The sequence below is a fragment of the Bos taurus genome, chromosome 7 (assembly GCF_002263795.3).
Source record: "Bos taurus isolate L1 Dominette 01449 registration number 42190680 breed Hereford chromosome 7, ARS-UCD2.0, whole genome shotgun sequence".
NCBI classification, from domain to species: Eukaryota; Metazoa; Chordata; class Mammalia; order Artiodactyla; family Bovidae; genus Bos; species Bos taurus.
In genome coordinates this window covers 43,783,592-43,844,417 of record NC_037334.1, presented here as the reverse complement: position 1 = coordinate 43,844,417, position 60,826 = coordinate 43,783,592, and the positions used below count along the sequence as shown (strand labels likewise).

The 60,826-nt window shown below is 55.9% G+C and overlaps 4 protein-coding genes and 2 non-coding genes across 16 annotated transcripts; 2 read left to right on the top strand and 4 right to left on the bottom strand.

Moving 5' to 3' along the window:
* Window positions 1-469: 469 nt before the first annotated feature.
* DAZAP1 (DAZ associated protein 1) lies at window positions 470-19,507 on the bottom strand. 7 transcript variants are annotated; one of them, XM_024994589.2, is made up of 13 exons: window positions 19,324-19,507; window positions 13,090-13,130; window positions 12,464-12,630; window positions 12,119-12,184; window positions 10,687-10,797; window positions 9,849-9,897; window positions 6,811-6,893; window positions 4,512-4,665; window positions 3,667-3,696; window positions 3,428-3,568; window positions 2,643-2,819; window positions 1,969-2,057; window positions 1,297-1,384 (listed from the first exon to the last, which is right to left on the bottom strand). In XM_024994589.2, the coding sequence occupies exons 1-12, from the start codon at window positions 19,350-19,352 to the stop codon at window positions 1,969-1,971; spliced, it is 1,137 nt and encodes a 378-aa protein (XP_024850357.1). In that variant the 5' UTR covers window positions 19,353-19,507; the 3' UTR covers window positions 1,297-1,384. The 7 variants fall into 7 exon arrangements, with proteins under 7 accessions (XP_024850355.1, XP_059744359.1, NP_001179960.1 ...); XM_024994587.2 differs by lacking the exon at window positions 1,969-2,057 and having other exon boundaries at window positions 470-1,384; window positions 10,687-10,794; XM_059888376.1 differs by lacking the exon at window positions 1,969-2,057 and having other exon boundaries at window positions 470-1,384; window positions 19,257-19,415.
* Window positions 19,508-26,722: 7,215 nt separating this feature from the next.
* Window positions 26,723-29,732, top strand: GAMT (guanidinoacetate N-methyltransferase). Its single transcript, NM_001038544.2, has 6 exons — window positions 26,723-26,941; window positions 27,922-28,067; window positions 28,185-28,248; window positions 28,531-28,598; window positions 28,802-28,912; window positions 29,389-29,732. The coding sequence occupies exons 1-6, from the start codon at window positions 26,761-26,763 to the stop codon at window positions 29,527-29,529; spliced, it is 711 nt and encodes a 236-aa protein (NP_001033633.1). The 5' UTR covers window positions 26,723-26,760; the 3' UTR covers window positions 29,530-29,732.
* A 417-nt stretch (window positions 29,733-30,149) lies between these two features.
* Window positions 30,150-36,282, bottom strand: NDUFS7 (NADH:ubiquinone oxidoreductase core subunit S7). The gene is made up of 8 exons (NM_001038022.1): window positions 36,251-36,282; window positions 34,578-34,611; window positions 33,625-33,693; window positions 33,131-33,248; window positions 31,491-31,670; window positions 31,360-31,406; window positions 30,812-30,900; window positions 30,150-30,313 (listed from the first exon to the last, which is right to left on the bottom strand). Exons 1-8 carry the CDS (start codon window positions 36,264-36,266, stop codon window positions 30,216-30,218), a joined length of 651 nt encoding a protein of 216 aa, NP_001033111.1. The 5' UTR covers window positions 36,267-36,282; the 3' UTR covers window positions 30,150-30,215.
* Window positions 36,283-36,528: 246 nt separating this feature from the next.
* Window positions 36,529-36,602, bottom strand: TRNAN-GUU (transfer RNA asparagine (anticodon GUU)). The gene has a single exon. It is a non-coding gene; the product is annotated as a tRNA-Asn (tRNA).
* A 132-nt stretch (window positions 36,603-36,734) lies between these two features.
* On the top strand, window positions 36,735-36,807 carry TRNAF-GAA (transfer RNA phenylalanine (anticodon GAA)). The gene has a single exon. It is a non-coding gene; the product is annotated as a tRNA-Phe (tRNA).
* A 2,878-nt stretch (window positions 36,808-39,685) lies between these two features.
* Window positions 39,686-57,087, bottom strand: PWWP3A (PWWP domain containing 3A, DNA repair factor). Of its 5 annotated transcripts, XM_059888121.1 has the most exons (15): window positions 56,904-57,087; window positions 55,854-55,982; window positions 55,194-55,279; window positions 54,047-54,117; window positions 52,063-52,479; window positions 51,787-51,897; window positions 50,810-50,911; window positions 49,053-49,123; window positions 47,669-47,745; window positions 47,154-47,214; window positions 45,808-45,883; window positions 45,493-45,543; window positions 44,600-45,036; window positions 43,511-43,599; window positions 39,686-41,047 (listed from the first exon to the last, which is right to left on the bottom strand). In XM_059888121.1, the coding sequence occupies exons 2-15, from the start codon at window positions 55,908-55,910 to the stop codon at window positions 40,993-40,995; spliced, it is 1,761 nt and encodes a 586-aa protein (XP_059744104.1). In that variant the 5' UTR covers window positions 55,911-55,982; window positions 56,904-57,087; the 3' UTR covers window positions 39,686-40,992. The 5 variants fall into 5 exon arrangements, with proteins under 5 accessions (XP_059744104.1, XP_005209345.1, XP_005209346.1 ...); XM_005209288.3 differs by having other exon boundaries at window positions 51,787-52,479; XM_005209289.5 differs by having other exon boundaries at window positions 51,787-52,479; window positions 57,033-57,087.
* Window positions 57,088-60,826: the final 3,739 nt, after the last annotated feature.

The following is a 60,826-nucleotide window of genomic DNA, read 5'->3' as shown; positions in this document are numbered from 1 at the left end:
CAGTGAAGTGACAGCCCCATCCTTTCACATGGCAGGGGGAACTCTGCAGGTGGGAGCTCGTCCCACCCCACCTCCCTGCCCCCAGGTTCCTGGCCCATCACCACGACCTTCAGCTCCATAAGGCTGTACCCAACCAGCCCTGAACTGGGAGTCCCACCAGCCCTGCCCACAGCCAATGCCTGGAAAGGTGAGCAGCCTGCCCGAAGCCACAGTCCAGGTGTCACCTCTGCAGGGGTGGAAGGGGCCTGGCAAGCCCCACCCAGATCTGTCTAAACTCCTCTTCCTCGGCACCCAGCAAGTGGCCAATGGACCCCAGTGCCCAAGGCCCCTCACAGGGGGTCTGCAGTTCTGAGCAGGCCCCCAACCCCAGGCTCCAGACCCCAAGACCCCCATACCTGCTGAGGAGGGCCCAGCTTCCTGCACGGGAAGGGGCTACTCCCAGCAGAGGGAAAGACGGACACAACGTGGGTTTCTAGTCCAAACGCACTTTCTTTATTCAAACTGGTCAGCGCGGATGCCCTGAAGCCCCGAGCACGGGAGATGGGCCAGCCTGGCCCCCTGGTTCTGGATGGCGGGTGGACACAGGCAGGCGCGGCCCCACAACGCTCCTGCAGATATGGCCAGGCACGCCAGTCGACAAAAGCAGAGAAGAAAACAAAAAACAAAACACACTCAGTAGATTTCTTCTTTATGCTCCCAGAGTTTCTGGACCAACAAGTCCCAACCCTCAAAGCCAGGAGCAAGGGACTAAAAACGCCCCTCACCTCCACCAGTGCCGACGGAAACCCTGTTTTAAATTAAAAAATAAGCAAGTATACATCGTAGAAAATTTCTCTTAAAAATCTCACAATTTGTAAATGTATATTTTTTTCTTTAACATAAAAGTTTACAATATACGGTAAAATAAAGGCTCAAGAAAATAATTTCAAAAAAAAAAAAGGAAGAAAAAGAAACCTGAAGTTTTGAATTAAAGCTGAAGAATTTTTTTTAAACCCTGTTGTTGAACCAGTGACTTTTTTTTTATTGTGCTGATGGGTTAGAGAAAGAAATATATTTAAAAACCTCAGTCCAGGTACCCACAGCCACCGCCAAAAGCCTCCCCCCCTCCCCCCACGGTCGAGTCGGTATTTCCACCAAGTTTGTGATTGTCACGAGTTCACAAGTTTGAATCCTGGTCTCAGCCGCCTGCCATCCGCAAGGAGGGGCTGCAGCTAGCGTCGATAGGGATGGAATCCTTGTACGTTGTGGTTCTGACCGCGTCCAAAGCCACTTCCGCCAGCGGGGGGACCCCCCGAGCCAGGCACTGAGGGGCCCCCGTAGGAGGGAGGCTGCTGGCTGGGGTCTGAGAAGCCCTGTCCGAAGCTGGCCAAGTCCTGTCCGTAACCTGCAGGGAAGAGCCCAGTGAGCTGGGGTGGGGCCTGGACCCAGTGGATGGAGGGACCCCCCCGGAGCCCTGCTGGGACCCAGGCAGCCATCTTCACAGAAAGGAGAGCAGCTCCGAGACCGCTTCCCCCACTTACTGCCCTGCCTCGGGCTGGGGGCCTGCGGCGCACCCTCGCGGCTGGCGAGGCCTTCGAGCTTGGAAACACAAGACACCTGGCCAGACCTGGGGGACCACAGGCTCCTACAAGGTTTGTTCTCCAGTGGAACTCAGGGTGGACGTGGCAGATTCCAGGATTTGAAGAAACATTACAGATCAGGCTGAGCTGCAAAGCTTGGACCCCAACAGTGCTGCCCCTCCTTAGAGCAGGGCCAACCCGCCCCATGAGGCCCCCTGGGTCAGTGGTGCCGACCGTGGGGGCAGAGCTCCAGGGCCAGTGGGGTGGTGGCCAGTTGAGATCCTCACCCTGGCAAGGGCCCGTCCCCGAGGGCACCGCCGAGTCCACCCCCGCCCAGAACAGCAGAGGAGGTGCCGTCCGTGGCCCGGGCGCAGACAGGGGGGACCATGGAGGAGGAGGCACCACCTACCTAGGCCACATCACTGCTCAGCCTGACCAAAAGAGTGTAAACAAAGTGTGGGCCGAAGCCTGGTGGCTCTGGAGAAGAGGTGCCCAGGCCTGGCGAGAGATGAGACCAGGGTAACTGCCCCGGGCGGCCTTGGCAGAGGAGGGGGGGTGGGGGGCACATGCTTGCTCAGTCGCTCGTACATCCCCTCTAGGGGTCAGCAACACTGCACCCACCACCGTGGTGTCCTGCTCTGGGCGAGGCGAGAACCCACATGACCACAGCCGGGCAAGGCCCCGAGGGCACAAGAACCTGAGATATGGGGGTGCTGGGGGGGCATCTGTTCAGCACAAGAGAGCCCCATGCCACCCTGACCCCACTCGAGCTGCTCTCACGGGCGCAGACCCTGGTCTCCAGCACCTACTTGGTGAGCACCCCTTGGTGAAGCTGGATGCCGACTGATGCCGCATGGCCCCCAAGCCCACCCTATGTATGGCAGATTCAGACACACACGGCGCAGGCCCGCTGGGGCCCCCACACCCACAGGCTCCAGACACAGGTGCCGAGCTGTGAATGCTCCTCCACACCAGCACCCTGGCCAAGATCCCACCTCAGGCCTGCTCTAGTCTGGGCCCTGCAAGCAATCCCACAGTCCTGTGGCACCCAACCCCCAGGCGGACGGGGAGCAAGGCACTCACCATACTGGCTGTACGGGAAGTCGGGCTGGGCGGTCGGTGGTTTGCTCATGTCTGGGGCAGCCTGAGATGGAGGTGGTGGGAAGGCCAGAGGTGCGGCCCCGGGAGTGGCCGGTGGTGGGGGAACCCCTGGAGGGGCAAACTGATCTGGTGGGGGAGGTGGAGGTCCGTAGCCAAAACCTGTGGACAGACAGGAGACAGACAGACGTGGTGCTCATGCTCTTCTGCCACCAGGACCACATGCATCCACCCCAGCTGACCAGCCTGCAGCCCAGGGAACAACCCTGCTGGGCAGACAGCGACCAGCCAGTGGCCTGGCAGAGTGAGGTGGGGCTGCGTTCCAAGCCCAGGGTCCCAGGAGGATAGGAAGTGCAGGCATCTATGAAGAAAGACCTGCTCTTTCCTATTAGAAATGAAAGTGATCTAGGCCTGGGCCGGGAGTGGCAGCCTGACTTGGTTGTCAGGTGGCCTGCATGCCATGGCAGGGCTACAAAACTGCAGTGTCCTGGGACCCTGGTCACAGATGGCCACTCAGCACGCAGCGCAGGGTCGGAGAGGGATGGAAGGGGGAGGAGGACTCCTGCCGGCTGAATGACATGCCCCAGCACCCCCACCTGCCGGCCCAATGGGGTCAATGGGGGCACTCCTCTTTTGGTGGACACAGGCTGCTGGGGACAGAGAATCCAGCCGAGTGGACAAGGTGAGTCCAGCCCTCACCTGAGGTGTGGGGAGTCGGCTCTCTGTGCTGACATGCCCCAGGCCCACCCCCAGGGGCCCAAGGCACTTACTGAACTGTGGGGGCGCGCCGTAGCCCTGGGGGAAGCCCTGGGGAGGCGGGAAGCCTCCAGGAGGGGTAGACACAATGTAGGAGGTGAAGGGTGGGGGCGGCGGGGGGGCTCCTCTTCCTGCGGGGGGCGGTCCATAGCCACCTGGAACATAGCATACAGGTGAGGTGAAGAAGCCCCCTTTCCCTGCCCCACCCCGCTCAGATCCTGCTTTTCTATGTTTTTTTCCAACAGGGACTTACCGATCGCCTGTCCTGCCGGCACCCACATTCCTGCAGGGAGACAGGGAGGAGTGGGGCGTGCCACATCAGCACCAGGTATGGATTGGGGGACCCTGCCCCCCCAGGGGACCCAATTTCCTGACACATCTCAGGTGCAGGGCAAAGACGTCAGAGCAGCTCCAGGGACACCCAACAGGGAGGCTGTCAGCCAGGAGAGCGGGGACCCAGGGTGTCCTCCGGCCAAGTGCTGGTTCTTTCCCTGCGATGGGCGTGAGAGCATCCGGTCTCACTGGCCAGTTTCCTATAGCTGTGGCTCATTTTGCAATAAAAAACACTTTTAAAGCCAGCTCTGAAGAGACCAGGTGAAACTTGGAGCCAGGTAGAAACAGCTCTACAGCTCAGGGTACTGGTATCCTTCCTTAGACACCCTTCTCTAGGTCTCTAAAGGGCATGGAGGCTCCTGGCCATCCCAAGTGGTCTGTAAAAGGTCCACCCATGCTACATGGCAAGCGCAAAGCCAGGGGAGCTGGAACAGACCCAAAGGGCCCACAAGGCAGGGCTCATATTTCCTCCTTGCTCCTCTGAGGAGCATCCAAGTGAAGCTCTGAAGACAGCCTGACCTGCCCACATCCACTCCAGCCTCAGTGCTCGCCCTGGGGGCAAAGCTGGCTGCTGGGCATGACCCCTGACCTCCCCTGAAGGTACCGCCCCAGCACCCCTGGTGCCTGGGGGTAGCTGAGGGGACAAACCCACTTGGCCCCGGGTGACGACGCTCCACAGTTCTGGCTCCCGTATCCCACCTGGCCCACCCTGGTGCCAGAGCTGCAGGAAGCTCCTGGGGCTGGTGGGCAGGCAAACACCCTTACCTTGTGGGCCATATCCCTGCTGCCACGTAGGCGGGGGCTGGCCTGCCCAGCCATTGGCGGCGTTGGGCACAACCCGACTGCCCCACTGGCTGGCACCTGGCTGTCCCGGCGCTTGGCTCTTGCTGTCCCGAGGTTCGGCCCGTTTAACTTCCACCTGGACAAACCAAACTCTGATTTAGGGAGACGCCAAGGGTCTCAAGCCCCCTTCCCTTCAGACACACCCTCAGGTAACTTACGACTACACTTAGCATCTTATTATGACTTAAAACTAAATACTTAACTATAAACCTTATTTAGACTAGTAACTCTTTTCTTAAAAATTTTAATTTTTTTGTCTAAAAAAATGTTTCTCAGGTACAACAGATCCAACTATAAAACATGTGAGGTCCCACCCACTGCAGACTGGGCTGAGGACCAAGAGTCTGCAGAGTTCTGTGTATGACAAGGGGTCTTTGGGTCAAGTTAAGGGACAGTGTAGACCCAGGGACACAGAGGCCAGGCTCCTCCCCACAAGCGCAGCCCTCCTCCTGGCCGCTCCGGCGGTCAGGCCCTCTCCAGAGCCCCCACCTGCCTGCGCTTCCAGCTCATACCTGAGAAACACAGTTGGTTTACTTAGGTTTTGTATTTAAAATGTCTAATGGAAGATAAAAGACTTACCTTCCCCAGGCTAACGCTTAAAGAATCTCAATTAACTCAAAATAATGTCAGAGGGGATGGATGTGATAAGAGAATCTTACATTACATCTAACAAAAAAGTAAACAAACATGCAATAAAATGGACATTTGAATCAGTAAGCAATCTTCATACTGTGTTAGGTCAGCAGCCCAGGAGCCTTCCCTTTTGGAGGTGCCAGGAGCCACTGCATGCGGAGGGCGGGCGGAGGACCAGGTGCCCGCCCCACCAGGCTGCATGCCCCCCTCACACAGCCTTTTCAGTCTGGGCCGACTGAAAGCAGACCCCCAACTCCAGGGCTGCATCAGCACTCAAGAATCCCAAGTTGCTCTTGTTTGTAGGATAAATTTTAATGAGAAAGAGACAATGAATTCACCGGAGTCGTCCTTGGGGTCTCGGAGCCTGGCAAACATTGTGTACTCAGAACCCCGTCAACTTGGCCTAAACCCCTTTCTGTGAGAGGACAAGGAGGGCACAAAGGCACAAAGACCCCACCTTCCGATGCCCCAAGGACGCTCCACAGAGGGGAACAAAACCCCTGCTAGCTCCGGGCAGTGTGGCAGCAGGATGTTTCAAAGAACTCAAATTAATGAGTCTTCACACACTTTCCTTAAGGGAATATGGTTCCTGCTTACAAAGCAAAGCAGCCCTTGTGATTTAAAAAAAAAAAAAAATCTGCTCTTCCTGGCCTGTACTCAGGTTTTAATTACAAAGTGGGCTCCTGCCCTTTGAGACAGGACTGAGGCTGGACTCTGCCCCTGGGAGCAGACCCCGCCCTGAGAAGGCCCTCACTGCTCCCCAGCTGTAGCCATCACAGGACCTTGAGCAGGGTACACAGGCACCTCGGAACCTGTGTTCATGATGGCACGCACCCCGGAGACCTGCATGCCAACCCTAAACTAGCCATTGATGAGCACCTAGAACAGCCTGTGTCTCCTGCACAGCAGGCTCAGGTGGAGCTGACCCAGCTGCCCATCTGTGATGTGAGGGACAGAGGGGCCACCCTGGGCCACGTTCCCTCTGTGTCTCAGCTGATGGGGTGGCCGGGGCTCTGGCAGGGGGGACTGGGCTTGCCTCTGGGACGAGGAGCCGGGGGCCTGGGAGACGGGGCGAGGAGGGGTCAGGCCACTTTCTGAGTTTCCCTCCGAGGCAGCAACACAGTATGAAGATGAAACAACCAGAGGTCACTTGACTGCATGGAGTTAAGAACTACCAGGAGCATGTGGTCGGACCGAGTTCACAGTAAGTGACCCAATTTGGAAACCAATCCTTCAGGATGTTTACGTTGCCGTCAGTTTTACACGGAACCAGTTCTCAAAGGTTCACGGCCTGGCACGTTCCAGGCCGGCATGGGACAGTCAGGGAGGGGACACACATCTGAAGGAGAGGTCACTGAAACCAAGCCTGAGGCAACCCACGACTTCACTGGACGCAGCCCGCCCACCCCCCGGCCATCCCCAGGGGCTCTAGAGCCAGGGGCTCCTGAATCAGGTCCGACCCACAGGAGGGATCCTAGGACCACTTGCCCGGCCCTTTTCCTGCCAAGGGATCTCCTCTCCAGTGAAATCCCTAGGTTGCCTAAGACTTGGTTTGGTCTTAAGGTAAAATAAAACTACAACTACACACTTTTTTGCCCATGATGTCGTGAAAATGCATGTTGACAGCCTGGTCCACTGATTGTTCGTCCTCGAAAGTAATAAATCCAAAACCTAGCCAACGACGAAGAGTGAATCAAGGTAGCAGGGTGTTGTGACACAAAACAGGATGATGAACAGTATTAGGGACGGGCCGAGGGATCGACCAAGGGTTTCAGCGAAGCCGGTGTGTGAGGCTGCGGGGCAGGAGCTGATCTCAGCCCAGACGCTGTGGCCAGTTATAAATCAAAGACGACCTTGGGACCCCTGGGTGCGTCTTAGCCGCCGTCTGGACAGTGGGGTGGTGAGGGCCCAGCGGGCAGGCAGCCCCAAATGTGTCATGGGTGCACTTGTGCTTTTCTGAAACCCAGGGTCCTCCCCCTCGGCTGGCAATCGCTCGGCCGCTAGTGCTGACAGCAGCCGTACACTGCTCTAGCGTTAACGGAGGCACGTCTCTACCACAGTGAGAGCCTCGCCAAGCTTGCCCAACACTGTTGGGTAAGCCCGAGGAGTCCTGCCCAAGTACCATACGTATGCACACAGTGTCTATATCTGTACGTATCTATGGACTAAATACACAGAGATACAGGCCACAAGGGGTTCCAGCAGCTCAAACACTGCTGTCAGCAGCAAGAGCAAGAGGCACCATGTCACCAAAAGGACAATTTTAACGGGAAAGACAATTTAGTGTTTCCCAAACACAAGAGAGTGCAGTATAAACGAAGTTTGCTGGTCTGGTGGGCGGGCCACCCGGCTAGCCTGCGTGTCCAGCCCTCGGGCTGCTGTTCGTCCCCGGGGGCCCATCTGCACTGAGCACTAAGACCACTCATGGCAGCAACTGCCGGAAAACCCCGCGGAACAAAGGACAGGCCAGGGAAGGGCCGAGGAGGGTCAGAAGAGGGGTGCAGAGGAGGGACAAGGGTGCAGGGGAGGGGCAGGGCACAGAGCTTCCAGGGATGTGGATACAGGGTGGGGCAGCCCTGGGATCCCGGCCTCTCAGGCTGAACAAAGAGGGATGTGGGGCCATGGTCGCAGGGACCGTGGGGAAAGACTCCTGGCAGAACCGAGGTGGGAAGAGGACAAAGACGGGAAAAGAAAGCAGCTTAGCTCAGAAGTGTGGGCGCCAGCCTCGTGGGGTGGGCCAGCTCTCTAGCACATACGTGTGTCCAAGCATGACACACGCACATAGCCTGAGCCCACACACCACATGAGAAGAAACAAGAAACAGACCAGAGAAGACAGGCCAGGCAATGGGGATGTGGGGGGTGGAGGGGCAGTGTGAGGGAGCAGAGGCAGAGCCAGGTGCATGGGGACCAAGCCCTGGGAAGGGCACGGATGCTCAGATGGACTGTGGGACAGGCAGGGAGAAGAAACAGGGGCTGCATGGAAGGCTCAGGAAGAGAAATTGGGGACAAGCTATCTGGGGCACCTGCTGACCAACTGCTGCTCCTGCTGTGGTGCCCACCCTCCGCCCACCTAGCACTGGGGGACCCACGGGGACTCGCCAAGGCCCACGGCTGAGGATGGCAGGACCCACACAGAACGCGGATCCGCAGGTCAAGCCTGGAGTGCCCTCCTGCCAACCCCTCCTGCCCAGACCCGGCCCAGGCAGCCCGGCACGCCCCAGGGCCCAGGCCAAGGACGGCAGGCAGCCCTGCAGGGACAGCAGGCAGCCCTGCAGGGGATCTAAGAGCAGCCTCAGGACCCCATGTCCCAAGATGCCCCAAGATCGGAGGCAAGTGGTGGAGCACAACATGGGTGATGAGCGGCATGTGAGAAAGTGAACGTTTTCTCCAAGTGCAGGAGGGTCTGAAGCCACAGGGCTCGCGGTCCTTAGAGTGCAAGAGGCGGTGAGTCGTGGGGAGGGAGCCCCGGGGCGGGCCCTCTAGGGATGCGTCTGTCTGTCAAGAGGCGACATCACCGCTGAGGAAGCGGAACAGAAACACACTGAAACTTCGTTTACACCCCACTGGAGCAAAGCCCGCTCCCTCCTCTGACTGCGGGACTGGCCTGTACCTGTGTGATATAATTTAGCACCTGGAGAAGAGAAATCTAAAGAGATATCGTTAATCACAAATAATTCACAGAGAGAAAAGGAGAAACAACTTACTTAACATTACTGTACTTTTCTATGAAAACACTTAAGTGCATCACTAAGCAAGTACGTCTATGTAAAGTTAAGACTAAGACTTAACAGCTTAATTAACATGAGGTGAAAATACGTTACTTAACCATGGAGGGAGAGGAGGGTGAGGTTCAAATGGCAAACTATTCTCCAGCATGGCGGGCGCATGCTGCGGGCGCGCGGCTGGTGCAGTGCCTCCAGGGGCTGGGCAGGGGCCGCGGGCTGGACGCACTCGGCTCACGAGGCCGGTCCAAAAGCGGTTAGGAACCAAAACACAGAGGCAGGGACAAATAGCAGCAGCCAAAAAAAAAAAAAAAAAAAAGGAAAAAAAAAAAAACGGCTCGCAAATTGGGTGCCCAGTGTCCCAGCCTTGCAAACCAATGTGGCCGTGCAGGTGTGGGCAGCTGGGGCAGCTTCGCGCCTCACAGACTTCAGTCCCACAGACTTCAGGAAAAAGAACAGGAAAACAAGAAAAAAGCATGGGACACACCAAAGAAACTCCATGTTCAAGCCGAGCTGGGGGAGACCTAGCCTGACAACATGAAATGAAACCCCCGCCTTCACTGAGTGAACTTCAAACAGAAGATGGTCATAATTGAGGAAGTTCACCATTTAACAAAACCACTCATCTTTCAGGACACGCTTAAAAACAGAAACCATGCTGAAATTCATGTCAAGTTGGAAAAACTTCCAAAGAATGAGCTTAAAAAACAAAACAAAAATGAAAGAACCCCAAGACTGTACCGCCTGACCTTTGGAAGCAGACAGGCCGGGGCTGCGTGGGAAGGACTACGCTAGTCTCGAGTCACCCTGTGCTGAGGCCAGGCTCGCTACAACCACCACCTAAGTGTGAAATAGTTTGCCATCTGAGGGGGAAGGACAAGGACAAACTCGATCTCTTTTACCTCGAGGCCTCTGCTTTTCCGCATCGTAGATCATGACCACTTCTGTGACCTGTAACAGAGACAGGGGTCTCAGGGCCCAGGTCGGCAGGCAGCACGTCTGCCCACAGCCAGGAGGTCCCGAGGCAAAAGGCCCGCTTCCTGGGGTGTGAGACCCTCAGGGCTGTGAGCAGGCTGAGGGGTGCTCATAGGCGGGGCAGGACCAGTGGTGGGTCACCAGGGGCCCAGGGCTCCATGTGCCAGGACCTCCCACTCAGGGTCGGTGCCCCTGGCCTGGCTGGGCCCGCATCCTCCCCATGCTCCCGCATTGTGCACTGCAGCACAAGTTCCTTGCCAGGCCCTGGGTACGCATAGGCACCCCCTAGACAAGCACACTGCAGCCAGAGAACACGTGCTCAGTGGAAGCTGGAGATGACCTCGTGCTTTTGCTTAGGACAAGGGATAGCCTCCTTCCCCGACCCCCAATACCAAGGCCCTGCCTGCCTCCTGTCTGCCTTATTAGAATTCAGTTCCTGTATAAGCCCCCATGAAGTTCTGAAAGATTTTAGGCTCTTCTGGAAAACAATCCCTTCACACCCTGTCCTAGGGTGTGGGGGGGGGGGGTGGGCAGGGAATGGGACCCAGCCATGTCCAGCACTTCTCCAGACGTGATCAAGTGCTCTTGACTGCAGGGTTACAACCAGCCGAGGGCCTCCCAGGAGGGAAGCTGGCCCCGTCTGCAGCAAGCACTCCCCTGCGGGTGACTGGCCATGTGGGGTGCTTTGCGCTGTCTTGCCTCCCCAGGACACAGGGCTCTGCCACTCCCGCCCCAATCGCGGCTGTGGGCAGGGCAAGGACTCACCACTCCAAATTTCTTGAAGTATTCCCTGAGCTCTGTCTCACCACAATTGTGAGGAATTCCTCCGACAAATATCTTATTTGATTTACTGTTATCGCTCCTGGGTCCTTTCTGCTATTTCAACAAAGAGAAAATGGTTAGTCCATGTAGGGAACCCTCCAAACACACCCTGCTATTCAGGGCACAGTCCATGAAGGCAGACCAGACACTGTAGGGGACCAGGCTGTCCAGGAGTGCCTCACAGGCCAACAGGGGCCAGGGGCCCAAGTGCCCCAAACAGCGTGTCTCCGGCTCAGAGAAGGAGCAGCAGGGCCTGCACCAACCCCACTGGTGACCAAAGGGTGGTGGGAAGTTCCTAAGACCGAGGACAGTCGCCACCTTCTTCACCTTCAGGGCCAGATCCTGCCCTCTGCAGACAATCCCTGAAGCTGCCTCCCCTAGGCACCGCAGCCAGGAACTCAGACTACGTCGTTGGGGGTGCTGGTGGCAGAGACACGAGCAGAGGTGGGCACGTGCACACACACATGCATGCACGCGCACACACACATGCATGCACGCGCACACACCGACCTCCACAGCCACAGGCTCTGCATCTGGGATTCGACCAACCATGGATCAAAAACACTTGGAGAAAAAGAAGTCCAAAGTTTCAAAAGCAAACCTTGAATTTGCCACATGCCAGCCAGCTATTTACACTGTATCAGGCAACCGCAGTCAATTAGAATTGATTTAAGATGCACAGAGGATGTGCGCCGTCACAGCCATTTTATAGAAGGGACTTGAGCGCCCACGGATTTTGGTCCCCTCGGGCATCCTGGACGCAGTGCCCACAAAACACACAGAGGCACGGCTGTGCAGACTACGGAAGGACCTGGGCAGTGTTTCTACCCACGTGTTTGCTGCACCACTGTTTCTGTGTTTGATGTTTCCTAGCAGACTCAGAAACATACACACCTGGTCTGAGGCCCTGTCTACCATCACAGCTGGGAATTCTGCCAGAAATGAAGGTTCCCAGGTCCCAGCCCTCAACAGCACCAGTCCACCATGTCTGGTAGGGCTCTCCTTGAGAACGGAACACTCTGGTGATAGCTGGCCAGGCCCTGGGGGCACAGGAGGCTCACAGGGTCCCCGAGGTGCGAAAATAGACAGGCCTCAGCCCTGGAGGGGAACAGCCAGCAGAGTGCTGAGTGGGGCAGTGGGAGCGGTCAGTGTGGATGAACACGAGGTTCCTGACAACAAACAGCCAAGAACCATCGTTTCTAAGGTAGACTAATAAGATACTTCTTGGCTACAAGATGAAAAGCTCCCAGCACTGAATCAATCCAAGTGCTCAGGAGCTTGGCTGCTCAGCGCCACACGGGAAGGCCTACTGTCACTCAGTCTGATTGAGCAAGGGCCCCAGGGAAGCAAGCAGGAGGAAACCCCCGCCCCTTACCCAGCCTTCCTTCGGCCGTGTCCTCTCCGGCTGCATCCCCCGAGGCGTGCATGGCTTTGGGTCAATCTGTCGGAAGTTTCAAAGGACCAGCTGTGAACAGGAGGCTTGTCTCCCAACAAGAGAAGGTGTCGGCAGTAGGGTCAGGGGTACAGGCCCATCAGGTCGCCGGGGCCACATCCTGGCCCAGCGTCCGGTCTAAGCTCAGAGCTGTAACTTTTTTTTTCCGGAGTTATAACTCTTGTAACCCAACCCAGGGGAAAGCCATCCTCGGCACCCACACAGCGCTGGGGCGCAGGGGCACCAAGCAGGAAGGCGGCAGGTGCCTCCTCAGAGTCGGGCACTCACGTTTCGGCCATCGAGGGTATGTGGTCTGCTGGCCAGCACCGTGCCCACGCAGTTTGGATCTTTGAATTTGACAAAGCCAAAGCCTCGAGACTGGTTGGTCGTCTTGTCTTTCATGATCACGCAGTCCACGACCTCTCCATACTGGGAAAAGTAGCTGCGCAGCGTCTCTGCTCAGAGATCAGGACACACACAGCCAGGCGTCAGGCAGGTCACAGGCTACTAGCCTGGCAGCCTGACCTGGAGAGTGTGCAGCCAGTAACCTTTACGCCAGCTGACCTGCTGATATGGGGGCAGCGGATAGGGAGAGGGGGAAGGACAGGTGCCAGGGAAGGGAATATGCACCACGTCTCCCTGGGAAGGAGAATGAGCTGCCAAAGGAGGGACACCTGCAAGGCCTGAGGCTGAACACAGCAACCACCACAAACGCCTAACTCTGCTGGCTCCGTCTCCACCCTCCCTGACCAGAAGCATCAGCACAAGATCAAGTTCCAAAGCGCTGCCCCAGTCTACTCCCAATCAAGTGCCCCCTGCCCCCCGCCGCAATCCAGACAGTAAGTCAAGAATTGAAAAGCTAATTCTCACAACTTGAAGACAAGATCACATGCCCACAGCCCATCTGCCCTTACCTTGGGTGGTGCTCCAGTCAAGACCGCCCACGAAGAGCTTCCTGCAATTCAACAAGAAAACATTCAGGGTCAGGAGGGTTCTGCCCAGGATGTTCCTAGCAGCCCAGTGGTTAGGACTCCACACTCTCACTGCCAAGGCCTGGGTTCAACCCCTGATCAGGGCACCAAGATCCCACAAGCTGCATGGCACGGCCAATGACCACAGAGGGATCTGCCTGCGGTGCTGCCCATCAGGCTTACCCTGGGGTGGTCACCTGGGGGCACGGCCATGGTACGGCATGAAAAATGCCACCGGGATCTGCCCAAATGGCAGGAGTATGAGTCACAATGTCCAGAGCCGCACACAATGTTGACCTCAACCACAGTAAGACAGACTGCCACCCCCAAACCTGCCAGTGCAGGAGTGGGATCACGGAGCCCTTCCCAACTGCTCTGCAAACACCAAAGACTTCAACATCTGAGACCAGACATGGCAAACTCAAGGGGCAGCAGTGGTGGGGCTTTAGGACAAAGCAGGGGTACCCAGCACATGGGCATGAGTAAGCACCACCAATCGCTGGGGAGGCCCCTGGAGCTTGGACTCAGTTGAATGGCTTAGGTTATACTTTTGAGCTAGAGCCCTACTATGTGAGAGGAAAAGTACTGGTGGCCTCCCTGGGGCCACCGTTTCCAGAGCCTCCGTGCCTGCCATGCTTGGGCTGGCTGAAAGGAGAGATGCCCCGTGCTGTGGACTTCAACTGGGGCAGGTGTGACCAGAAGGCAAGGCAGGGCACTCTCCACCCCGCGTGCTGCCCCAGAAAAAGGAGTGAAACTGGCACTCTCAGAGTGGCACCTGGGCGCTATCCGGTCCACAGCCAATCCCCCCTTGCACAGCCTGGACACAAAACAGCCCCCTGAAGCTGGCTGCACTGAGGCCCCAGAACCGACAGCCGGGGCACGGGGACAGACCCATCAAGGCAGTGGCCTCAGCTGTACTCAGGGGTCCCTCCCACTGCGGCTTTCTCCCTGGGGTCGAGAGGCTCAGGGTAGAAGAAACAATTTTCCCACCCCACTCGGGGTGGTAGCCCCTCACCCCCATACACATTCAGGGCACGTTCCTGGATGGAGGCCAGGAGGCTCACACCCAGCCTCCTGACCATTCCGTCCGTCCCCTACACACCCCTGGGAGGGCAGGCAGGCTCCTCCTGCTCCCTAAGACCCTGGGGAGCATAATCCCATCTGTGCCCCGCTCCCCCAGCGCCTGACACCAAGGCGGGCAAATGACAGAAGGACTTGATCTGCCCCAGGCCAGTGTGGACCGCCTCTTTGCTCAGGCCTTTGGCATAGGCACAAATGGGTTTGCTATGGAAAAGCAGCTTGGAGAGGAAAAAAATCTTGAGCATTCTCAGAACACCCAGGACAAACCCCAACTGAGAGGAATACCTGCCTGCTTAGCCTGCATCTGACCAAGATGGGAAGGCCTAAGTGGTGTCCCTTCGAGCCACCCAACCCCCCGCTGCTGCAGAGGGTGGAACTGGTCTGACCAGTCCACGCTCCAGCCCATGTTTAAATTTCAAAATCAGACATTAGTGGAAAAAGACGAGAAAGGCCGTCCTCTGTGCAGCTGACAACATCCACCAGAACTCTCACTCCGAGTTGGCCAGGGAGCCAACATGGACATGGGGCTTTCTGATGCTATCACCTCGCTGTGTTTGGAAAACAGGACACGGTGGCGCGTCCGCAAAGGCACGCTGGCCCGTGCGAGGAGGGCAGGGAACTGCACTCCTGCTCCTGTCACTGCTCTACGGGCCCCAAGTTACAGATCTAGGAGGTAAAAACTGAGGAAGCGCCAGGGCCTGGTTGGCACAGGGCACAATGTTGGGGATGAACTGCAGAGCCCCAGGCCCAGCATTGTGTTGGGGCTTCATCTATATTGTCTCCTCTTGCTCCCCATCTGCAGACAGGAGGTCCTGGGAGATCTCACTGACCCGTGGTGGTCTCAGGGGCCCTGGACAGGATGAGCCGGACACACCTGCATGGGAACTGGCCTGTGCCCACCCTCCAGCCCAGACTTGCTTAGCACCAGGTGACCTGAGGCCTTGTTGAGCATTTATACGCAACTCAGCAGGTGAAAGGATCAGCTAACCCTGAGTGGCTCCCTCTCCAACCCTGCCCTACTCTGAACAGTGTCATTCATCCCTCAGCTGCAGCTGAAGTTGGGGGCCCCCATAGACCCTGCACCCCACTCCTCTACCCCTGGGACCAGAGTCAGGTGGTCTGTGATAAGCGCAGGCTCCTGGGCCTGTACCCCAACAGTAGAGGGGTGACTGGGTGGCAGGCTCTGGGCAGCATGCCCCGTCTTCCGCCTGCTGACCTGAAATCTAGTCCTGGATGGCTCCTGAGGGCAACCATGTGCCACTTATGCCAGAAAGTCAGCCTTCGGGGGCTTCCTCAACCGGGTTGCCTACAGCAGGCGCCACCCAGTGGACAGCAGGCACCCCCAGACGGAGGGCAGGGGGCTGAGGCCGGGTCCATCAGGTGAACTGGCAGGCCCTCTCTTCCTCTACAGCCTGTGTTCACGCCTTCCTGCAGCCAGGGAGCCATCCCACTTTGAGCCCTCTGTGACAGATTGAATGCCCGAAAACAACAGGTGAGGCGGGGGTCTCTTCCCAGTCTGGGCTTTCCTTCACCTGCGGATGAGATCACCTCTCATGGACTATGGGGGCTGCACACACGAGACCCTAGCCTGGCCTTCACTGAGTGCCCCGAGACAGGACCAGTGTGTTCTCGCCGGCCAGAGTGCTGGCCCCCGCCAACAGTGACCTCTCACCAAAACCTGGCCACAGCACCACTCCCCAAGAGGAAGCACTGCAGGAGCATCAGGGGTGCAAGCGGCAGCAGGCCAGCTCACCAGGAGTGCCGGCTCCCCACTCTAGCTCAGCCATGCCAGGAATGACCTTGACCAGGTCCCCTGACCCTCTTAAGCCTCAGTCTGCTCCACTAAGGAGGCTCTGCCCAATGTCTGGAACCAGATAGGGGTCAAGTGGAATAGCCCCCAACCCTCATGGCCAACCGTGCAGGTGTCCAAGCAGCCCCGAACCCGTGTCCTAGTCCCCGGAAGCAGGCAGCCTGGACACACTGGGAACCAGGCCTCAAAAAGCACTCTGTTTCAAACAGGAGACCTCAACAGGACAGTCCTGCCCCCAGGGTCATCAAGCCAGGGATGTTGTTCCACCTCACAGGTCCAGAACACGAGACACCTCCTTCCCACCACCGGACGACCCCCGCCACGGGTTCTCCCTCCCTTAGGCCTTGGCAAGCCGGCCTGGGATGCTCCAGGTCCACACCAACCACTCCACAGAGAGCTGGCCCACGGAACTGTCGGCTTACCTTCGGACCCCTCGGAGCTAAGTCACCTGAGCCCCACATGGCCTCCACCCCCACCCACCTCCAGCTTTTGACTACCCACCCCCCAACCTGCCCAGGTCTCTCTCCCAGAGACCCACACCCAGTGCTGCTCCCCTCACAGGTCCCTCTAGAACCCTCTCTTCGGACACATCAGGGTCCTTCCTCACCAGCCCGTGGGCCGCCAGCAGAACCGCGTCTGCCAGATGAAAGCCCCACTCACTCCTCTTTGTCTCCACAACCTGTCAGCTCCAGGAACCTCAGTCAGAAGACCCTCCTTCAACTTGACTCTCCAAGGCCATGGCAGAGACCAGGCTACTACATCAACGGCTCCCTGCGAGGCCACATGTAACAGTGGCTGCTCCCCCTGGCTCTCTGCCCTGAGACCCGCCCTGGTTCCACTCTGGCCACCGGGCCATTATGACAACCAGGATGCTGAAAGCCCAGCCCATCACATCCAGATGCAGGGAAGGCCTGCCTTCAGGGACTTCAGTGCAGAAGCACAGTTCCCCAGTGGGGTGGCATCCAAGCATCACACACTTCCTGAGGATGTGGATCCCCATCCAGGAGGGGAGCCGCCCCATGGCCTGTCAACCTCCCTCCAAGAGCCACTCAGAGAGGCTGACTGGACACCACAGTGAAGGCAGTCAAGAGAGGACAGTGGGTGCCACCAGTGACCAGTCAGACCGTCATATCCCAGCAACACAGGCAATTGCTTCCTCTGAGCACCATGTGGCAACCACCCTGAGTGGGCAACTGCGGTCCCCCCCACAAACAAGAGGGCCCGTGGTCAGGGAGCCGGCGGCGTCACAAGTACTGCACCGGAACAGCCACCAGAACAAGGAAGTTAAGGTGGACCTGCACTCCCCATAGCCGCCAGAAACAAGGCTCCCGCAGGAAACAGAAACTGAGCAATGCTGTGGGGCAAAGTGATGACCAGTTCCTGGGACACCCAAGATCTATAGCTTTAGAAGTCAGGTGGCCTGGCTGGATTTGCTGGGGTGCCAGGGCAGGGAACACAGCCAGGCAGGTCCCTGATCCCATCCTGCTACCAACTCTGAGGCCTCTCCAGGTTGCCCGTGGGTCTGGGGTGGGTCTACGGTACAGAGGGTGGGACCTTCCAGAACCAGTGGGGATCCTGGCTCCGCCCTCACCCAGGGGCTGGTACAAGCTGGAGAGGGGAACTGCCAGGGAGCCCAGCCTGACTATCTCCTCAAGAACAAGAGGCAGGCCTCCTAGATCTGGAGGCTCCCTCCCCTCCAGGCCTAAGGAAGTCAGAAAAAGATCCCTTTGGCTGAGGGAGACTGCTGGCCCCCCTCAAGTCTGGCCCTTTGGGGCTACAACTTTCATTCTGCCCACAGGCTAGTTTCCCATCGGAAGTGCTGCAACTTTTCATTTACCCTACACACAGCTCAGACTGCCAGGGCCTGCCTGCACTTCTCTCCCAGACCAGGCTAGAAGCTAAGTGCCTTCTTTCTGGCGCTCTAAGAGCCGTGGGGACTCTGGATCTGGGACCCCACAAACACATTTTCTGTCTTCTGGTGTAACCTGCTGCCAGAGCCTGGCCAGCCACCCAGCAGCAAACAATGCCTTACTCACCAAATCAAACGTTTTGTAAACACGGCATCTGTTCAAAGCGAAGGGCACTCAGAAATGTACACAAGGCCACGGAAACCCAGCCCAGGCTGTTTTGCCATCTTTGCAAAAAGGATTTAACTATAAAATTATGCTGATGCTGTAGGAGCCATTCTGCAAAGAAAACTAGACCAAACCCCTAGACTAGGGCAGAAATGGATTTTCTGGTTCCTCTGGGAGCGCTTCCCTGTTCTCCCGCTCGTTTAGCATTAGGCAAGGCTATAATTAAAAGGGAAAACTTAGCTATAACAAACCTCCTCTCGCTAATAGCTACACCAAGGAGAAAAAAGACCTCAGAAGCACCACCGTCAGTCCACCGCCCAAGTTTCCAGGTCTCTATCTTTCAAACACACCGATGGGGCTTAGATGGGGGCTGAGCAGGAAGGGGCTCGAGCAACATGAAAACAACAGTTGCAGACACCCATCAGGTGGCGCGGAGGCGCCGAGATGGTGGTCACTTCAGGGTGAGCGGCAAGCAGACCAGGGACCGGCCCCCATGACCTTGGCCCTCGGGCCCTCGGTTTGCAAACCTTCTCTTGGTAGTGGAGTGGATGGTGGAGGGGCCGCCGCTGTGAGTCCTGGGTGGGAAAAGCTGGGCGGCGGCAGCACTGGAACCCCCCGCGACCGGGCCGCCACGTGCGCTGAGCCGCCAAGTTCGCGCACGGGCAGGGGGCGCCCTGGACCCCCCAGGTTCCTGTTCGAGGTCCCCGAGGAAAAACACGGGCGCGGGGACGCTTCTGAACCCCGCCAGTGGGAAATACACGCGCGGGGGCAGACAGGATGCCCCCGGACCCCCTAGGTTTCCGACCGAGGGGCCCCGACGGTAAATTCTGGCCAGGCGGCGGGGTCTCCCTCAAGCATGAAACAGAGGGGACCCCCAAGAACCCCCAGGTCAGGTTCTGGGTTCCTGGTCAGGAAGCGGCAGGGCGCCTGGACCTCCAAGACTCCTCAGATTCTCTCCGGTTGAACCTCGGGGTCTCCGACCACGAGGCGACGGGGAGACCAGACCCACAGGACTCCCTGGATCCCCGGTTCCCGCTCGGGGTCCCAGGCCATGAGGCAGCAGGGCGCCCGGCACCCCAGGGGACCCCGGCCCGTCGCGCCCCCGGACCCCCGGCCGCCGGCTCGGCGCGGCCCCGCGGCGTGACCTTGACGGGCCGGGCCGGTCTGGGCGGGGGCCGGCCGAGGCGGCGGCGCGGGCCGGCGCGTCCTCACCCGATCTCGTCGGCGCCCGAGTTGTTCATGGCGGCGGCGGCGGCGCTCGGAGTCCGGGCCCCCTGGCTCGCTCCCGCCTCCGGAAGGTCACTGGCCCCGGCGCCCTCCCCACAGCCGCGGCCCGGATCTGCGCAACGGCGGCGGCCGCGCTGCCTCCTCCCCTCAGCGCCAACGGTCACCGCGCGCCCCCGCGCCCGCGCCGCCGCCCTGCGCACGCCCGAGCGCGCTCCCGCACGGGGCCTCCGGGGGCGGGGCCAGGGGTGCACCCGTGTGCGTGCGTGCGTGCGTGCGGCGGGACCCGCGCCGCCGCCGTTCGGCCGCCGCGCTTCGGCCTTCTTCCTCAGCGGCTGCGAGCGTCGCCGCGGGGCACACTGGGAAGTGGAGTCCCGCGCCCCGGCTCCGATCCCGCCCCGCGGAGGGGGCGCGCGGGCCAAGCCGCGTGCGTGCGCGTGCTGAGAGCGTGTGTGCATGCGCAGCGGCGCGGGGCGCGCGCGCGACGGGGCGCTCCAGACTAGGCACTGCGGGGCGCAGGCGCGGCTGCGGCTTCCTTGTTCAGTCTTGAGTGGGGGCCGGCGGACGCGGGTGGAGTTAGCTCCGGTGGAGGCCACGCTCTCACGCCGCCGGACCGCAGGAAGCAGGGGCCCTACGCGCCTCAGCTGCTCCAGCTGCCCCAGAAGAAGATACCGACGGTCAGAGAGGCTGAATCACCGGCCCAAGGTCACTCACTCAGGGGAAAAACTGGAATCAAACCCAATAGTTGGCTGTAGATCCAAAGATTATGAAAACACATTGAGCCCCTGCCATGTGCCAAGGATGGTCCTGCCCTCGTTTGTCGACAGGTGTGGGTTTCATCCAGGGTGATTCAGCCTCCTCTGGGGACACTGAGCTATGTCTGGAGATAACAGTTTTGGTTACCACTGGCTGTGGGGGCTACTGGCACCTAGTGGGTGGAGGCTTGGGATGCTGCTAAATACCCTACAATGGGCAGGAGAGTTCCCCAACAAAGAATAATCTGCCCACCGTGTCAACAAGGGAGGTGGAGCAATCCACTGACCATGATATAATAAAAACTGACCTGTACGCTGTTGTCAGATGGTGGTTCCTGCTGCCTAGTGACTTTTCACTCACTTTCTCAGCCTCTTGGTAGCCTAACAATATAACTGATTCACCATAAAATCAAATGAACTGTGAGGAATGAAGGAACAGGTGTCAGGCCAACTGCTGGTACTGCTAAGTCACTTCAGTCGTGTCCAACTCTGTGCGACCCCATAGACGGCAGCCCACAAGGCTCCCCCGTCCCTGGGTTTCTCCAGTTAAGAACACTGGAGTGGGTTGCCATTTCCTTCTCCAATGCATGAAAGTGAAAAGTTAAAGTCAAGTCGATCAGTTGTATCCGACTCTTAGCGACCCCATAGACTGCAGCCTACCAGGCTTCTCCGTCCATAGGATTTTCCAGGCAAAAGTACTGGAGTGGGGTGCCATTGCCTTCTCCGTCAGGCCAACAGTATAACATAAAACATTTATAATACACCTCACTTAGGTCACTTTACAATTTGCTAAGCTCGTTGGCATCATCGATTCCACTGGAGGAGGGTAACTTATCAGTCCCCATTTGCAGGTAAGAAACAGAGGCTCAGCAGAGGGGAAAGCAGTGAGCTCAGGTAGCATCAGGGAGGTGTTCTGTCTTTCCCCTGGGACTTTGCAGAGTTTTTCAGCTCAAGAAACCTATAATGCTTAGCAGGAGTGGGAGGAGCATGGCCCAAGTGGGAAAACAGATAGACATGCCCTAATACACACACCCCACTATTAGAAGATCAGAAAATTTGAAACAACCCATGTGTCCGTCCAGGCTTCCCTAGTGGCTCAGCTGGTAAAGAATCCGCCTGCAATGTGGGAGACCTGGGTTCAATCCCTGGGTTTGGAAGATCCCCTGGCGAAGGGAAAGACTACCCACTCCAGTATTCTGGCCTGAAGAATTTCATGGACTGTATAGTCCATAGGGTTGCAAAGAGTTGGACACGACTAAGCAACTTTCACTTCACTTCACATGTCCGTCCATTGTTGACTGGATACATAAACCACAAGGGCGTGAATGAAATGCACAGGATGTGGTCAAATGAAGGAAGGCAGACATAAATCATTTAAAATAATGTACTTTTAGGGACTTCCCTGACAGCCCAATTGTTAAGAGGCCACCCCTCCATTGCAGGGGGCAGGGGTTCAATCCCTAGTTGGGGAACTAAGATCCCCAGTGCAGCAAAATAAATAAATAAATAAAAATAAAAACACAGACACTTACCCAAGGTAAAACAAGCAGCCATGTACCTGTCACTGAAACCAACACATTTTAGCATTTTTGTAACTTTTGCTTCAGATCTTTTTAAAGAGATGAACTTGACAGCTTGCTTTTCCCTCCTCCCCATTCATTTCCTTCTCCCCACCCCAGGGTGAACAGTGAATCAAAAACAGGTATGTCCACACTTTGCTGAATGTAACTCCTAACATGGGTTGGTTCAGGCATACCCAAAACACAGAATACAGTTTTGCCCTTTTCTCAATTGCAGTAAAATATACAAGTTACCATTGTAACCATGTATCAGTACAGAGCTCAGTGGCATTAAACACATTCACACTGTCATGCAGCCCCCACCCCCACCCCCTATCATCTCCCGACTTTCTCATCTTCCCGAACTGAAACTCTGTCCCCATGAAACACTGACTCCCCATCCCCTCCCCCAGTCCCTGGCCCCATCATCTACTTCCTGTCTCTGGATCTGACACTTCTAGGGACCTCCTGTGAGTGAAATCAAACAGTGTGTGTCCTTCTGTGTCTGGCTTGTCTCACTGAGCATCATGTCCTCAAGGTCCATCCATGTGGTAGTGAGTGTCAGTGCTTCACCCCTTTTCATGGCTGAGCGATAGTCCCCCGTGTGTGGAAGGACCACATACTGTTCATTCATCACCCATTGACAGACACTTGGGTAATTTCTACCCTTTGGTTATTGTGCATAATACTGCTATGAACATGGGTGTACAAATGCCTTTTGTGTGTCCTAAGTTGCTCAGTTGTGTCCGACTCTGTGCAAGACCCCATGGACTGTAGCCCACCAGACTCCTCTGTCCATGAGATTCTCCAGGCAAGAATACTGGAGTGGGTTGCCATGTCCTCCTTTAGGGAATCTACCCAACTCAGGGATCAAACCCAAGTCTCTTATGTCTCCTGCATTGGCAAGTGGGTTCTTTACCACTAGTGCCACGTGGGAAGCCCATTGGACCCTTTTAATTTAAAAACTATACGTAACATTGTGTACAGAGAAAATATATGGCATGGACATTGCCTGGTAGAGGAGAGACCTGGACAGGGGGCAGGGGTCATGGGGATTTTGTTTTGTCATAGCTGCCAGGTGACATGCACTTATTTATTTCTTGTCCATCCCTCAATATGCTTTGAGCTCTGGGTGGGGCCAGGGCAGGACCCCTGGGGTGAGGAACTTGATATGTGCTGAATAACTGGATGACTTTCATTTTCCAGGAAGGAGCTTCCGGCTGCTCTGGAAGGGGGCTTGGGAAGCTTTCTCTTCAGGGCCACACAGTAAATGTTTTTGGCTCTGAAGCTCCGTGGCAATGACTCTGTGCTGCTATAATCGGAAAGCATCAGAGTTCATATGGAAACAAATAGCTGTGACTATCAACTTTATTTACAGACACACCAATGTGACTGTCATATAATTTCCGTGTGTCTCAAAATACTTTTGATTTTCGTTCAACCATTTAAAGATGTAAAAAAAACATTTTTAGCTCACATACATCCTTTTGTGCTTAGTCACTCAGTTGTGTTTGACTCTTTTCGATCCCATAGACTGTACCCCACCAGGCTCCTCTGTCCATGGGAATTCCCAGGCAAGAATACTGGAGTGGGTTGCCATTCCCTTCTCTAGAGTATCTTACCCATCAGGGATTGAACCTGCATCTCCTGTGTCTCCTGCACTGGCAGGCAGATTCTTTATCTATCGAGCCTCTAACAAAACCACAGAAAGGGGATGTGACCCACAGGCCAGAGTTTGCCAACTCTATAAGTTGGAATGTTTTGATCAACGGTGTCACCTTTCTAATCAGAAAATAAATATTTTCTTTCTTTTAAAACATCTTTGAAGACTGCATTCTGGAGTCAGGTACACCCCTGTTCCCATCCTCTCTGCCACTGATTCACTGTGTCCGAGAAGGTCACCTTCTTTCTCTGAGTCCAAGTCTGCGAAATGCAGATAACAGGGCATGCATGCTAGGCTCTCTTGAGAAAAGTGGACACAAGGAACCACCATGTGTCATTTATTTGAAGACATCAGCGGGGAAAGAGTGGTCACTCCACTGAGAGAAGAGGACACCAGCCACCAAGGCTGGAACAGAGAGCCCTGTGCTGACTTACCAGCCAGGTTGTGCCATGCTCTCAGCCACTCTTGGGGATGGAGTCCCGGCTGTTTGCTGGCAACCACTGGTAGGTGGCAGCTTGACCAGACAGACATGGGAGGTTCCATATCTCCTGGCAGCAAAGCTGCAGGTGACAGTACCATTTCACTCCCTTCCTCTGCCACCATGACTTCCTCTTAGGGTCTGTAGTGGGCAGCAGCTTCTGAGAATGACCCCTACTTCATGGGCTCCTGGGGTCCCTACCCTTGTGCACCTGGCTTCTAACCAATAGGACATGGCCAGGGTGTGGGGATGTCCTTTTGTGACCAGACTGTAAACAGTTTTGACTTCCGTCTTGCTAGAAGCCAAGGTGAAAATTCAGGAAGACCCACGCGGCCAGGAACTGAATGCAGCCAACTGCCAGTGAGCAACCCTGGAAGAGGACACATCCCCAGCTGGGTTTCAGATGAGTCTCCCAGCCCTGGGCAGCCTCTCAATTACAGCCATGCCACAGGCTGTGAAGCAGAGGACCTGCTGAGCTGCATCTGAATCTGACCCACAGAAAGATGCTAAACTGGGTTGCTTTAAGCAGCTACATTTGGGGCAATCTGTTATATAGCGATAGCAAAGAGGGCTTCTCTGGAAGCTCAGTGGTAAAGAACACACCTGCCAATGCAGGAGATGTGGGTTCGATTCCTGGGTCTGGATGATCCCTTGGAGATGGAAATGGAAACCCACTCCAGTGTTCTTGCCTGGAAAATTCCATGGACAGAGGAGCCTGGCGGACTACAGTCCATGGGGTCAGAGAATCAGACATGACTTTGACTGAACAACAACAACAATAGCTAATGAATACAGCCTGCCTTCCCTTGTTTCTGGCTGGGCATTCTGGGGCATCGCTTGAATTGGGTGACATTAATGCCTCCTGTGTACAAGGGTGGCTTAAGGATACTGGGGTGCATGCCTGCAAAGCCCCCACCACAGTGCCCAGCACAGCCATAACCAGACAATATGAACTCACATGAGACAAAAAGCAGTGTGAGCTGAGCCCTAGTGCCTGGTGCCTGATGCCTGGGACATCTATTTACCGTGCCTCTTCCTGAGAGTCTCTTCCATCCAGACCACATGAGAACCGAAGTAACCCAAGATTTAATCAAGCACTTTCTGTGTACCAGGTGGGTCAGACAGACAATACCACCTTAAAGAAATACCTTCAGTGAGTAAAATACCAAAGAGAGGTACCAGAGATAAAACAGCTTCAGATGGGCTGTACTCAGCCTGGAAGGGGGTTGCCTCCCAGGGGAGGTGTGGCTGTAGCCATGAAGCAGAAAGAGAAGGCAACCAGGCCAGGAGAGAGGAGAAGCTGTCCAGGCAGAGGAAAGAGTGTGTGCAAAGGACTGGGGGCAGGAGGGACACAGGAGCTCTGCAGGGGGTGGGCAGGGACTGTGGGGAGGAGTCTGGAGCCAGGTCAGGGCTGTTAACAGCCATCCAGAGGTGGACACAGAAGGGCATGGCTTGTTGTTGTTCATTTGCTGTCATGTCTGACTCTCTGTGACCCCATGGATTGCATCATGCCAGGCTCCCTGTCCTCATTTCCCACAGTTTGCTCAGATTCATGTCCATTGAGTCGATGATGTTATCTAACAGTCTCATTCTCTGTCGCTCTCTTCTCTTGCCTTCAATCTTTCCCAGCATCAGGATTTTTTTCCAATGAGTCAGCTCTTTGGTGGCCAAAGTATGGGAGCTTCAGCATTAGCCCTTCCAATGAATATTCAGGATTGATTTCCTTTAGGATTAACTGGTTTGATCTTATTGCAATTCAAAGGACTCTCAAGAGACTTCTCTAGCACTATAGTTCAAAAGCATCAGTTCTTCCGCACTCAGCCTTCTTTATGGTTCAACTCACAACTGTACTTGACTACTGGGAAAACCATAGCTTTGGCTGTATGGATCTTTGTTCAGACCTCAGCCTCTCTGGGCCTCAGTTTTCCCACATGTTCACTGGGATGTGCAAAAGGTTTGGCAGGGATGGAGTGTTCCAGACTCACACCCAGGGGCCCCTGTGTGCAGACAGACAGGAAAAGGAACAGCCTGGAGGACATCCCAGCTCCACTTGGGGCCGGGTCCCAGCATGGCAGACAGAGGACATAGCTGACTCCCAGGCTGCCCTGGGGCGAGACAGCAGGGGTGGGCTGTCCTGCCCACTGTCCTGGGGAGGAGGATCTGGCAACTCCTGACTGCTGGGGTGGGTGTTTCAGGCCCAGCACTGGAGGCCTCTGTGCCCTGAGCTGCTCATCAGGCCTCTGGGGTCTCAGGTGGCGTGGGGGAGTCATCTGAGCTCAGGAAGGGTGGTCAGGGTTTGTTCTGGGTCCCCGCACCCCTGCACTCACAGCCATGAGGTTGCCAGCTTTGCCTGTGGAGCATTAGTTTCCCCACCTGTAAAGTGAGGAGGGATAAGGGAACTCCCTGGTGGTCCTGTGGTTGGGACTTGGTGGCACTTTCACTGCGCATCCCAGTTTTAATCCTTGGTCAGGGAAATAAGATCCCATAAGACATGTGGCACGCCCAAAACTAAAAATTTAATAAATAAGATAAAAATGATGAGGATAAAATAAGCCGCTGCAACACTTCTGAAGGATGAGTAATTGTAAATACTAAAGCACGTCCAACCCTGTCTGGAAAATCCTTAGACCTTCACACTCCAGCAAGGAGGGGTATGTTGATGCGGTCGGTGGTGACAGATGAGGAAACTGAGGCAGGAAAGCGACAAGGTGAGGACCCCGAGGGCTCCAATGCCTGGGCTTCGGGAGGAGGGACCGTCGCGGGGATCCGGGACCCACCGAGGGCCGCCTTTTCCACTACGGCAGCTAGAGGCCGCTCGTGCCTCCGCGCAAAGAGCTCGCGCCCCGTGCCCTGGGCCGTCCGTCCCGCCCACCATCCGCCCCGCCCCACCCCGCCCCCTGCCCAGAAGGCCCTGCAGGGACGGGGCCCTGCCACTCCGGAGCTTGCAGGGTGCGCGGTCTATCCCTCAGCATGAGCGCACCCGCCGCGACCCCAATCTTCGCGCCCGGCGAGAACTGCAGCCCCGCATGGCGGGCTGCGCCCGCGGCCTACGACGCGTCGGACACGCACCTGCAGATCCTGGGCAAGCCGGTGATGGAGCGCTGGGAGACCCCCTACATGCACGCGCTGGCGGCCGCCGCCGCCTCCAGAGGTAGCCCGGCCCGGCGAGCGGGGCCGACCGAGGCCAACCCGCTCTCCGGCGACGCGGCGGAGTCTCTGTGCGCCTTCTTTCCTCGCCCGGAATGTAGGGCCGCTCGCAAGGGCCGCGGTGTTGTCCTGGGGGCGCTCCGGGCGCCTTGAGTACCAGGAACGCCCTCTCCAGGAGCACTGACGCCCCGACTCGGGGATAGGGGTGAATCGGGGGATGGGTCCTCAGACGCGGAACTCAGCGCCCCTCCCCCCCAACCCCGCGCGAGGCCGAGGACGGGGAATAGCAGCCTGGCGAGGTGCTGCCCAAGCCCACGTGGGGACTTTTGCCTAGGAGTCGCGGGAGGCCCGCCTCAGCTAAGAATAGCTCCGGGAAAGCTAAGGCCAGGAGACAGCTGTTGGAGGTGGCCCTGCACCAGGTGTCAGAGCCCGTGGGGTGCTGAGAGATCCCCACGACCCCAGAGGCTGTGCGTGCCACCTCTGGGCCTCTGTGTCCCCATCTACCAAATGTGCACAGCCAGCGTCCCTGCCTGGTTAGGGTATTTCTCTCTGCTTCCGTCTTTGACCCAAAGGGGATCAATCCCCGCCCCCGTCTCTTCCAGGCCTGGGCCTCGAATCCTGGTTCTTCCTTGTCCTTTGTTGACTTCACTGTTGCGGGGCTGGGGACTGCCCAAATCCTCAGATAAGCACCCTCAGAGTAAACAGCCTGGGCCAGGGCTCAAGGTCCAGGGTCTGCCCTGCTCCCTGGCCTGGACAGCCCAGTAGTCGTTGTCCATGGCCTCCCTGGCAGGCCACCCTCCCTGGCTACTGGCCCGGGCCCACGCTGTTCCCTCTCAGAGCTGCTGTGTTCTGTCCCACCTCTGCTATGCTGTGCCGCCCGGTCCTTGTGGCAAATGTTTATCCCCGCCAAAGCCGTGCCCCCTCCTCCAGGTAGCCTCACCAGCCCCACCCTGCGGGTAACACCTGGGCTCTCTGTCTGCCTAGGGGGCCGGGTGCTAGAAGTGGGCTTCGGCATGGCCATCGCAGCCACAAAGGTGCAGGAGGCTCCCATCGAGGAGCACTGGATTATTGAGTGCAACGAGGGCGTCTTCCAGCGGCTCCAGGATTGGGCCCTGCAGCAGCCACACAAGGTGCCTTTCTCTGCCCTTGGCCCCTGTCTTCAGGGTGAAGGCCCTGCCCCCTCCCTCGTAACAGATGGAGTTCTGGGCCCCCTCTGACCTAGCCTTCTTTTTCTCCTCTGCCCCAAGGTGGTTCCCTTGAAAGGCCTGTGGGAGGAGGTGGCACCCACCCTGCCAGACAGTCACTTTGATGGTGAGGGGCTCTGGGAGCTGGGGGGTGTTGCTCTGCAGGGCCTGCCAGCCCCTCTGCCTGCTTTTGAAGCCTTGATGTTTCACTGGGGCATAGAGCCAAGAGGCAGGCACAGACGGATGCACGTCCAGGAGCCTGCATGCAGGTGCGCATATACCTCAAGGACGGAAGAGACATGATGCGTATAAGTGGCCATGGCACTTGGGGCCTCCCCAAGGCTCCCACTGGCAGCCCTGCCTGGTGAGGCTCCCTCCCCAACCATGTGACTTCCATCCTCCCACACAGGGATCCTGTACGATACATACCCGCTGTCGGAGGAGACCTGGCACACTCACCAGTTCAACTTCATTCGGGTAGGGCCACTGATGGTGGAATGTGGGCTACCAGCCACAGGATGGAGGGCAAGCCCTGTGGGGGGCACCTGCTGTCCATGCAGGGGTCACCTCTCCTTCCACCATTCCCCTGACCTGCCAGGAGGTGGGAGGTCCGCTGGGAACACCTCTGCCCACCCTCACATCCCTTCCTGACCACTGTTCACCCCCACCCCCACCCCCAGGACCATGCCTTCCGCCTGCTGAAGCCAGGGGGTGTCCTCACCTACTGTAACCTCACCTCCTGGGGAGAGCTAATGAAGACCAAGTATTCAGACATCACCACCATGTTTGAGGTGCCCCACCCCCCTCCCGGGAAGTGACTCTGGGTGGGGAGGCAGCTGTGATCTGGGGAGGGTCCCTGGCTTCCGCCAGCCCTACGGGCTGATCTCCTCGGTGGACTCAGTGCCCACCTGTACATCAGGAGAGGTCAGTCTCTCCATGCTGACATCTGGTGGCTCCCCGAGGCCCTGGGGATACAGGGATGCAGCCCAGAGTTCCCGCACCCCTCCCTCTGCCCTCTTGCACCCAGGCTTCTCTTTATTGATCTGGCCACCTTTGTCTCAGGCCTTTGCCCACTTGGTTTCCTCTATCTGCAAGGACGTACTAGGCGATACCCCCTAACAGCCTGGAAGTGGTGTTTGAACACCTGGAGACACCCACACCCAGGCCTCAGACCCCGCCTAGCCCCCAGGGTACCTGGCAGAGAGGCGGCTGCAGAGCGTCACCCCTGCTCGCCACTCCCCATGACGTGGCGCCTCCCTCTGGCCAGGAGACCCAGGTGCCGGCCCTGCTGGAGGCGGGCTTCCGGCGGGATAACATCCGCACACAGGTCATGGAGCTGGTCCCACCAGCCAACTGCCGCTACTACGCCTTCCCGCGGATGATCACGCCCCTGGTCACCAAGCACTGAGCCCAAGGGCCAGCTGCCCACGCCACCTGGGGGCCCTGGGTTTCGGGAACCCCTACCCCTACTCAGTACCTTTGTGACCGGAATTGAGGGCTCCAACCCTCAGCCCTGGTCCAGACCCACGCCAGCCTCCCTACCCCTCTCTGCCAGAGGACCTAGGGATGAAATAAACGCTAATGCTGGTCTGGCCCATCAGCAGTGGGACACAAGTGTGTGTTTGCTTTTACTTTTCCTGCCTCTCCAAAGAATGGTAAAAGGAAAAAATCTGCTACAAGGGCTTTTTGGAGCCGGTGGTCATTCCCCACTATTTTCCGATCTCCCGTCCCGCCCTCAGCAGACATTGACAATCAATCACCGATGGCCCCTCCCGCCCGCCCGCTGGTGGGCACCTAGGGTCCTCAGAAGAGGCAAAACTAGGTCAGGGCCACAGAGGGTGGCAGCCCCAAGATCCAGCCCCTCTGCTCCCACCCAGTCAGGTTGCACCCCAACTCTACCGTCATCCTGTTTCCTCTCACTCGACGCCCTCCCAGGGCCTCAACTTGCCCCACACGAGAGCAAGGCTCCCCTCTCCGCCCCGCCCTCCCCAGCCCAGGCCCACAGAGCACGCTGGGCGGGAACGCAAGGAGGGTTGATCGGGTTTATTGACCGCCTCTTGGAGGGACGATGCTCAGGGCGGCCGGGCGCCAGCACTACCTGCGGTACCAGATCCGCAACCTCTTTTCCCGTTTGATCTTCTTCTGCAGCTGCAGAATGCCATACAGCAGGGCCTCGGCCGTAGGCGGGCAGCCTAGAGAGGAGCGGTGCAAGCGGTGCCTCAAGCTCCTGACCCCTCCAACCAATGCCGGTTGGGATGGGCTTGAGGGTGGGCAGGTGGGCGGGGCCACCCTCGGGGTCCGCCAGCCAGTCGGAATGAACCCAGGACTGGACCTCCAGGCCAAGACGTGGGTGGGGGAAGGCCGGGAGGGCCCCGCCCAGGTGAGCTCTCCTGTCCACGTCCCTTACCCCCACGTGACCTGGCTCGGGACCCAGGAGACAAGTATGGGCAGCCTGCTGACACCCAGGCCACACTGCCCCGCCCCCCAGGACCCTTGCAAAGAGGTGGGGGCAGACTGGAGCAAGCCGAATCCGGGTGAAGTCAAAGACACACAGCTGAGGAGACCTTCCAGGGATAACGAGGGCAAAGGCTGAGGTGTCACTCTTCTGGGACCCTGGGTCTGCTCATGCTTCACAGGGTGAGCCCTCTCAGTGGGGGAAGAGGGGGTTCTGTGCGCCCAGAGGGGCTCACCTGGGACGTAGATGTCCACTGGAACGATGCGGTCGCAGCCCCGCACCACTGAGTAGGAGTAGTGGTAGTAGCCACCTCCGTTGGCACAGCTGGGGGTGGGGAGCGGGGCTGTGAGGGCCTTTCCCACCACCGTGGCCACCTCTCTCCCCTCTCCCAACCCCAACCCACACCTCTTCCATAGATATGATGGGTACACAATACTGTAAATGTGCCAAACCCCACTTTGAAAGGGTGAACTTTATAGTATGTGAATTTCACCTCCACCAAGAAATTAGATGACTACACAGCCTTTAACAGCGTGGAGAAATAGGAGCTGGCCAGATGGGGAGAAGGCTGCAGCCCCCCCAGAGCAGGACGTCCCTCCCATGGTCCTACCGCAGACACAGACAGGAACTGGACAGGCTGCTGGGGTGGGGGCGCGACTGTCACGGGCAGAAGGGGACATTCTGGATGACCCCAGTGAGAAGGCAGCACAGAAAGGAGACAGGAGAGAGGCCAGTGTGTCACTGGCGCGTCTGCCATCCGACCCTGCCCCACTGGGCACTCACCTCCCCATGGATACGACATAGCGGGGCTCCGGCATCTGGTCGTAGACCTGGAAGAGACAGGGGTCTGTGTGCAGCTCAAGGCTGGGGGGTGGGGGACAGGGAGTAAGGGTGAGCCTTGGGGCTGGGCCCACCTTGCGGAGCGCAGGGGCCATCTTGTTGGTGAGCGTCCCAGCCACAATCATCACGTCGGACTGGCGCGGGCTGGCACGGAAGACCACGCCAAAGCGGTCCATGTCATAGCGGGGTGCCGCCATGTGCATCATCTCCACGGCACAGCAGGCCAGGCCAAAGGTCATGGGCCACAGCGAGCTCTGCAGGGCAGGGTAGGTGGCCAGTGAGCAGACTGAGGGGCCCCCTGTGTTTAAAGAACTGGGCAATTTCACAAAGGAAAATCCAGATGCCTAGCCTTTCTTCAAAGATGATCCCTTAGCCCACAGTGACTACATGACCTCCAGACCCCCAAGACATTCTGGATGCTGGTCACCAGCCTGAGCATGCTGCCCCAGTCCAGGACTGCCCGCCAGGAGGGCAAAGTGAGTTTGGCCAGTGGGTCCATGCTTCCCAGCAGCCACGTTACCAAAAAGAAAAACAGAAAAGCCCTAAAACCAACTGCAAATAGTTTTAATGATACAGTGCACACAACCCCTGCTGCTGCTGCTAAGTCGCTTCAGTCATGTCTGACTCTGTGCGACCCCATAGACAGCAGCCCACCAGGCTCCACTGTCCCTGGGATTCTCCAGGCAAGAACACTGGAGTGGGTTGCCATTTCCTTCTCCAATGCATGAAACTGAAAAGTGAAAAGTGAAGTCGCTCAGTCGTGTCCGACTCTTAGCGACCCCATGGACTGCAGCCTACCAGGCTCCTCCGTCCATGGGATTTTCCAGGCAAGAGTACTGGAGTCTCCCCTAAATCTGGCCTCCAACATGGCACATGCTGCTCTGGGTGCCCAGTGATCACTCCTGGCACAGATTTAGAGCCTGCAATTAAGCCCCTGCAGGGCCTTGTTCCCAACAGTGCCTGAACTCAAAGGGCCAACTCCTCCAGGAAGCCCTCCTGGACGCACCCTGACTTCCCTCCGACTTGTAGTGTCTGATTCTCACCACCCCCTGCCCCCCACCACCCCAGATGTTCTCTCTGCTTGTCTGTGTCCATCTGGGGATCTGGCCAAGGTCCCTGCTGCCCTGCAGATGTGCTAATTCAGGTGACAGGGCTTGGGCCATCCAGAGGGCAAGGGCAGCCCAACATGGCAGGGTACCCGAGCAGTGCCCACAGTGGCCGACTCCACAGTGCCTGGCCACAATGACATGGCCACCCTGGAGCTGCAGGTCTGGACGGGTGTTCACTGCATGGACACTGTACAGCACCATCAATGGGGGCCTGTTCCCCAGGGGGGCGCCCTAGGGGCACTGAAAGGAGCCCCTGTCCTAGGACAGAGGACATGTGTCTTAAGGAGACACAGATGAGCACGAGGATACCCAGACTGTCCCAAGGCCAACATGGGGGGTGAGTGGAAGTTAGGATACCTCCTGGGAAGGAGCTACTGTTTTCATGCCCATTTCCAGTTAAAAACATGGGCTTTACATTAAAAGAGAAAAGAGGAACAGAAGACAGAAGGACAGGAAGGAGGTGGGTCATTCTCTCTGGGAAGTGGCAGGAGGAAGGGCAGAGATCCTGAGAATCAGAGCCTCAGGTCTCCACACAGAGGAGCCTGGCCCACTCTGTGGCCACTTGGCAGCAGGGCCCTGAGGGACAGAGACAGGGAGGGGCTCACCCGGCGCGCCCAGTTGATGAGGTCGTCCAGCTTGGCCACCACATACTCGCCCCGGCTGCTGGGAAGTGCGGCAGGTTTGGGGACCACAGCTCTGGCCTGGGATACGGCGGGCTGAGTGCTGGGCATGGACACATGGCATGGGGAGGCGTCAGCCAGGCAGGCGTCCCCTCTGCCCCCACCTGCTGCCCAGGCCTGGGGCAGGACATGCCTTGCTACAGTCCCAGTGAGACCTTGTCCTCTCAGGGACTTGGTCTCCTTATCTGGAAAATGGGTTTGGCTGACACACTCTTGTCAGGAAGCTCCTGGTCTGGACATGTGCAGCCATCAGCCTGGATGTGCAGGAGGGGGCTGGGCAGGACTCTGAGGGCAAGGATCCCTGGTATTGCCCCACTGGGTGGTGGGAGGGCCCCAGGGTTGCCATGGGCCACTGCTGTGCCAGTGGGGGGGAGGGGGGTAGTGGCTGGGGGGATAGCTCCCAGAAAGGCTGGCCTTACCTGCTCGGGCTGTCAGCGGCCATGCTAGAATGGACCCCTCGCACCTGCAGAGCGGCACCCACGCCAGAGCTGTCAGGAGATGGATCACACATGACAGGGAGCCCAGGGTGCCTGCTGACAGGGTCACCCCGGGACCAGCGTGGGGGGACTGACCAGGAGCCAAATATAGCCCTCCACCTGTTTTTTGTAAATTGAGTTTTACTGACACACAGCCATGCCCATTCACTTTCTTGGTGGCTGTGGAGGTTTTTAAAGAGCCGAAAATGTCCACTATCTGGCCCTTTCCGGAAACAAATCTGCTGATCCCTGGTCTAGAGAGTGCCTGCTCTGCATCTGAAATTTTCCTTGTTTTCCCATTTTCCCTTTGCTTTGCATTATTTATTTTATTCCTAGGGGAAAAGCCTATCAAAATAAAATCAGCCCAAATCCACGCCGTCCTCAGAGCCCCCAACTCCCCTCCATTAAGAAGACCCTCCCTGGGGTTTGGGGGAGAATGGATACATGTATATATATGACTGAGTCTCTTCACTGGAACTATCACAACATTGTTAATCAGCTGCAACCCAAAACAAAATGTTTTTGGTATTAAAAAAAAAAAAAGACCCTCCCCTGAGATCTGCTGTGTCCCTGAAAGCTTGGGGCTGGGGCTGGATTTCTGGGCTTTGTCTGCACCAAGGGCCTAGCAGCCACCTGCATTCCCGTCCCAAGGAGGTTTGCACAGGGCTGCTGCCTCAGCAAATGCACCAGAAGCCTTCCAGTGCCAGGTAATGGCTGAGTTGAGGGCACGAGGGCAGGGAGACATGGGTCTGCAGGCCAGGCGACCCCCAACCTGGCGCTGCTGGAGGGCCCTCCCAAGTCTGAGGCACCCTAATGGCTCTGTCTAAGCCCCTCCCGGCCAGGGCCTCACTGCTGTGGGTAGAGGGACAGGATCAGAGCCCGAGGCAGGCACTCACCGCACAGCAAGGATAGGGTGGAGCAGGCGGAGAGCTGCAGAGAGAACCACAGGGTGGAGGCAGTGAGCTGAGGCAGCATCAGAGGCCACACTGGCTGGGAGTGTCCAGCCAGGCATTTGCCTGCCAGGACCTAGCACCCCCTCTCTCTCACCCTCAGTCTATCTAGACTCCATTTAACAAGTGTTTGGTACAGAGCGATCTTTCAGGGGACTTCCCTGGTGGTCGAGGGGTCAGGACTCCGTGCTTCCACTGCAAGGGGCCCGGGTATGATCCCTGGGCAGGGAACTAAGAGTCTGCAAGCTGTGAGGTATAGCACCCCCCCCCCCAAAAAAAGCCATCTTTCAGAATACGAAGCAGACACCAGACAGTGTCCAGTGTCATTCCTCTGTTTCCAATGACACAGTCCACACTGGAGGCCAGTGATCCTTTGCTCAGGCACATCAGTGTCCCACCTACCTCAGGGCCTTGCGCTTGCCATGCTCTCTGCCTGGAGCACTTGGCCCTTCTTGTGGGTTTCAGCTCAACTGCCTGGGTCTACACTAGCTTCCTAGGCCCTCCTGATCCTGCCACATCTGCATGTTCTTGTATGGTGCCTGCCTGCCTCAGATGCGATGGCCTCCCTGGCTTCCCTTAGTGTCTGTCATGGCCTTGACTCAGACTGACAGGTGTGTGTCAAATTAACATATCCATAAACTTCAGCGAGGCTCCAGGCCCTGGGCTGGGAGTTCCGGAGTCCCAGAGGCTGGGCAACTCCAGACTCCTGTGTAAGCTGCCTCTGTCTCAGCCTCAGCCCCCCAACCTGACCTTAGTTAGGGTTTGGGGTAAGCTCACAGCACAGTAAATGCCCTTCACCTTCAAGGTGAGGGAATTCCAACCTCTGGTCCAGACTTAGCAAGAGGCTGCTGGTAAGGATTCAGAAGGCCGGCGAACTTGCACGGAAAGGAAAAACACCCGTTTTATGGTCACCCACGTCTTACTAAAATTTTGGCCTTTCCTTAGTATAGCCCAAACTGCAGCAGTACTAGCAGGATGCAGGCATTTCACCAACAGAAATGACAGTGGTTTCTTAACTACGCCACAGGGACTGCTGCCAACCCTGTGTAAAGGAAGGTGCCCACTCCATTCCTTCAAGGACACAGCAGTTGGCAGACCCGCCACTAGACCCTGACATTCCAGGCATGACTAATGAAGCACCCGGACTGCGAACAGATCCCTGGTTCCCAGACACTATCTTGACAGCTGTCAGTATACCCACTTTTCTTTACAATCCTGGGAATCCATCCTAGGCGCTTAATCGCTAATCGGAGAAGGAAAGGGCCCTGGAGCAGCCAGGGTTAGGACGCCTGCTCAGCGGGTGACCGACCCCTTCCCAGGGTGGCAGGCTGCCCTGGGTCGCGTTCCAGCCCTGCCAGGCCGCGTGACCTCCAGGGGGTCCCAGCCTCTCTCTGGGCCTCACTTTTCTCCCTGTCAGGGCCGTACCCACCAGCGCCGCCTCTTCCCGGGAATTTCAGGGGCAGGATCCCGGGCCAAATGTGGGCCCCTTCTGCCCCCGCCTGGAATTCCTCCCAAAGATGGCAGCCTGCATCACCCTCGGCCTCCGCTTGCCCGAGCGGCTGAGGGTAAAGGCTCCCGGAGCGACCTAAACCCCGACCCCGCCGCCCCGGCCCGCTCACCCGCCAGCGCCGCCATCTTGGCCTCGGCCTTCAGACAACCTCTACGGTCCGTCCTCTGTAGCGCTCCGGATGCCCCGGGCCGTCGCCCAAAGCGGCTCGGCTGGTGAGGAAAAACCGGAACTAGAGTGGGGACGTTCCGCCTCTGTGGACGCCCCACCGCCGCGCGACTCCGACACCCCACGCGGAAATAGAACACAGAGGCGTGGGCGGAGAGCCTTGGCAAAAGGAAGAGGGTAGCCCACTCTCTTCTTACCCGGGTAAGCAAAAAGTGTAAGGCCCGTCCCTGGGTGGGCTCGAACCACCAACCTTTCGGTTAACAGCCGAACGCGCTAACCGATTGCGCCACAGAGACGGCGTTGCGGCTGAGTTGCAGGCGCGACCCTACGAGGCATGCGCGGCCCGCATGGGCGGCCCGAGCTACGTCTGCGTGCGAGCCGCACAGAGCGGGGCGGAGTCAGGACGCGAGGACGGCCCTTGCTATCCAGCCGAAATAGCTCAGTTGGGAGAGCGTTAGACTGAAGATCTAAAGGTCCCTGGTTCGATCCCGGGTTTCGGCAAAAGTTTTGGCGCTGCTAGCATCATCCTTCTCTTTGACTCAGAGCTGATACGTGGATGTTGACATTGGCTTATGCCAACGCGGGAGGGCTTGAATGGAAAAAGGCCTCAAACCCGCCTCGCCAATCCCCAAAACTGTGAATCCAGCCCCAAAGCACCGCCCTCTCCTACCTCGATTTTCAATGTATTTTAAGTAGGTAGGATTAGAACGAATGCTAATTGTAAAAAGAAACACTGCTAAACACCAAAAGCGGCAAAAGGGAGTTTGCAAAAACATCTTTGTCTCCGGTTTGTGTGTGTGTGTGTGTGTGTGTGTGTGTGTGTGTTTAAAGTTAAGTATTTATATTTGGCTTCATTGAGTCTGCTGCTGCACAGGCTTTTCTCTGTTTTCGCAGAGCGGGACAGTAGTTGTGTCGCAGGGGCTTCGTTGCTCCAACGCATGTGGGATCTTCCTGACTAGGGATCCAACCCGTGACTCCTGCATTAGCAGGCAGACTCTATCTGTGGACTGCCAGGAAAGTCCCTCCTATGTGGTTTAATTGTGACAATCCTGTGGGGCACCTGTTCTACCCATTTTACGTATAGGGAAACTGATTCTTAAACGGGGGAACTCAGGTGAGCAGCAGGGCTCCTCCTGGCGGGCGAGGACCAGCCCAGGGGTGTCGGGGAGCCTGGCGATAGAGGTCCGGGCAGGGGCAGGTGGGATCTGGCCGCCCTCACCATCCATCTCCAGCACATGCAGGAGTAAAGAGCAAGTGGGGCCGAGGGGAACCCTACAAGTCCTCAGTTCCCAAGACTGGCCAGGCTGTGGAGCTGGCTTTTTGTTTTAAAATTTTAAATAAACCCAAATAAGTTAATTAATTTAAAAAATGAAGACCCAGCACAGCCAAAAACAAATAAGTAAAAAAAAAAAAAAAAAATTTACGGTGGTGGTGGGGGGCGGGAGGCTTCTCTGGTGGCTCATTGGTAAAGAATCTGTCAATGCAGTTGTTACGGGTTCAATCCCTGGTCCATGCAGATCCCACATGCCCTGGAGCAACTAAGCCCTTGTGCTACAGCTATTGAGCCTGTGTTCTAGCACCCGAGAGCCACAACTACTGACATAGGGGGCCCTAAAGCCTGTGCTCAGCAGCAAGAGAAGTCACTGCAGTGATAAGACCACATATTGCGATTAGAGTAGTCCCTGCTTCCGAAACTAGAGAAAAGCACACACAGCAAAGAAGACCCAGCACAGCCATAAATAAACTGTTGATTCAGAGAAAAGTTGTGAACATAGTACAGAGCTTGCTATGCTCAACACCCAGTGTCCCCTATTGCTAACATCTTACACTCACGTTCACGATTCAGGAACCAATGTGGATACATCGCCCTCACGTCACAGCTTTAAAGAGCTCGTTTTCTCCTCACGTCCTAGTCCTGTGAGCCAGGCACCTGGGAGCCGAGCCCCTAGCCCCACCCAAGCCTTCAGATGGTGCAGCCCCAGACGGAGATCTGAGACCACAGAGTGGCGCACCCGAGAATGTAGTTTCTGGACAGCAGGGGCCGGTTTCACTGCTGATGCAGGGCTGGACAACTCAGGCACTGGATGGGGAGGGAAGAGCCTGATCAGGAGCTTGGGGTGTCCTGGGAGAACCTTCAAACAGGCAACCCACCAGAAGCAGGTCTGATGGGGCAGGGAGTAAACAAGAGGGCAGGCAGGGAGGAGGGATGAAGAAGACAGGGAGGGGGGGTGGGGGTGGGGAGCAGGGCTAGAGGAGGAGCAGGGAGGAAGGCAGAGGGGCCAGAGGCAGAGGGAAGCTGCAGGGCGGGGAAGGAACGCGAGCAGGGGCTGGGGGAGGGGGTGCCCTGACAGGAAAGCCTGGAGGGAGAAGCCCCGCCTCAGAGTTGAGAGGCCATGACCACACTGCCCAGACATGCATAGCTGATTTGAGATTCTCAGCCTGCTCGCGTGTGCCAGGCATTCCTCGTTTTAATCAATTTCCCGAATGATGATGGGCTTAAAGAAGTGCCCAAGTAAACGCAGGGAACTCCTCCCCAGGAAGCAGTTTTGTTGAAATGTGCTGCTCCTTCCATTGGGGGTCTGATCACCCCCTCACGCCATCCGGGCTGGAGCCAGACAGGTGAAGCAAATGCAGCAAGAGCGTACTGATGAGCTCTGGGGTCTGGGTGGAAGGAGGGTCAGGGAGGGCAGACTGGGAGTGTGACCACGTGGGAGATGACCAGACCTGGGGGCAGCAAGGTGGCCGTGCAGAGGCGCAGGCAGCTTTTTCTAGCTGGCTGGAGCCCAGGACGGCTGAGGGGGGACCGCAGGTGACGGGGTGCAGGGAATCTGGGGCTTTGGAGGACAGGGATGCAGGAGGCCACAGGCCAGCTGGTGGGGGCCCCTGCCTGCACTCCTGTGCTGGGTGCTGTGCTGGGTATGTCTTCTTGATGCTTCAGAAGCAATCCGTGTGCTGACTTCCCCAGGGAGCTGGGGCCAGCTGGCAGGCCCTTCTGAACATCCCTCACCTGGTGAGCCAGTTGGGTCAGCTGGCTCCAGCTTCCTTACCGCTGCCCGATACCACCTGGGGGCATCAGCAGGTCCCACCCACCACCGCCTGCCCTGGTGGATGGACAAAGCTTGAAGACAGACATGCTCAGAATCCACAGAACACAAGACACAGTGAGAGCTGAGACACCGGGGGGGGGCAGAAGCCCCCAACACATCTGCTCAGCAGGGCACAGTGCATCTATAGACACCTGCTCTACTCGGCCTGGTGTGGGAACCCCCTCCCCAGCAGGGTTAAGGGCCTCCAGAAGCAGTTGTTGGGGACAATGTGGCTGCCTGAGTGCCTGTACATGGTGGGCTGCAGGCGGATCCCAGAAAAGAATAAGCAGGGCTGCAAAACGGCCTTTAATTCCAGTCTCAACAGTTCAGTTCCACAAGCAGACCTCAGAACAGATATATAAAAATACCCAACGGTAATGGAATAGTTCATGTGGTCCCCTGCCCCCAAGAGCGTACTGCTCTCCACCCGGACCTGTTTCAAGAAGGCTCATTGTCAAAGCACCTTCCAGAAGCGGGTGAGTCCTTCCACGTCAGCCCAGCCAGGACACCCCTGGGGTCTCCTTGGAGGGTGGCTCAGCCGGACCTCGGGCCAGCGGCTGCACCTCTGCTCAGGGTCATGCAAAACCAGCAGAGAGGTCACATGCCGGTTCCTGGTGCCTGCAGTGATGGCTATACCTCCTTCCTCCTGGACCACTCCACTCTGGTCAGGGCCCACTCCTTCACCCCTCCAACTCCCTAACCCCCACAAGAACCTCTCCCCACTGGCCAGGCTCAGACTTTGTGGTGCAGCCATCACAGTGGGGACCTGGCTGTCTCCTTCCACAAGCAGCTCCACGTCAGCTTAGAATACATAATCTGTGGTGTATAGAATTTCTGTGACCGCACAGAGGACCCAGCCTTCAGGCAACTGTCTCCGAAGTGGGGGCCCCTAGCTTGGGACCCTCGGGCGGCAGGGGACCTATCCATGCTCTGGCTTTAAAACAAAGGGCTGGTTTCCGCAGGTGCCAGGCCACAACCCCACAGCCCAGGCCACATGCACAGTGACCCTGGCCAGGCTGGATGGGAGCAATGACCACTAGGGATTGTCACACCGGCCCAGGAGTGGGCTGGGTGGAGAAACCCACAGAGAGACCGAGGAGGAAGTGGCTGGAGAGGTTCAAGGTCTGCCTCTCCCCTGCCCGAGTGCCAGCAGAGGCAAGAGTGCGGACGGCAGCTGGTCTCTGGGCTGCCTCTCATAAACACCGGGTTTTCTCAAAAACACAGAACAGAGGCACAGCAAACTCAGGAGCCAGTGTGAGAGGAACCGCACAGAAGAGAGAAACAAATGGAAAAACACACTGTGCCGGGAGCAGCACACTCGTATGTCTTTAAAACTCCTGTTGAATGTCAGATACAATGCTTTTTAACATAAAAAACAAATGTGCACCTTCTATGAACCTACACAGTACAGTCACAGGTAATGATGTGAAATTTAAAAAAAAATAAAATAAAAAATAAAGTGTTTCTTTTCTTTAAAAGCCTGTTCTGTTGGGAAGTATACCTTCCACAAGAGCCAGGAAAACAGAACCCACAGACAGAAGGAGGCAAACGGCCTGCCCGGCCCCCAGAGCGCAGGCATGGAGCACTGCCACCGCCTGCTTCAGCATCGCCGATTCCGTTCTTCTAGGAGCTGGTTATCAAATATTTCTTTTTCCCTGCAAAAACAAAAGGAGATCACCTCATTTTACTCAGTAATTTTGTTTTAATAAACGTCAACAATCTTCCAAGGCAACAGAAATAAAAGCAGAAATAAACAAATGGGACCTAATCAAACTTACAGGCTTTTGCAAGGCAAAGGAAACCATCAGCTTACAGACTTGGAGAAAATATTTGCACGTGATGTGACTGCCAAGGGCTTAATCTTCAAAATATACGAACAGATCGTACCACTCCATAACCAAAAAACATACAAACAACCCATACCACTCCAAAACCAGAAGACAAATGATGCAATTGAAAAATGGAGAGGACTTATATAGACATTTCTCCAAAGAAGACAGATGGCCAAAAGGCAGATGAAAAGATGCTCAACATCACTCATTATAGAGAAATGCAAATCAAAACTACAATAAGGTCTCACTTCACACTGGTCAGAATGGCCACTGTTAAAAAGTCTACAAATAACAGATGCTGGAGACAGTGTGGAGAAAAGGGAACCTTCCACTGTTTGTGGGAATGTAAATTGGTACAGCCACTGTGGAGAACAGGATGGAGGCTCCCCTCAAAATTATTAAAAATAGAGTTGCCGTATGATCCAGCAGTCCCACTCTTGGACAAATATCCAGATAAAACTGTAGTTCAAAAGATAATGCACCCCAATGTTCATAGCAGCACTACTGACAGCAGCTAACGCATGAAAGCAACTCAAATGTCCATCAACAGATGACTGGATAAAGATGTATACACATACACGATGGACTACTACTCAGCCATGAAAAAGAATAAAATAATGTCATTTGTAGCAACATGGATGCAACTAGAGATTATTACACTAAGTGAAATATTTGTAGTTTTTTTTTTGCCCCACAGCATGCTGTGCCAGATCTTAGTTGCCAGCTACAGATGGAACCTGATCCCAGTAGAGAGAATGTGGTGTCCCAACCACCCAGGAAATTTCCATGCTAAATGAAGTAAATCAGATGGAGAAAAACAAATACTGTGTGATATCACTTTATATGTGGAATCTAAAATATGACACAAAAGAACTTCTTTACAAAACACAGACTTCACAGACATAACTTATTGTCATCACAGGGGAAGGGTTAGGGGAAGGATCAATCAGGAGTTTAACAGATGCAGACTGCTATGTATAAAATAAATGTCAAAGATTAACTATAAAGCACAGGGAACTACACTCAATATCTTCTAACAAACTGTAGTGAAAAGAACCTGAAAAAAAAAAAAGATATATACACAAACATACATATATACTGAATTACTGTTTCCCTGAAAATAATGTAACGTTATAAATCAACTACATGTCTATTAAAAACGAACAACCTCCGTCATCCCTTAAACAAGAAGTGAGTGTTCAGTGGGGACACGGTTTCATAGTGTCCTGGAGATGGCGCGGATGCTACACAATATGAATGAGCTTAATACCACTACGATGTATGTTTAAAAGTAGGGAACGTGGTGAATATTATGTATATTTCACCACAATGGAAAAAAAATAAACTACAAAGAAAGAAGATGAAGTATCAAGTCGGCCTTAAGTGACTATCTATTATCAGGTAGGTGAGTGGCCGCTCCTCTCAGGCTAAACAAGAAACGTGACCCTGAAGGGGATGCCCTTGAGGGAAATGGGACACGGCAGCCTAAGGACCCCACAAGGAGACCTGACCTTGTCTCTGTGTGAAGGTTCAATGACCTGTGTATAAGAACTAAACGCAACTATGGTGTGAGAAGATGGGGGAGGTGGGTACATTGGGATGGACCTGCTGGACAACTAAAACCCAGCCCAATGGAACCCTGGCCGCCCAGGCTCAGCCGCTTGGACTGTGTCCCCAAGGCAGCACACAGTGACTTGTGCAGCACACAGCACCCCCCACCCCGCCGCCTGAGACAGGACACCCTCTGACTGGCGCCTGAGCTTGAGGGAGGCACTGGATGGTGAGGGGCCACTTGGACCTCGGTCTCCGAGAGCACCTGCTCTCTATGCGGTTACATGGATGGCCAGCTGACCACTGAGACCAGGGACAGACTCCATCGTGAGTGCCTGCTCGGCCCTGGCCCAAGACCCTAGTTGAGTCTTCAGCCTGTCAGGGCCACGCGGCCGGCCTGCTCCCAGCCAGCCTGGCAGCAGGCCCAGAGCCGGGATTAGGGGCTGGGAGGCCAGCCTGGGGCGGCTCACCATGGATGTAGAGGAACATCTTGATCACTGCATTCTTCCTGCCAGCCAGGGATGGCAGGCGGCAGCTGCCGCTTAATCTCAAGGTTTCCTCAAACAGCCATGGCAGCGAGGTGACAGGGGAGGACAAGGGGGAGGTGGACGTCAGCCCTGAGGATCAGTTCAGATGAGGTGGGAGCAGCTCTGCCCACTCAGACCAGCGGCCCAAAGGCCCAGCCACCGGCATGCAGAGACAGAGCCCTCGGGACACAGTGTGTGGCCCACCCACCGGGAGCTCAGCGCCGGTCCTCGGATGTACTTCTCCTCGGCCGTCTTGTAGTCCACTGCATCTACTGCTGAGATCGCGCAGATGATGGCCTGCAAAGAGGCAGCACGGGTCAGGCTTGGGCCGTGTGTGGCCACTCACACCAGGCTTGGAGAAGACCACAAAGGTGGACAGTCCAGTCGCCAGGGCCCTCCCAGCACCGGACTCACACATGCACACCATCTGCGAAATCTCTGCTCCCAGTGAAATCGTCAAGATGAGAGTTCATGGCACTCAAAGCAGAGAAAGGCAGGACCCAGGATGTCCCTGGCGCCAAGTGGCTAGGACTTGGTGCTCTCACTGCCAAGGCCAGGTTCAATCCCTGGTCAGGAACTAAGATTCCATAAGCAAGATAAGCAGCGCCCTCCCCCACCTCCAAAAAAGGCAGGCCGCCAAACAAAAAGCAGCTGTAAAAATCTGAGTGAACCAAAACAAACAAAAAACACAAAGTGGTAAACTGAATACACATTAGATGTCTGGTATCACAGGATCACTGTTAGTTACTCCAGATGAAAGTGTATTGCAGTCACTTCAAAATTCTTACAAAGTCCTTCTCGTTCCAACCAGGGATCCCTCACCTGGGCACGGCTGACATGGGGCCGTCCTGGGCTGTAGAGGGTAGAGCAGCGTCCTGTTCTATGCCAGAAGCATCCGACTTGTGACAACCTCAGAAACCCTCAGTGTCCCCAGGGGGCAGGGTCACCCTTCCTACACTCACATTACAGTGTGTCCAGAAGAAGGGGCTGGAGGAGCATATGGAGCAAGGCCACTGCTGCAGATGGGAATGGACACATGAGGGTTCACAGAGTTGCTTTATTTTTTAACGTACTTGAAATTCTCTGCGGTTACAAAGCTCAGTGTTCCTGAGCCTTCTGGCAGTCCCACACGTTCTGTTCCCATCCGCAGTGCCCTCTCTGAACTGAGGCTCAGGTGGCACCAGGTTCAGGGAAGAGGATGGAAAACGACACCTGGCCCCTCCACCTCGCTGCACGCCCTGGGAGACCTTCCCCCCCCACACACACCCTGCACGTGGAGGACCCACTGACCACTCACCTCAGGCAGTAACACGTCCAGGATGAAACGGATGCCGTCTCCGTGCCCACGTGCCAGCAGCTGGCAGCCTGCCTGCTTGTACACACCCTGCAGGTACTTGACCACCAGGTCCAGCTGCTCCTCGTCCTCCAGGTAGGTCTCCACACAGGTCATGTACTGGCCAGAGCTCAAGAAGGTCTTCAGCCACCGGGATGGCTTTCTGTTCCTCAGGATGGCCCGCAGGTGGCTCTCGGCGCCCCGTGCCTTCACAATGTACTCCACCAGCTTCTGGTTGGCCCGATCCCGGGCGGCCCGCGAGCGGTCGGGCAGCACCTTCCTGTAGGCTGGCCTCCTGCCCTGTGGGCTCCCAGCCACAGGCTCCTCGGGATCTCCCCCACTCAGCTGGGGGAACCTCGTCCCCTGGACGTCCTGCTGGATGGACTTGCGGACAGGGGAGCCTGTGAAGGAAGCAGAAAACTTCCCCTAACTGGGCGCCCTCAGCAACCATGTGGGAAGGGGCCAGGACACCCCATCTGGGCAGGAACCCCCACAGGACCCTCACCGCCCTTCCCAGCTCTGCCCCCTACTGCCCACCCCACAGAACCAAATCAGCTCATCTGCACTGCTCCATAAGGACCAGTGCCACTGAAAATGCCCAGGACGAGGCAGAGGGGATGAGCCACCCAGATGCCCCAGCTCTGCACACTTGGCGAGTGGCTACAAGTACAGACGGTAGGTGGGGGCCCCTCAGCAGGGGGATCCGTGGGGCCTGGAGACTCGGGGGCGGCTGCACGGTCAGCCTCAGGCTCGAGACGCGCTGCCCACTGCACAGCCCATCCAGATATCAGACAGAGAAACTGCCGCTTCTCGATGGCTAGGAAGCAAATCCTGCTTTGAAGGAGTTGGTGACTTACTTATGTCAGCCGCATAGTATTCCAGGAAAGAGCCGGCGAAGGAGCCACAGCCTGCAGGGCAGGAGGGGTGCTGGTTACACAGGACTGACGGTACCAAGCTGCCTGCCGGGTGTACACCTCGACTGCGATCAGGAACTGGCAGAGCACCCTACCCCGCCCCGGGCAGTGAGCCCCTGTGGATGGAAACCACCTGCATGCAAAGGATACTGTCCTGTTTGGAGCCAGGATGGAGAGGAGAAGCCCACCTGAGGGCCAGGCTGTGCTCACCCTGGGGACATGAAGGGAAGCCCACATCACTGCCCCAGCCCCACGCACCGAGCCGGACCCTGTAGTCAGTGATGAGGGAGACACACCAGCCGATGGCCTGGGCGAAGTCCTCCTTTGCCTCGTCCTGCAATGAGACCCGGACGGCGGTTGTCAGCAGGAGGCCGCAGGCAGCGCCTCCCTCATCCTGTGTCCTCAGTCCCTCGGCCAGGAAGGAACCTGAGCAGGGCTTCCGAGGCACGTCTGAGGCCGAGGCTGCTCAGAAAATGGTCACTCATGGGCCGAGCCCTCAGGGCCAAGAGAGAAGCACAGACCTGAGAACAGGAACGGAGAGACCCCACCCCACTGCAGCCGATGGGCCAGCAGAAGGAGAGGACATAGGGTGTGTGAGACTAAGCCCACAGGAGAAGCCTCTGCGCCTGCGACTCCAAACAAACACTCCTCCCAGAGTGTTGGTGGGAGGAGGGTGCTGCCCCCAGGGTGGGACACCCCTGAGCTGGGAGGACCAGCGAGACCAGCCCAAGACCCACAGGTGTCTGATGGGAGCAGGCAGGAAACTTAGGGTGAGGAGAGTGCTTGGGCCGTGGCCAGGCTCGCTGACAGGCACTTGGGACAACTGGGGTCTGGCCCCAGGACAGACAGCCACTCCCACAGCCCATTTCCAGGAAATAGGAGAATAGCGAGGGATGCCCAGATATCAGGTCATTTATGGACGACATGCCATCTCTGCAAACCTAGGCATCCCCCTGGTATTTAATGCACATGATCTCAACCTCAATTCCTGCTCTCCTCCTGCCCCCCACCATCATTCCTGAAAGCCCAAGGATGCACATAGGTGCCGGCCTTCCAAACAGCCCCCACATACCCTAGGCCCTAGCTCACTGTCCACGTCCAAGACGCTGCTTCCCAAGCAGGGAAGCCTCATCCCATACAGAGCCTGAACCCTCTGACTGGGCCAAGCAGACGCTGGCATCAAGGTAGAGCTGACACAAAGCACTATCTCAAATTAGACACAGTGCTCTGCCTGCACCAGCTCCCAGGGCGCAGACAGGCGGGTCACAGGGCCATGAGGCGGCCTCCCTGAGGAGCGCAGTCCACAGAATCACAACCCCATCTGGGGGCAGCTCAGGGCCCTTGGCCTCAGCCTGAGCCCTACCACCTCCCCTCCAGGGGGCACCCTGTCCACTACCAAACAGCCACCCTGCACAGGGTCAGGGGGAATGGTGGGCAGCCTCCCTGGAGGCTGAGACTCTAGGGTGATGACCTCCAGCAGAGGAGGCGGGGCCGAGTGCCACTCCTGCGATGGCCAGTGTCTGAAAGTACACATCGGGGCGGGGGACAGGGTTACCAACCACCAAGCCAGCAGCTCAGAGAAGCATAAGGAATCACCCACTCACCAAAAGCGCCTGCTTCTCTTTGCAGTCAAAGTGCTTCAGTCGTCGGAGCAACACTGAGATACTAGGAGCAGAAAGCAGAGATTAATGGGACTGGTGCCATCTCATGACCCAAAAGCAGCCCTCCTCTGGGAGAGCCCCACTCATGGGGGAGGAGGCCCCAGGGAGCCAGGTGTACCTCCAGGGGTCCCTAGGCACCCCCTCCTTGGCAGTGGGGTGTTTCTAAGACTGGCTCTGGGCAGACGCTGCTTCTGTCCCACGATAAAGGTCTGTGGGGATTACCAAATGGTCACCTGGCAGGGGGTTGCTCACAGGCCTTCAGGGAGTGAACTGTGCTGTGGTTTGTGGGGGCCCATGGCCATCCAGCAGGGCTGATTCTGGAAGCCGACAAGCAGTCTGGAAAACCCAACTGTCTGGCCAGGTGTCTCAATACAGCCTTTGTGGGGGTGCTCCATCAGGGGTCAACCTCAGGGCCCCCCCACCTAGAGCACTGGACAGAGCAGATAACGGTGCTTTACCCTCTCCCTCTGGGGTTCATGTTCCCTTCAATGAAGAGCACGCTCGCCTTCTTATCTCTCCGCCTGACGCTCTTGACCTGTAGGCAGACCCAAGAACACAAGGTGTCCAGCACCCAGGACCCAGGAGGCTGTGTTTGTGTTTTCAACACTTTCGTGGTGTCACCTTGTCAAGTGTGTGACAAGAAAGGTGGCTGGCCCGGGGTGACCAGGGCACAGCTGACACGAGGAAATGCTCAGCAAGCACTACCCGGCTCCCAGCACTGTTACAGCTGAGCAGAAGTGGGTGGGGTGGGTTCTGGTCAGTTTTATAAAAGAGGAACCAGCCGCTGTGAGTGCCCTTCCTCCCGCTGAGTCTTTTCAGGCTCAGGGCACGTTCCTCCTCATTCTGGGGGACAAGTAAAGCGAGCTTGGGGAGGTCCACAGCCAGGGGGTGGCTGGCCTGACTACCCCATTTCCTGTACTCACTGGGAATTTACAGTGCTGGCCCCAGTTAACCAAAAGCTCCCCTGGGAACTGGTAAACAGGGAGGGGCACGGAGAAGGCTGCCAACCACAGGGGGGACATGGTGCCTCCGGCAAGCAAGCGCTAGAGGAAGGGAAGGAGCCCCGACGGTCAGGTCCCAACTGCCGAGGAGCTGCAGGGGAGCCAGGTTCACCTGCATGGCCAAGCTTTTTCCACAGACACCACGCAGGTTTAATCCTGTCCTTCCCAAGACTGCCAGTCACGTGCCTGGAGGCCATGCTGACTGCGTGAGCCGAGACTCACTACAGCAAAGAAAGCTGCTCCACAGGGCAGAGACCTTCCAATTCACTGCCTCTTCCCCAAATTAAAGACCTATAGCTAGAACCCTGAGAATCCTGTCCCTGCTGGAAGAGGACACAGGATAAATTCAGGCGAAAATAGAAGGGGCAAAGGCAGGTGGGTGGTGCCCTGGCTCAAAAATTCTCCACCTGACCCACTGTGTGCACCCTTCAGGCACTTGGAGGAGGTACGACCATGTTTAAGGGTGTCCACCCCACTGAGGGTACAGCCAAAACCTCAAACACCTGCGATTACATACGTGGTAGACCTACACCCTAACCTACAAACCAAAAAACTCAAATGTACAAAATTTAAAATGAGCAAATACTGGGCATTTTTTCAGAGTTGGCCTTTCTAAAGCTGCTTGGTGAAAACCTAACCTACGAGGTTCATTCTCAGCAGTGCCGGGAGGCTGAGACCCCTTGCTTAGGTGAACTTGTCTCTACATTGTTGCTCACGGACCCACCGTTTCACCAGCAACAACAGTGAAAACCCTGTCCGGGCCCAGTGTCTAGAATGGGGCACCCTGGGCTGCACACTAGGGAACCAACTGACCGAGCGGGAAGCAGAGAGGTGTTCTTACCACGGCCGGCCAGAAGGGGTATTTTTGGTATTTATGCCAGACTAGCATCCCTACTTCAAATGAACGTGGTTCTAGAATTTAAAGGAAAGAAAAAAGCAAAAAAGAGACATGTTAGATCCATATTGAGCACCAGACAAAGCTGCTTGAGAAAACACAACCACAGAGATGCTGCTCAAGCCCAGTGTTAACGTGGTGCCTGGGACAGACCCAAGAGTTGGGAAGGCAGGGTGCACTCCTGACCCTGGAACCTAGGTGCTGGCCACCAGCAGCTGGGGTGCGCATGGATTTCCTGGTGGGGACCACGCGTGTACCAGCAGGGGTGCAGTGCCACCTCTGCCACTTTTCTGAGTCTCAGATTACTCCAGGGCAAAGCACTTTTTAAACGTAGCACATAAACAGAAAGGAGACCGTGGCACACAGTGAGGACCCCACACGGGGAGTAAATTTCTGAGAAGCTCATCTGAGAAACTGGGGGCTTTAAAAAGTGGGGGGGGGAGAAGAACTATTTAAATAATCATAAGGTGACTACAAATGATTTCTGAATAAAATTTAACTATATTCGCAACCAAAAAAAAAACAAAACCCAGAACAAGTAAATAACTCAACGTTAAAAAACCAGGTAACAAAAGCAAGCAGGGAACAGAGGCTGCTCGAAGACCCCAGAGTGAGGCTCATGGCCGAGTTGCAGCATATGACAATAGGAAGAGCTTTGAGGGACAGGGGGCCGTGATGGAGGAAGGAGAGACACCTGGGGCACAAGTGGAGAGCTGGTCACCCTCGGGAGGAGCACAGGGCCACCCAGGACAACAGTCACAGGTGCAGTCAAGCCAAACACCAGCAACCAAAACCCATGGAAGACAAAAGCAGGAGAAAGGAGCTAACTCTAGGGCCTCCGGGGGCTGAGTGACCCCTCCAGGTGGACAGAAACGCCCTCTGCAGGAAGGTACGGGGCCCCTTTTTGTGCCTGCGGGAACTGATACCAGTGATGCCCCAGGAGCCCACACTGCAGGCCCCCAGGCTGGATGCATCCAGACCCCCAACAGCAGGGTAGGGCTTGGTGAGTGACCCACACCCCCACCATCCCTCCCAGTAAAGGATGACCAGCCACCATAAGAACAATCGGAAGAGCCCATGGGAAATACCCAAGAAAGCAGATCAGCCTTCCAGCCAGGCAGGAAGGGCCCCCAGACCACCCCGTGCAGCTCTAGCCACAGTCTCTGAATGCACAAATATCTCAGGCTAAAAAGATTAAAAACAAAACAAAACTAGACTACGTTAAGATGAATGGTTAATGGGTGAGTGGAAAACTGAAGCCAGTCCTCAACTGTTTAGTTCAAGGCAACTAACTTTCCCATGGCTGGCTTGGATGTTTGGGCCTGTGTCCGATCCCTGCCCGGGAGGACAGGGCAGATGACCTGTGCACTGCTCAGCGCCGGGGCGGGGGGCCTGCGTACACCTGGGAGGGGCGCCCACCCTGCTGTGGGGACACTGTTTGGGAGGGCTGAGAGGCAGCGCCAGGCCACACCCAACGGTGGTGACAGAGCCCATCTGTTCACTTGGCCGCCCTCCGCCATTCCCTCCAAATGGCGTCCTGGGAGCCTCCCCCACCCCCCGGCATGTGTTTGTCCTTGAGAGAGGGGAGCCAGGGCTCCCTCTCTGTGAGGTCTGGGTTCAGGACAAAAGCCAAACAGCGAAGACACCTTCCCCAGGACAGGGGATGTCAGGGACCTTACCCCAGGAAGGTGCCAGTCACTCACCGTGATATAGCAGGATTCTCGGGGGCTCCTCGTCATCCTCGTCCTCCTCCAGGAGAGAGTTCACAGCGCTCGGCTCCATAAACTCTTCAGACAATGGTCGGGCTGCCAACAAGGATAGATCAGACCTTACTAGTCACAATACTGGGGACTTACCCAGGGAACACCACCCCCTGATCCCTGAACATCAGCTCAGAGAGCAAAGCCACCACAACGTGGACTTGCCCTCAGCCTCACTCGGTGAAAGCATGTTCAACAGAGGAGACAGGGCAGGAGTGGCCGCAAGTGCGAGGAGGGCAGATGAATGAACCAGGGGCCTGTCCCTCCTAGGGTACACTTGGCCACATGGGGAGGATGCGGATCTGGGGCTGGCCCCTTCAAAGTAGTAGTCCCTGCTTCACTGCCACTGCTGGGGAGGGGGCCCCTTGAAAGGGGAAGAAGAAAGGCAGACACCCGGAGCGAGTGTGGGCAGGCAGAGCGCGGTACCTAGCCATGCAGAAATGAAGATCTCCAAATTAGCATTTCAAAACTAAGTGGGATGCTACAGCATCCCAACAGAGAAAACCATAGCGCATGGCTGCAGCCACACAAAAACTCATGCACACGGGAATCCTGAAAAAGTCAGGGGCCTTTTAAGTGAGTTAATCACTTCTGAGATTCCTGCCAGTTTAACAGGAGTGCATTAGGGCTTCTGCAATGGGAGGAGAAAGGAGTTAATCCTCCGGGAGCAGACACGGCGGTAACGCGGCCACCGTGTGCCCCTCCAGTCCCTCCGCCGCCAAATAAAAATAAAAACACAAGTATGGGAGGCAGTTGAAGTGCTTAGAGCATGGTGGAGAGATAGAGAGAGAGGCCCCAGGAAACTTCTACTCAGGATCTGTTCTGGTAATGATCTCATTAAGATCTGGGGCCTGGCTCTAGATCGGCCACAGGAGAACCCACTGCCAACCTCTCCCAACTCACCCTCTTGGGGCCTTTACCTTCCTCCAGTGGCCGGGTGTCTGCTGCCTCCTCTGCAGGGCCGAGCTGAGCAGGGCTGTGGGGACTCATGTGAGCCCTCGGCCTCTGGCCACTGTCCAGGCCCAGGTGCTCTGCGGGACAGCCATCCAGGGGACTCAGGTCCCTGCCTCCGGGAGGCGAGCACAGGGCTGCCGGGCCGGCCCCTGTCTCACCATCTTCCTGGCCGGCTCCCTCTGAGGATGGAGCCACTCTCTGACCCGAGTGGGGTCCCTGTGCCGGGTTCCTCCCTTGTTTACCGAGAGGTGTCATCCAGTCTGCCTGCTGTTTTCTGGATGCCTCCCTGTCCTGAGCGCCACCGCTGGCTGAACACATAGCCGGGGCATCCAGGCCTCCGCTTCTCTTGAGCCCCTCCTTGTGGTCCACTCCGTACTCCAGATCCTCCTCACCAGCTGGCAGGCCGGACAGCCTCTGGGACATGCGTTCCCTCCTTGTTGGCCCCGGACTGCCCGCCGTGTCTTCAAGGAATGATGGGGAAAGGCTAGGTTTGGGGGGCCAGGAGGCTGGTTCCATGGGCTTCACTCTTGGAGGCCGAGGGGTCGTTCCTTCCCTGGAAGAGCTCCCTTGTCTTTCGTTCAAGACATCCAGAGCCACGCGGAGTGACCGCCGGTAGGTCAGCTCCTCCAGGGGCGCAGCAGGAGTCCCGTCCTGCGAGGCTGTGGGACAGAGGAAGAGGAACAAAACCTGGTGCTGAGTGGGCCCCAGGCTCCAGCACCCAGAAACACCGTGCCAGCTCTGGTGTGTCGCCAAAGCTGGTCCTCACACCTGAAGAGGGGGTGATGCTTCTCACCGGCATATTCCCCAGAACCATGGACTTGGGCATCAAACCACAGCTGTTCGTTCAGGGCTGCAAGGCTTCCTTTCCCCAGAAAGCATGCTGACTGAGCCTGCCCTGCCTGGGCTGGTATACTCCTCTAGATTTCAAAACAATACTGCCCACAAAATGTATTCAGATATTTCTCAAATCGTCTCTCAGCCTTACAATTTCAATTCAATCACGGTCAATAAATAAAGGACACTGCTGGCAGGGTATTTTCGGGTAGGGGCGGCGGGGGTGGGGGTGGGTAAGAACAGCTGCCTAAAAGGCTCTTTGTGGGCCAGCAAATTGTCCACACTTCCCTGCAAGGGCGTTTCAAAGCCAGTGGACGGCATCGCAGGTGCAAAGATTCCGGCCTGACCTCCCCACCACCACAGTTTATTCATTCATTCCCATGCGCGGCTCTGGCACCCTTTATTTGAACAAGATGACGGACGCAATATCAGAACTCAGCAGGCATAAATAACACCTCCTTCGGCACAGGACTCTGCCCTGTTTAATATTAAAGGCGCCCATAAACACCAGCCCCCCAACACGATCTGCACGAACAATCAGGGCGGCTGAGAGGTGGTGGTGGATGCTGCCTGAGCTGGGCACCCCGCTCTGAGCCAAAGCCATTCCCTGAAAATGCAGGAAAACAGACCCTATTTCCCAGTCGCCGCTGGGAGATCCTGGGCAATCTTTTCACAAGACAGAAAATTCTCTGCATGTGGAATAAGCTCTTAGGTAGGCACCCAGTGGGTCTGGGAGTGGGCAGTGCACCAGGGGTTAAGCTCAGCCAGACTCCAGCCAGGTCTGTCTCACCTATGACACTGACCCTTGAGGGGATGGGAGTCAGGGCTCCACTACCAGCCTGCCTCGCCCTGCCCTTGCCCTTGGCCCCCACAGCCCTGCAGACACCAATGGCCAAAAGGCTGATGGCAGTGACACCATTTTTTTCTCCCCTAGGCTTGGGCGATAAAATGTAAATATACACCCAACTGCTTCTTAAACCTTGGACGGAGGCCAGACCAGCAACAGAATCGTTTTACAGTCTTACTACAGATAAGTGGAAAAAAAAAAACCCCACACAGAAAGAGAAGCCTCTTGCCCTTTCTTGGGGGAGGCGCACCCCTTCTGAGTGCACTGCAGGCTGTGGACGGAGCCAGCGGGCCCTGATGCTGCTGTCACTGGCCATCCGGGGGCGGGGGGCGGGGGGCGTGGGCCAAGGACAGGACGGGCTCAAGAAGCAGATTCTAGAAGGTTAGAGACAGCAGCTCCTCTAGTTCAGGGAAATCATGTTTCCTTGAAGGAAGGGGAGAGACAGGGAACGGGGTCACTCTGCATCCAGAAGGCCAAGTCTGTTTTCTCCCAGAACACCCTGTGCTCTTGCCAGACCTCACTGGGACGGAAAAACATGCTCTCACCTAATGAGGAGGCGATGTCTTCGATGTGCACCTTTCTCAGGACCTTGGCTTCCGCGCTCTTCACCTTAATCCTGCGGGGACAGGGACGCCCATTATGCACCACCAGCAATGCCACCGAAACCTTCGCAAACATATTTTGCTTTAGATGACAAAAGAATCAGATTCGTTTTCTTCTTTCGCACCCTTCCACTCAAACCAGGAGTCACTGCCAACCAGGAATTCAAGCGCCTGAGGTTAGAGGCAGCGAGGACCCTTGTGAATGTGGCTTTTTTTTTTTTTTCCTTTCCCCTTTTAAAGACAGAAAAAGGCTGGTTGGATTTAAGAGTAAAAATGAATTCAAATTGTGACTTTTATGAGGTACATCCCACTTTCAACTGCACAAATAACTCCTTTGTTAGATTTCCAGAGTGGATGATAATGTCACTAAAAGCTGTTTACAGCCCAGCAGGTGTGTTTTAATTTAAAAGGATGCGCTTCCCTTTTAAACTCGAGTATTCAATTACTTTCCCAGCCTCAGGGAAAGTGTGAGCTGCGGACTAAGCAGGCTTAGGATCGGCTCTAAAGAAAGAAGGGTCGAAGGATGGGGACCCGGAGATGCAGGAGCAGGGGCTGATCCTGTTTCATTTTCTACTTAGAATCAGGAATTCGCCCATCAGAAATGCGCAACCTGGGCCATTTTAATCGTCCCCAGTCATCTGTGTCCTTCCACCATGGGATGTAACATGGTACCCTGCGCCCTCCATGCATCTGCCTTCTGAATGCTAAACAACAGTTTCTTACTACAAGCACAGGCTCAAACATCAAATATCCCAGAACGCAGGGGGCTGACACACGTTTCTGAAAGTCACACAAACCTATCTGTAGGAAAGAAACAGGCCTACCTGAACCCCAACGAGAGTCTACCAGCATATAATTTACACCCATCCCATTTTTGTACTGATCTCTCTGGATATCAATACCACATAGAGATTCTTCAATTTCCAAACATACATAAAATAAAATTGGTTGTTTTCCTCTTCGGGTTACTGTGACCACATTGATAAACAAAGAAGTGAGAAGACTTAAGAGCAGACTTCACTTTTTTTTGGCGGGGGGGTGGGGTATCACAAATCCCATGCAGGAGGACTACAAAAACACAACACTTAACTTTTTGTCTAAGGAGAGTATCTGAACGTTTAGAAAATATCCTTTTTTCCTCTTATTTTTGGCTGACTTTTCAGTTCCAGCCAGGACCTACATTAAAAAAAAAAAACACAACCTTGTTACAAGCCAAAAAACACAGCTGACCCTGACAAGCAGTAGCGACATATAAACACAAATGCAGTGCATGATTCTTAAAGAATATAAGATAGGACTGCAGACACAGGGAAACTGAGGCACAAAGGGACAGCAGCAGACCGAGACCAAAAGCAGGGTCTTGCCTCAAGATTTGGCCCTCTTCCCACCACACTGCTGGAAAGCGTCCCCAAGACAGTCCTGTTATTTACTATCAGGGCTGCTTGCCAAAAATTTCCTTGAGTTACAGCCTTACATGCCTTTTTATAGCTGACACTGCTAAATTCTTTTTTTTTTTAAAGCGTGAGGGAAAAAAAAAAAAAAAAAGACACTTCCAGAAGTGTAACCTTGTAAGCACTCGACCAAAACTCCATTAGACCAGGAGCAAGGACCGGTGCCAACAGATCTGAGCACCAACTGTTCAAACTCAATTATTTTGCTGAAGCGACTCCTAGGTATCTCCTGATAAAGATTTTACTTGTCACCCGAAAGTCATTTCTAATTCCTGAAATTACAGAATAATGGCTGTCACCTTTGCGGGCCATAATCGCTTTTTCCATCTGCAAAGGACATACTTGGCATCCGTCATGATTTAGACTCATGTGGCAAGTGGTAATGATTTGGCACAAACAAAGTACTTGAAGGTCTGACGCGATGTGCCCTGCAACAAAATTTGCACGGTGGTTTATAACATCATTTGCTTCCCGCTTCGACGCAACCACAATTCTTAAGGGCGAAGGTGAGCTTGGCTGATCCTCAAGTAGATGGTTCAGTTCCATCATCCTGTACCGAGGGGCTCCATGCCAAAAAGAAATGACTGGCCTTGATGCCTGGGGAGGCGCCTGGATTATTTTAACAAATAAAATTCAGTCAAATTCCCTCCCAAAGGTTCCGCCTAGATTATTTTTAAAAGGCTCCTGAATAAATCGTCCCCGTGCTGAGGGCCTGCCTCTGACCTCGGCACGAGAGGCGTTTTAAATGGTCAAAGCTTACAACCCTCCCGTGTTTGGGGAGCTAACAATTGACCCCGGCGCAAAAAAATAAAATCGGAGAAAAACGACTGCTCTTAAAGGACGGGGACAGCTGCAGGCCATTCATTACATCAACCAGGAAGGCTGATCTGGCTGCTGACAGAAAAGAGGAGCTGGGGGGTGGGGGTGGGGGTTCGTTTGTGCAAAGTTGGGGGGTGGGTCACCACAGCAGGACACTGGGCCCATTAGCAGGGGAGGGGGATTCAGGCAATAGAGGTGGGGATTCAGACAGCAAGGAGGCGATTCAGAGAGAGGAAGCCAGGTTCACGGAGCAGAAGTACGAGCGCAGACAGCAGAGGGTGGGTTCAGGGCAGGGAGGAGGGGGCTCAAGAAGCAAAGGAGAGGCTTCAAGGCGCAGAGGAAGGGGTTCAGGCAGAGGAGGAGTTCAGTGAGCAAAGGTTCAGAGAGCAGAGAGATTCAATGAAGAGAAATGGGAGATCCGCTGCACGGCGGATCACCGCCCCGGGGAGCCTCTTTCGGGGTTCGCCCCTCCCCCCAGGCCCAGCCCCGCCGCCACGGCCGGCCCGAGGGGCGCAGCCTGCCGGGCTCACCAGGCCCCTGGCCTCCCCAGTGCGGCGTCCCCGAGCCCGGTGCTGGGGGCAAGGAAGCCGCGGCGGCCTAACGGCGGTGGCACCCGTGCCGCCCCAGGCGCCGCCGCCCGCGCCCGCGCTCTCGCTCACCGCCTCCGCCGCCGCCGCCGCCGCCGCTCCCGCGGGCAGGGGGCGGAGCCAGCCTGGCGTCGGCGCCAAGCCCCACCCCCGTCGTCGACCAATGGGACGCCCGCGTTCGCGTTGTGGCCCCACCCCTTCCGCCCCGCAAGGCGCAGAGTGACGGGCGGGCGCGCGCGCGAGGCTGACTGACGGGCGCGGGGCGCGATAGCTGGCGCTAGGTGGGCGGCGACGGCGGCGGCCTCCATCTTCCCGGCTCAGGCCCGGCCGTCTTCCGCCTGCGCCGGTCGGGTCCGCGTGGTCCTCGAGGCCCCTCCGGCCGAGGCCCTGGAGGAACCATTGAGAGCCTTACAGAACTTTCCAAGGCCGGAGGTGCCTGACGTGAGGCGCCACGGCGGTTCCGACCAGCATCCATCAGAGGAGGGGTCGTGCGTTTTCACAAATGACCCACTCGTGTGGGCGGTGACCCGGGAAGCAGCTACCACGCTGGGGCCTGCCTTCCCGCTGTGGAGTCGGTGTGAAGACACTGTGCTGTGAGATGTGCGATGTAGCGACCCCACAAACGGCCCCCGCCCCCACCTCAGCTCCGAGTGTGTCTGTCCTGTCAAAGGCAGAAGTTGGGATTCAGGGTGGCCCGTTCGGGAACCTGTGCTGCTCGGCCCGCCTCGTTCTGGGAAGTTTTGTGTCAAACGTGGCGGGTCCCTAGGGCCCAGCCCACACAGGGACAGGTGACCGCTTGGCCCGTCCCGCGGGGATCAGAGTCTGGGTTAACGAGGTCGAGGTGACTAGTGGGGTTCCTTCATGGCCTCCTTACCTGAATTAATGGAAATATCGTGGGAGGGGGCAGGTGTCTCAGTTCTTTAGCCATTTGGATGTTCTGTTTCCGTCGTTTTAGAAAATACCAGATTGCGGTCTTCTCAGGTTGTCCAGTGACTAAGACTGAGCTACCAATGCCGGGGGCCAGGGTTCCATCCTTGGTCAGGGAACTAGATTCCACATGCCACAGCTGAGAGTTCACAAAACTAAATGTCCCACATGCTGCAAGGAAGATCCCACGTGAAGGCAACTAAGACCTGGCCCAGCCAAATAAAGATGTTTTAGAAAAGAAAATACAGATTCCGTCCTGATACAGGCTCCCTTGCTAGGGTGTGTGTAAATACGTTTTCATGTTTGATTCGGTTCATGGTTCAGGAACAAACTTAGTATGTTTTTCTTCCCATCATCAAATTAACAAAGAGGAGAGAACTCAGGCCCTGCCCCAGCACCGGCTGTGAGATAGGCAGCGCTAATTCGGGGCTGTTGGGACGTGTGAATTGGTACCTTTCTGGAAAATGACTTGACGTTATCTGTCAGATTCCTCAGAAATGCTTCAGACCCTCCAACCCTGCAGTTTCCACTTCGAGGGACATCATAAGAATATAATCAGATGTGCACAAAGATGTAGGTACAGCAGTGTTGTATGCAATGTTACTTGGAAAAAAATCAGGAGGCCCTGAAATGTCCAGCAATAGAGGTCTGGTTAGCAAAAACACAATGGAAGCTATTTTTAAAAATGTGTTCAGTCTCAAGAAATGTTTATGATACATTTCCAGTAGAAGGGAAAATTTTTAAATTAAAGCCAAACAGACTTCCAAGAAGGATGGATCTTGTTAAAGGATGTTCTCTCAGCAACTTTGCCAGTCATTTGTGCTGCTTTAGAAGGAGGCCCTTTGCTGCAACTGTGAGTCTCAGTGATTTGGGGCATGTATTTATTCTTGAAACGAAGATTTGAATGACTACTTGGTGACAGGAACTGGGCATATAGTGGTGAGGAAAACAGCACTTGGGGAGCTCAGCCTTATGGGGAAGACATTTAATAAAATCACAAGTAACATTGTAACACTTTTTGCTGCCACTGCTATAAGTGCTTTATAATTAATGTTATTTAACACAAGAGCTCTAAAAGGATGGTGTAATAATAAGCCCCGTTGTTTCAATTATCACTGTACAACAAAACATCATGAAGCATACACAAAGATGTATACACTTAGCCAAAAGAACCGATTTGTTTGTTCACAGGTGTGCAGTCTGGTCTGAGTTCACCTATGTGGTTGTTCTGTCGGTCTCACCAATGGCCACATCGGTGCTTGTGTTCAGCAGAGCCTGGGACTGTGGGGTTTGCCTCTCTCCAGGTGCTCACTCCTTCAGGGAAGCTGACTTCTGGCTTACACGACTGCTCAAGGTTCCCAGGACCACAACAGTGGACACTGCAGGTCCTTTTTAAGGCATAAATTCTGAACTGGCCTGGCTTTACTTCGACCACGTTCTCTTGGTGAAAGTGAACCTCGGGCCCAGCTCAGCTATAAGAGGAAAGGATTATAACAGCAGACGTGAATCACTGGGCATCACTGCACCCAGCCGTAGTATAGACAAGGAAACCAAGATAGAAAAAGGTTAAATCACCTGTCTAAGGCAGAGCTACAGTTAAAAACAGGAAGTCTTGCTGCAGAGTCCAGAGTGTTAACCACTGCACCATAAGATAAATACAGGTTGTAAAGAAGTTTGTACAGGAAAAGTGCAGGGAACCCTGAGAATAACAAAGACAACTTTGTCTGGAGTGAGGGGGTGGGGGGTCAGGATAAAGGAAATAACATTTAACCCTGAAACCTGATGACTAAATGGGTTGGGAGCAAGTTTTCAGAGCTTCAGATCAGATCATTCGCTCAGTCGTGTCCGACTCTTAGCGACCCCATGAATCGCACACGCCAGGCCTCCCTGTCCATCACCAATTTTCAGTTTCAGAGCTTAGGAAACTGCAAAGGCTCTGGTGTAGCATCGGGCCTAACTGCACAGAAGAACTGAGTGAAGCCTGGTGAGGTCAGGACCAAGGTGTGAGGGTAGAGTGACACGCAAGAGTCCCTTGGGGTTGGATGTGCTCTCGGAGGGTTTTGGGGGTTTTCCAACTTATTATTTTGAAATAATTATAAATTCATAGAAATTTGCAAAAACAGTATAGAAATTTGTAAAAACAGTGTACCTGTCACCCAGCTTCCTCCTAAGGTTACAGCTTATGTAACTATAGTGTAAAAACCAGGACAGTGACATGGGAACAGTCTGTGTAGATTCCTGTAACCACAAACCCAGTTACAGGACATTTCTGTACCCATAGAGAGCTTCCTCCAGCTACCCCGCCCACATAGACTGCCCCCCACCCCATTGCCATGCCTCACCCCTGGGCTCTAGGACTCTTCTCTGTCTTTGTCATCCTGAGAATGCTCTATAGAGGCGACAGCACAGCCCGGAACCTTTGGAGCTGTTCTCCCCTCAGCACAGTACCCAGGAGATGCCTCTGAGCCCACCCGAGAATCAGGACTGCCTTTCTTTTTGTTACTGAGCAGTAATCCATACTGAACACATGCTGGGTGACCTCCCTATCTTAAGGTGGCTAACCTCATCCCACCTGCAGAGTCCCCTCTATCATCTCACATGATATATACGGAATTTCCAGAGAGGAAGGGGTGGACATCTTTGGGGCCCATCTGCCCACAGCAGGGGTCGAGGGGCAGTGGACGGCCTGAGTCACCTAGACCTTTGTTGTACCAACTCTGTCCCATATCCCACATAGGGTCCAAACAGACCCTCCCAGTAATGCCTAGGGAGCAGGTCGGTTGGGAGAGCTGTATTTATTCTGGGAACCACCTTCCCAATTAAAAACAGGGGTCTTCCATTTGGGGGAGAAGGGATATTGGGAGGCAGCTGAGAAGTCACAGCAGAAGCTATCCATACCTCACCCCTCTGTAACCCAGAGCAATATTTTTGTTACTCAG

Bases quoted from the DNA above. Each gene is read 5' to 3' on its own strand.
- DAZAP1 (NM_001193031.2), bottom strand. From the start codon at position 19,352: ATGAACAACTCGGGCGCCGACGAGATCGG. The intron at 12,185-12,463 runs GTGAGTGCCCGA...AACTTCCGACAG, and splicing joins ATACCCTCGATGGCCGAAAC to ATTGACCCAAAGCCATGCAC. The intron at 9,898-10,686 runs GTGAGTCCTTGC...TCTCTGTTACAG, and splicing joins ACTTCAAGAAATTTGGAGTG to GTCACAGAAGTGGTCATGAT.
- GAMT (NM_001038544.2), top strand. From the start codon at position 26,761: ATGAGCGCACCCGCCGCGACCCCAATCTTCGCGCCCGGCGAGAACTGC. The intron at 26,942-27,921 runs GTAGCCCGGCCC...CTGTCTGCCTAG, and splicing joins GGCCGCCGCCGCCTCCAGAG to GGGGCCGGGTGCTAGAAGTG. The intron at 28,249-28,530 runs GTGAGGGGCTCT...CCTCCCACACAG, and splicing joins GCCAGACAGTCACTTTGATG to GGATCCTGTACGATACATAC.
- NDUFS7 (NM_001038022.1), bottom strand. The intron at 31,407-31,490 runs GTGGGCCCAGCC...TGTCTCTTCCAG, and splicing joins TGGCCCCTGCGCTCCGCAAG to GTCTACGACCAGATGCCGGA. The intron at 30,314-30,811 runs GTGAGCCCCTCT...GCTCCTCTCTAG, and splicing joins AGTGGACATCTACGTCCCAG to GCTGCCCGCCTACGGCCGAG.
- PWWP3A (XM_005209288.3), bottom strand. From the start codon at position 55,910: ATGACGGATGCCAAGTATGTCCTTTGCAGATGGAAAAAGCGATTATGG. The intron at 47,746-49,052 runs GTAAGAACACCT...GTCTGCCTACAG, and splicing joins ACCCCTTCTGGCCGGCCGTG to GTCAAGAGCGTCAGGCGGAG. The intron at 45,884-47,153 runs GTGAGTGGGTGA...GTCTCATTGCAG, and splicing joins AAGAGAAGCAGGCGCTTTTG to GACGAGGCAAAGGAGGACTT.